Below are 72,089 nucleotides of genomic sequence, written 5' to 3'. Positions count from 1 at the left end.
CATGAGTTCAATAATTTCCTATGATTTTGGAAAAGCTTATTCATTTTTTACTTCTGCATAGGCTTAGTCATGTCTGTCTCTGCCCCAGCATTTCCCTTTCCCCAAATGCCTGTTTTTGCAGGGTTTTATGGGACAATCTGACTCAATACCAGAGTCAGACTTGAATGGGGAGAACAACAAACCTATTATGGTGCAGGTTTTCAAACTGTGGCACATGAAGTAGGTGGCCCATGACCCTTGAGATAACAACTGTTAGCTGATTTCCTTAAACTAACTCAGTTTTCCCCTGTAATTTCCATGTTTCCAGTGTAGAGAATCAATTTCTTGTGGAAAAAATGAAGAATTATGACAATAAAAAAAAAGGAGAAAATGTCAGATCAATGCCCCATTTAGCGTTCCTGCTACCACATGGTTAATGGCATGATTTAATTTTTCTTTCCCTTGAAAATGTTTATATTCAGTAATATGTCATTTCTTGTGCTTGAGATTAGAGAAAATACAATTATAAATCCAGATCTGATGCATAATTTTCTCATACAGTCAACTTTTCCCATTGTTCATATACTACAGCCATGTCTAATTTATTTCTCATTAGGCTCTGGCATCACTAGCTAGGAGTAAAGCATTCAGAAGTAAATCAACAGACCTGAGAAGAATTTTTAATAATTATTCTTTAAAAAATACACCAAAAGTTAAATTATTCAGTCACATAGGGCTTTTTTCTTTAATTTCTATTTTGGAATTTTTAAAAAATTTAACTGCCCCCTCCTTTTTCTTCACATCCATTAATCTGTACCCTGGGTAGTATGTCCCAAGTGCATTTATCATAAATAGGTTATCTGAAATCGTTATCACCAAAGAAAATCAAACCAAAGTTTATTCCAGCTACTCATGTTATATTTCATATTGTATATTCCCTGGAGACCAGATTATGAGCTTTGAAGTCTCTCTCTTGAGCAGAAATAGCTTTTCCTGGTTGGCCCTGTACCTTGCTTTGCTGGTTTGGAGTCAGGCACGTAATAGCAGTTCTTCACTCTCTCTGTGGTGTTTCCTATACCATAGGGGAAAAATATGCAAAACTATCAACATGCATCCTGCCTCCTCTGCTTGGTCTGCAGGTACAGCAGTCCCTGGTAGGAACACAGGGCAGAGGACGTGCCTTTGGTCCCATTTAGTGATGTTTTGTGACACCATCCTCCATTCAACCTAAAAATGCCCATAAAATGTAGAATAATGCTCTGAATTTAATTCCTTGGTTCCACCCCAGGGGAATTGTCCCTGTTGAGTTTCTGCAGATTGTTGTGTCAATATGTTAGTTACCTGAGTACACCTTGTCCTGTTAAAATGCCCGTGGTGCTTCTTCCCACTTGGAATTTTGTTCACTTTAAGTTTAGTGGAATGGGGCCCTTTGTTCTTTTAAGGGAATTCCCTGGTACTCTGAGGCCTGGGGCTCCTGCACAGAGGGGCTTCTACTGCTGGTAATCATTAAATGCGGGGATTTTTAAAACGTACTCCTCTCACAAATGCCATTTGATTTGTTCCATTTAATTGTGTCTATTAGAGCTCTCCCTTTGTGATTTGATAGTGTATTTTTACTTGAGAAACCTAAGGCTCATTATATTCATAAAAAAGTGAAAATATGTGATAAAAACTTGAATTCATGTGCCTTTCTCTTTTGTCATGTGCGTTTTGCACCTCTCCAAAGAAATACATTCAACATGCCTTGCTCATGTTTGCTTTTGCTTTAGTCCCTTGCACTGTAATTCCTTATTAAAATACTGAATTAGGGAGTTAATGAGGATACACAGGGGCTTACACCTTTAGGTCTCTTTTCCTCTTGTGCAGATTGACAGTGCTGAAGGAGATTGCCCCTGTAAAGAATATTTAGAGCCCCTTTTCCTATGAATTCTGTTGGATTATCTGCCCTGTCTGTGACAGGTGTGTGAAGTGCCTTCCCCACAGAACCCAGGAGGTCACATCACTTACTGCTTATTATCCAAACCAACAAATCAGTGAATAACATGAACTGGAATTTTGGTACCAGTCAAAGAAAATGTTGGAAACAACACCACCACTACCACCGATAATATCAATAATATAACAAAAATAAAGATGATACCAATGCAATGGTCGATGAAATCACTGATGGTGACATAAGAGTATTAAAAAATAGAATAAATAGGCAGTTAACTTTAAAATTACAAACTATTCTGTGGTTTTTGTGTATTACTTTTCCCAGTGTGTTGTGAAAGCAATAGCAAACTAATAGTGAAGCATCATATGAAAATAACCCACTGCCAAATTAACATCTGCTTTCAATTAAACAGGTGTATCAGAAATTCAGCATATTCATATGCTTAATTATGGATTGTTATTACCAGGAAGTAGAGAGATACTCTAGTAATTAAACATAGTTGAAGATTGTTGTACTTTTTCTTTATAAACTTATTTTGCTTGTTTGAAAGAAATTAACTGTTCTCAAACTGATCATGTTGAGGAGTACATCCATAATTTAAACAAAATTTGGGAGTGGAAATAGTTTATCTTTAAGATGCACCTTATTTTGAGGTTTTTGATGCATGATTTTAGGTCATTCATGCTATCAGTGCTTTGCTAGAGGTAACATCAAAAGCTTTCTTCTCAGAAGATGGTGAGTTATCTCCCTTCTCAAACACTGAATATTGAGTGTCAAAAGTTCAGCCCCCACAAATGGAGACACATGAAACTGGAATTCCCATTAGTAAATGTTGACCTTTTGCTCGTGTGTCTCCCTAAAGGCATTTGACTGAAGAATTCCTACATGAGACAGATATTGACCGGGGATTATGGACTAAAACGTCAGAAGTGCCTGAAAAATTTATTGCCAGTGAGTTTTGGTTTTGATGAGCCAACTTGAGACAACCAATGAGTCATCATTGCCCAAAAGAACAAACTGTCAGGGTCTGGGGTAGGATCTGGAAGCTGATATAGGATTTACAGAGAAGCAAAGCCAGGCCAACAAACAAGAAAATAGGTAATGTTACAAGGTAGTGTTTACATGCAGAGTTAAAAAGAGCAACAACCCCTCCATGTTAGTTTCTGGTAGAGGTTTGCTCTGGTAGAGCAGTTTTGGCCCAGCCCAGCATCTGTGAGGGTCTTCCTTGCTCACTTTTGGACAGCCCCCACATGGAGACAGGTCATTGCTCCCTTGGGCTTTCTGTTGAGTGCTCCCTGCTCTGGACAACACACCTACCTCAACACTGAAATAAGCAGTGAGTTAGTCAGCTTTTGCTCTCATGGAAAAAAAGAGGTGTGTGTGGGTCTCTCATCCAGTTTGGAGAGCCAGATTCAGTCAGAATGTGAAACAAGAAGTAAACATGTGTTGCTGTTTCATGAAATCATGGTGGCTTTCCTTGACTTGCCTGTACTTGGGGAGGAAAAAACCACATTGTTGACATAGTGTTATTTCATATTTTCCTTCTCTGCTGCCACTAGTTTAATTAACCCCCTACTTCACTGCTGTTCACAGTCAACCCACTTGTGTCCATTCCTCTGTGGTTTATGCCCCAGCCCTCATCTTCAGCTGCATAAATTGGCTGACTTGAAAACTGCTGATACAGACCTGTCATGGTGTTTTCCTCAGCTTTGTAAATTATGTTTTCCAGGTGAAGGACATTGTGTTAATGAACATTCTGTATGTGCCTGCTTCACTTCAGGCTGTGTTTTCTGAGAGATGTGAGAAGTCAAAGTGAACTTCATACAGCTGAACACAAGCAGGTAGAAAGATAAAAACAACAGCTGAGAACCTCTCCAGTAGGAATGGAAAAATGATTCAATTTCCCTCACAGACCAGCACCAAATCTTTTTGCTTATATCTTTCTCGCCAATGAATCAGAAGAGAAAATTCTGTCATTAATTTTCAAATTAAACAAGCCTTAATATCAGCTTCTCCAGCTACTTCTGCTGTGGGGTCATGGGCATGGCTCAGGAGGTTCACAGAGTACTGAGCCAGGAGCAGCTGAGTTGAGTAGTAAAAACTGTACTAAGCTCCTCCTTATCCCTGGACATTAATGTGGGGAGGACTGGATTAACCTAATTAATTTCTAAACCTCTGTACTTCCTCTAGTTGTTCTCCCTCCTTCCCCCAGTTTTCTGTGACATATCCATGTAGCATCTCTCTATGTTATTCCAGACTTTACACAGTGGAAGAGACATAGGTTTTTTCTTTCCTTCCCTCTTACCCAGCATACCAGACTTAAGCAGGAGTAAAAACAAAGAGCAAGTGCATGAAATGCTGCCCCTGTTCATGTAAATCTGAGGTAGTTACCAGAATAGATTGAAAATGGAATTTTCATCCCATCGGCATATCCTTTTAACTTAGAAACCATACCAAATGTAAAAGGGTTGAGGGAAGCGGAGTTTAAATTTAATGAGATATTTTAATTTCATAGTTTCAAATTTTGTTTCACTTCAATGACTTCAGTGTTTCTGTTGGACGGTACAGCACAGCTGAGACAATGGAAATGAAATGCTGTGATAATGCCACTGAAACTGTGGGAAAAACAAAAAACTCTCCAACAACACTTTTAGTGTTGGAGAATTGAGGCATTACTTTATTCTGGCCAGGATGTTGTTCTGGCCAGGATGTGCAACAGAAATCATTTCATCCACACATAGCCCTGGTTGTGCAGAGAAAATCATTCCATGACACATGGATTTTATTAGACTTTTCACATACTTTATACAGCCAAAACCCATAGAAAATCATTGGTTCAATGTTCATTGGTCCCAAATCACGCAGTTCTCAGTATTTGGTATCCTATTGGATACGGATTTCTTCACTTCCGATGCTAACTAGGGTCTCATTCTTATCTCTCTTTTCCCAGACCAGGTGTCTCTGATCATACAGGTGATGTCTGGAGTTGATGGTTGTTAATGGTTGTTATTTTTCATGTATCTTCTGTGCTACTCCCAGTCTGTTGAGGTGTTAAGCTCATCAGACCACACCTGGTGGAACAGTCCCCTGAAAAGATACTTCAATTCCCTTCCCCTGGGGAAAAGGCAAACAAAACTGACTAAAGATACATGAAAAATTTTAAACTTTATATCATTTCCAACAATAACTTTTCACACAGAAGATTGAGTAATCTGATCTGTTATCATGTGTTCTGATTTTTGTAAATCAGTTTTATTTGGTGGAGCAAAGCTTTTATTTGGTGGAGGAAAGCTTTCAAACAATTTCTGTGTTCACCCAGAAGAAATAACATAGATTGTATTTCAGACAAACCTGCAGCCAGAGTAACCCAGCTGAGTTACTGCACAAACCACAGAGCTGCTTCAGACTTCCACAAGCACAAGGAAATCTATCCAATAAATCCATTAACAATTTTCTTCTCCTGTATCCTTTCACCCCCATGACACAGTCACCTTCAGTGGACGTACAAATTACTGGGTTCATGCAGTTTATAATTACCTTTTAAGTACTCAGTTGGCACTTGGAACAGCCAAATTTAGCTGGTTTATTATAAAGCTAGAAATAACCATAGGTATTTTGTCTATTATTCTGGCTTCTCAGCACAAAGGCTCTGACTGAACTCTGCTTCAAACTATTGCCAGCTACTCAAAAGGTCTGTGTTCCCTGTTACTGCCCCACAGAGAGCACAGATTATTTAGGTTGGGGGTTGATGTTAGAAGTCTGGTGAATGAGATTCAAGTCAAGTTGGAAAGTATTAAATTTTAACGTCTTTTAAAAGAACTAATCAAATTGTAAATACATGAAGTAGTATTTGCTGAACTGACTTTTTTCCTCCTATTGATCCTTAGCCAATTTATAAGGTGCTTTGAAGTAGAATAGCTTGAAAAAATGAGTTGTTTTAGGACATTTGGAAACATCTATCAAAGAGATGCAGCTTTTGCATCTCTTAGCAGCAGCATTTGGGCTCATTGGGAAACCCACCTGTTTCTCCAGTATTGTGATGTAGAGAAGTTCATGAAAACTTTATATAGTGCAGGTGAGTGATCTCATCTTTGTGTCTTTAGTTCAGCAGAACTAAGTGAATTAAGAACCAAGCAGAACTAAATTCTTCTGATAGAGTTTTACAGGGCTTTTATTTCTTCCTACTGACACCAGTAACCTATATTTGAAAGAGAGAGGTATATTTTAATTTCTATTTTTATTTTCACAGCAGAATGAGTGTTCATCATACTTCATAGAATGACCAAAAGATTAAACCTTGTCTCACTTTCACAGCTTTTAATTTGGATCAACTTCAAGGGAGCTAATCCAGACTTGAATATTTTAAGTGGGAGCAGGAAAATTTGACTCAGTATGGGCTTGATTCTGATTTCAGATGTGGCTGTCATCACCACAGCTCTTACTTGATTCAAAACCTTGGGTTAAGTGTATTAGCTGTGTGGCCCCATCTTTTTCAGGTGGAAATTACTGCAGGACTATTTAAATAAAGTCTTAATCAGGAGCCATACAAACTCCTGATTAAGGTTTTTAAATAACAAACTTGAAGTTAAAACCAGCAGGGCATAAGAAATTCCCAGAGTGGTGAATACAGAATCATTAATCTGAACCACTCTGAGTTTCTTCTCTGAATGTGTTAGTAGAGTGCTTAATTAAATTGTGATCCTACTCTTAGAAAAGTATCTGCTGTGACGTTCACTTTTTGCTAATCAGAAATGCTATCCAATAGAACTCATAAAAACAAGTTGTCACTTAGTATTTGAATATGGAATAAAAGAATGTCATGGAAAAGATTTGCTTTCTCTTAAGTAGCAAACACTGCAGCATGAGACCAGCAAGAAGATCAGTATTGAGGTCTGAACGTGTACCAAATCTCCCAGAACTGTGTGGACCAGGTGTCTTGGGGTGACTTTATGATGTGTATCCCATATCGCTGCCCTATGCCCAGAAATTAATTCTTGTGCCTTTCTATGCCTTTAAACTGAGCCTGAGAGGGAGAAGGAAAAACTGAGCAAAACTTTCTCAAAGCAGTTTGCAGCTTGTTCAAGGTCACACAGAGATACCAACTTTTTTTCCAGCCATGGCAGGGAAGCGAGGAAGCACCTGGCTTGCTGCTTCCCAGTCAGCTTTTGGCCAGTTGTTCAGTTTCTTTTTCTCTGGAGAGAGACTGAGAGTTGAACTTTGTTTTTCCTTCCCTGGACTTTCAGATTTTCTCCCTTTTCTACTGGACTGCTTCAACATCAGAGCACATCAGGAGGACTTTCCACCTGGCACAGAGGGCCTGGCCTTGGGCCAAGCCCCAGCTCCGAGGAGACCAAAGGGAGGACTCTGACACTTTCCCAGGTTTTTTCCTCCACAGCAAAAGATTTTATTATTTAGCATTATTTTCCTTTCCCCATGTGTTTGTTAAATAAATAGTTTTATCTCCTTCACTTTCCATCAAGGAATATTTATTTTTCCCAAACCTGGTGGGGGAGGGGTGGTTGTGCCTTCTCCCAGAGGATATATTTCTACATTTGGCCAAACCGGAGCACCAGGATAAGGACAGGACTGAGCAGGGCTCCTCCACATCCCTGTGACTCCTGTTTGCAGTGATGCAAAGCACAATTAGCAGAGATTCAGTGGAGTGATGTCAATGGAAAAACAGAGTAAACCAAAGTCAGAATCAGAACCATGAGTTTACGCACGTTTCCTTTCTATTTACCACCTGGGTTTGCTGCTGTTCCCAACCCATCTTGTAGAAGAAGCTGTCACAGCAATGCACGAATTTGATGCTGGAGAGAACCCAAGCAGTTGTCTTGGTTTGAAAGACAGGTGTCTGCTAAGGAAGGTAGGAGCCTCCCTTGGAGTGGAAAATGCAACCCGCTTCCCTCCGAATTATTGTAATTTTGAAATTAAGGGGCTTTCAGACAAAGATATGAGGAATAGGTATAACAGTTCTTTACTAATATATATATATATATTAAACAAGGCAAACGAACAGCAATAACTGTGGCAGTAACAGCAATCAATCACAAACCCAGTCCCAGCCTTCTCGGCTGTCAGGCCCTTTCCCCTCGGGTGCAGTTCCGCTCGCAGCCAGCAGGGGCGCTGGCGGCTCCCGGTGAGCAGGGCAGGTGCGATGGCTCCCCCGCGGCTGCAGGGGGCGCTCCGGAGCGAGCTCGGGGAGCACGCGGCTCTGGTGCCCTGGGATCCCGGGGAGGGATGGGACAAAGGAGCTTCACAAAGCCCTGGGCAGCTGATCCTGGTGCCCCAAGCAGGACCCTCGGGAACAGCAGGGATGAACACAAAACTCTGGGTGGTAGATGAGATGTACCAAACTCTGGAGCTGCAGCGGAAACCCCAGGACTTCTCAGGAGGCAGGATGTGCGGAGCTACAGTGTAGCGAAACTCAGAGGGGGTGGCACAGCAATGGCAGGGACAGGGCAGGAAAAGCGGGCTTGGGATCCCGGGGTTTTCCCTGAGGCACAGAAGCAGATGGTGAAAAAGTCTCTCTTTTTAGTGAGGAAGGGTGTTAGGGTCCCGGTGCAACAGCCGCTCCAGCGAGCAAGCTCCACTCATGGTAGAAGGAAGGCAGCAGAAGCAGAAACCCACAGTGGTGACAAATTCTCTCCGCAACAGCAGCCACTCTCTCCTCTGAACCTCAGGAGAACAAGAGAGCTAGGGGCTCCACCCAACCCCTTTTCCCAGTTCAAATCTCCTGGCATCTCTGCCCTACACGAGAAAACCCCAGGTGAAAGAGGGTAGCCAGCTGGACCCGTCCCCCTGTGGCCAGGTCTTTTTGTCTCTCTGAAGTACCCAGTAATTTGTCTCCTAGTATGGAGTCTCCTAGTATGGAAAATTCTTTAAGAGAAAAACAAAAGGAGAACTCCTAAAACCCCAACAGCAGTGCTTTGTATTTTGGCCAGGATCTTCTACATTTTCAGTGCAGGGTACCCTTAGGTGCAACTCAACCTCAGTTTTATCACTGCTGAGGAAATGCTTCCTGGTCCCCCACTCAGGTCGATGGGGTCAGTTGTTTAGCTGAGGTTATCTCTCTAATCACATTGATGAGGAACAGGAGAGCTCCCAAGAACCCAAGTTCTACTGGCAGACAGAGCAGGTAGGACACAGCATTCAGGTGGCAAAGCTGCTTCTCTTCAGGTTGTAAACAGCTTTGCCTGAGACATCATCTGGAGGAGAGTTGGGATTCTGTGAAGCTCATTAGTCATCTAAAGAGATTAGGTGTTAATGATCTTTGGTGTTAAAAATTTGCATGGAAGGGGGATGAACAGCCTGTAAATTACTGTTTGAACCTGCCTCTGTGCTGGGCTCTCCAAAGATTTCTCCTACACATCTTCTGCTTCTCTTTTCCAGACTCTTCCATGCATTTCCTTAGTCTGGGGGTGACTGATGCCTGTCAATCACTGGGATGAAGGGGGCTATTGATTTTTGACAAAGGTGCCATTTCCCCCAGCCCAGAATTGGCCCCCAGCAAGCCAAATGTGAGATTTGTGCTGGTCAAAACTGTGTCTTCACCACTGATCTTTCCAGTGCCAAGTGACACAACTGTGACACAGCCTGAGTTGGTCCAGGTGGGCTCAGCATCACCTCCAGAGAATCCCAACCTCACAGACACGATGATTCTCTGTAGGTGTTAGATTTTTTTTCCTTGAATTGTGACTAAGCAGAGGAGTTCCAAATGGAAAATTCAACTGGCACTGGGAAGGAGGAAGAAAGGATTCTCCAGGGAGAACTAATAGGTCACTGCAGGAAGGCCCAGCCCTGGAAGTCCAGCAGGACTTAAATCAATGGGTATGTTATCAGCCCTGGGCTAATTGCCCTTTCCCTGTATTCAGTAAATGTGCACACCCTGAGATTAAGACTGGATTTGGATTCCGCTCTCTTTAACAAAACACTTCTCCACTTCTCCATTGAAGTTTCAGTAATTCAAGGCTCCTGCGAGGTGCCTACTGCTACAATTTCAATTTAGTTAAAAATGGGTGAGCAAGCTCAGCCCATCCCAGGAGATTCCCAACTACTCTTTGCAGGACTTAGAGAATTTCTTAGACTCCCCATGCAGCAAAGCTCAAATATGCAGCTAAAAATGAAGTTCCTTTTATAGGTATTTTTTATATATTCTCTAATTTAAGGAAACGAGTTCTTTACAGCAAGTAAACATAGGGTATGTGCAATGAATATTAGAGTGCTTAAAAAAGGAAAACAATATAATATATTCTCTGTGTGATTGGAGTATCCCCAGCGCTTGTTTTCCAATTAAGTGGAAAACCACAGAAAAGTAGGGATTATATAAAAAGAATATATCTGCCATCACATCCAGGATATTGGTAGAAGCAACTAACAGTAATTTTTTATCTCAGAAGAGTGTTGTGAGAATTAACTCATATCTGAAAAAAAGGCTTTTAGTTCTGGGATGGAAGACCCTGGACAAATATAAACCATTTCAATATTTTGAACCAGTCTGGCAAAATTTCTTCTGCTATAATCCAATTCCTCTTTGCTGGAACTACTTGCACTAGGAGATGGAAATAACAATAAGGACATTATGGATTTATCTTATATATGAAGGAAGTCACTGCTTGATGCAACCTGTATGATTAGATGGGGTTATTACTGATTAGTTAAACATTAAAATGGTTCTTGCAATCAGTTAAAACACCATCCTAAGCTTTTTATGAGACTTTCCACACACAAGTCAGATTTTGACAAAAATGTAGAGATTGCTAGCACTTGTGTTGGTCTCTTAAAGCTGCACACAGAAAAAACAACTGTTTTAAACAAATACAATTTTTGAGGTCTAAATGTAGAAACATTAACTTTCAAGGTGGTATATAAACTAACATCTTCTGGAGGCTTTGTTGATTTGATATGACAGTGCAGAATTTTTATCTCACCAGTGAGTGATATTTTGCATATGACGTTTGCAAACACAATATGTTTTTGTCATATAAAATACAGTTAATTTTGCTCACCACCACAAGGGAAATGTTGGAGGAATTTTATCAACATGTTCTGTAATGAAATTAATTTTGGGGCTCCCAGGCTCAGTAACTTTCTCAGAAGAAGAAATAACACTTCTTAGTCTCACTCTGATGGTTGCTGGCAACTATAAAAGTTTGTAAATACTTTAAACAGGAACATTTTAAAAGGTTAGAAATTAACCATGGTGAAATTTGCTGCTCCTTTCTCTCATTTCAGAAACCTGAAAGAGTAAAAGCAAAGGGAAACAGGTGGAGTGAGTACAGAAGCAAAACCTAGAGAAAATTAATCCAGCTCAGAGAGAGGTGCAGGAGTTTTAACAAAGGATGTGACTTAACCATAATAACTTCTGCAAGGATGGATGATCCAAGACATTGGCAGCATGCAGGTATCACATGCTGAGTGGCTGGTTCACTGGTGGGTATCCCAGTTTTTACTGCATTTATCCCAGTCCATGCCTGGCAGAATGTCCAAGTTTGAAATCCAGTAGCTAGTTTGGAAGAAACCACTGTCATGTAAATGTCAGAGCATGAGATATGGTGGTTTGGACCAGAAACATCCACTTGTCCAAGAGGAACCTGCCTTTCCTCCTGGGAAGGCTGTAGCTCATGGAGAGCCTTCCAACCTTCCCCATGGCCTGCAGTTCTCAGGCAGAACTGGATGTAGGGGGATTTTGGTATTTAAGGAAGGGAGGAGGTCCCTGCTCACACTGGAACACAGCCAAAAGGAGGGGAGTGGCTGTGTCTGACTGCAATAATCAGCGTGAGGCAGAACTGGAGGCACAGCCCTCCTAAGGCTGATGACCAAGTGCTCCAGCACATCCTGCAGCAGAGGAAAAGAGCTGTGCAAAATGCTTCAGTCCTGTGTGAGGGCAGGTAAAATAACCTCCAGCCTTTGTGGGGGACGAACTGCCCCTGGCTCCAAGCTCTGATCACCCTCCTTGGATGGAGGCCACGGAAAGAACCAATAGTGACATATATGTAACACTTTTATTTTCAAATGATCTGAAAATTATGCCTTCTAAAATAAAGGCTTTGGCAATGTAAGAGATGTTGCTGTGCTGGGCAGGGGATATTTCTGTGCTGCTGCTGGGCAGGGGACACTGTGGGGATGCAGGGAGGCTGAATCCCTGCAGTCCCATCCTCTGCCTCCACATTTCCTCTGCAACTTTGGACTTCACGTTGTGCAGCTTTTTACAGCACTGAGAAGTATTATAAAAGGAAGGTTCTGTAAAACAATGCTGCAGAGAGATTGAAAAATCCTAACACACAGATGGAATGAGGTGAGGCCCATGTATTTCCATGCCAAAGTTGCATAATCTCAGGCAAATTAATGTTTAATGATTTGACTTATTCGAGATTTGTAAGCCCCACTTTGGGCTTACTCTCTTTGCTCCATTGGCTTTAATTAAACTCATCTGCATCTTATGAGTTTCGGTGAGCTCATTACAAAGCCAACCAAACAAACAAAACGTTGCTCATGTGGGTGAATTATCCTCATTTCTGCATTTTTGCTATTTCATGTGATCCAGTGAACAAACAAATTAGCAGTAAATGTTTGCAGATTATTGCAATGAACATGTTACTCCCGTCAGGATTGATTGAAGGGAAAAGAGGCTACATTCTGATTTTTATCAACGATATGCCTCTGCACAGAAGTCCTGGTAAGCATGAAATGAGGAATTGAGCACCCTGCTTTCATTGTCAGACTCTGGATGTCAGACAAAAACTCTTTCCAGAGTCTGTATCTGATAAATTATTGGAACCAGAGTGTCATTTGAGGTGCCTGGATAAAGAGGCAATAAAAATATTTTCTATTTGTTTACACTGAAAAATATCATATACTGAACTGTCAAGTTTGAAAAATTGATGCTTCTGACTTCACAAATATTCAGCAGCCTAATAGAAATGTCAGATGTGTGTGGTTCTGAGAGAGGAAAAGGAGAAAGAAAAGAAACAATCAGCCACATAACAAATGTTCATTTATTTTCATCAGATTTGATACTTCATCATGCAAGTGATGGATCCAAGACCGAGAAAGTTTATAGAGCTTCTTTTCTTCTTGACTTCAGTGATTTTTGATTAAGCACTATAGAATAGCAGGGTTGAATTGCAGCTGTTTAACATCACCAGTTCTTGCTGGAAAATTGGTGCCTCGTGGGTGAAGATCTGTGCTGTTAAAAGCAAAGAGGGTGGGGCTGCCTTCCAGCAAATTCTAACAGGAGGGGCACGTGGCTTTGGGGATCAAGTAGAACCATTTTGGTTCTGCAAGATTTCCCCCTGTTCACGTGCAGATTGGAGAGTTATGTTAAGAGTGGGAGGGGAAGCAATCGTCTTTTGTCCTTTCATTATTTATAATTTTTTTTGTAACTGACTATATTCTGTTTTAGAAGTGAGAAAAGAAAGTAACATAATAGTGGGAGGGATTCGTGGATTTTTCATCCGTTTGGCTGAAATTGCAAAGAGTAGTAAAAATGGAACTTTTGAACTAGAGGGTCCAAATCTGGGAATGTGGAAACTGGGATATTCTGATCACCAAAGATACAAAGATGGTCCTTGGGGAGAGCATCAGCAAACTGCTGGAAATTGGCATTTTTGCTGCCAAGAGCTGCCATAGCTGGAAAAAGGCAGTTGTCTCTTGCCTTTATCATGTGCACACAGTAAAAACAAGAAGGTAAAAAGTCTGAAATTGAAGCCCACTAAGATACAGAAAAAAATTTAATTCTTGCTTCTTTCAATTTCTTTGTGAATAGCTTTCAGTCCCTACATTCTAAGCCAGAGCATATCAGTTTTATGATGGTCTTTGTTTTCTCTGTAATATCTTAGGACAGATTATCCTTTGGGTAATAACTGTGTTTTGGTGCAATTATATAATTAGAGCAAATGCCTGTAAATCAGATAAATGGGGCATAATCAGTTATAGGATTTTTGTGGCAAACATACACGGTGCATATGAAGTACATGGTCTTGAGGCCCCACTAATGGAGCTGTCAGCAGCCATTAAGGGTGATAAAGTTGCAGCTTTCAAGACCTGCCTGTGAGGAACAGGAAGAATTGGATATGCATTAAAAATGCAGCCCCAGGGGGCTGGTTCAGCTGCTGGAGGGGCTGGAGCAGTCCCTGCATGCTCTTCTGTCCTGAAGGCACAGAAGGAGATTCAGGTATGAGGAACAAAACAAATTTCAGCTGAGGACACCCCGGACTTTGGGGGCTGCTCATTTTCAAGGTGCCATTTCTGTATCAGACTGATGTTTAATGGTGGTGTTCAGTGGATGGTTGGACTTGATGAGCTTGGACATCTTTCCAAACATGGATGATTCCATTATTTTAAATTTCAAAAGGGGTGTGGTATCTGGATATTGAACTAGGTTAAAATAGTATTTTCTTTTCTGAGGCAAAACTCATGATTTTACCCAGCCCAAGGAAGTTACCCTATGTCTAAGCTGTCTCTGGATATAGGGATGGCTAGGACACCAAAACAGTGAGACTGCAACTGTGAAGAAGAGTTTTGTCCTTATTCAGTCCTGACTACCACTGTGCCCCATTATGTCAGCATGGAAAGAAGACTTAAAATGCCTTTGAATCCCTGGATACCAAAAAAAAACCCATTTCTTTAAATACAGGTTGAGAATTGCATTCTCACAGGAACTTGTACACATGGTCTATTTTTGTATTTGACCTAAACTTGTTCCTAAATCTTATGGATTTAACAGGAGTTAAGTCAAAGCATACAAGTGGAGAAATTATTGTCTGTATAACTGGTACTCATTTGCTGAGAAAAGAAATTGCTCTTGTAAGAAACAACAGGAAAAAGAAACTGGTCTCAGATGAATGGATATTGCTGTGGCATAATAGTCCCTGATAGTCTGTAACTTTTGTTTGTGCAAGCTAAATGGTGCAATTTTAATTACCATAATGCTCAAATCACTGCAATGGATTACAGGATGTTTGTGTTGCTGAAAATCTAATTTTTTTTTTCTTCAATTTTTTAAGTGGGAACTTGTGAACAGTCATATTGTCATTATCTTGTGGTTCTTTTGAAGAGCCTTGGGATTTGCAGGAGAGAATGAAGGCACAGGTTAGATACTGTCATGCCACAGTCCTGCTATAAATAGCTGATGAGGGTGGGTTTTGCTTTCAAGCTTGGGCTTCCAAAGGCAGCATTTATGGTATTTCTTTCTCTGAACATGGATGCCTGGAGAGACATGAGGGTACAAGAGAAAAACAAATGTCAACTGAGATGCTTCTGGCTCTCATGTGCACTGGTGTCCCTCCCTGCCTCTCCTGTGCAGGTAAAGCTCTGTAGTGTCCTTAAAAAATACTATGTACTACCCTTGGAAAGAATGTCCTAAGTTGAAAAATGGGTGCCTTGGACTTTAGGACTATTGAAAGGAAGAAAAGAAAATAGGAAAGTTGATTGAGGCAGGTTATATTGAACTGCCTGGCACTCTGTGGAAGTGGTGCTTTTGGAAAAACTGCAGGGGTACAACAGATAAATAAACCAGCAGCAGAATTGTCAAATCAATAGCAGCAGTAAAGCAGAAATATATAGTCAGTATCAGTCTGAATGAGCATTTGTTAAACACACCAAGGACAGACAGACAGTTGTGCAAAGCCATAATGACAGTGGTGTTTTCAAAAGATAATTGTTCCTGTTGGTACCAGCTGGTAGCTGACACTCTGTTCTGATGACTATGACTGTCTTAATCAAATGAGTGAGGAAAAAGAACCATGAAATCATTTTTAGGAAAAAAAACCCCGTTACCCCATTAGTTTTGAGTGGTGGAGTGATCCAGCCATCCTTTTTTCCCTGAGTTTCCCATAATGGAGTCTTCTAGGAACTGACACCATCAAGAGGTGACTGCAGAATTTAGGAAGGTATCCGTCAAGTGGGGGCCTGACCTGGCTCTGCACTCATCAAGGTACTGCTGGGAGCTGAAAACATTTTGCTTCCCCACCACAAACATTTTTCCCCAGTCAGAAGTGGTGGATTCCCCCAGCTCAGCCTGTGCAGCTTTGGGAGTGCTGATCCCAAAGGTGTTGGGTTTTATTAAGATTTTTGAAGATGAATGTTGCCTTGTAAACCCACACAAACCAAATGCGTGGTAGAGGCATGACAACACAACACAGAGGGGTTTAGTGCCTGCCCACAAACAACATTGTCTGATTCCATGTGTGGGTAAGGGATAGTGTCTATGACCAGTCCATGTCCGTAATTTTTTGAGTTTTCCAGGTTATTAACTCTGGAAACTTCTAAGGAACTGGGTGTTCCCAGGGCTGCAAACAAGGACTTGGGAGACAGGTCTGGGCAGCAGTGAAAGAATAACTGCTGGAAAACAGCTGGGGTTTCAACCACTTCCCCTGCCAGTGAATTCTGAGCTGTATTTTATTAAAATTAAAGTAATTTTAGTTGGAAGAACTAATGATATTAGACCATCTTTCTGTAGTTTTTCTATAGTGACTCTCAATTCTGCAGGGCATCTCTTAATGCACGTTCTAATTTCTGCAATTCCTGTAACTCTGCAGGAGCAGGTCACCTGAAATGCTCACAGAATAATCCTTCCCAGACCTCAGACAGGCTGCTTTGATAAGTGTGCTCATGAAGAGCTTTTGAAACAGAAGCCAGCAGCTGCACACTGCTACTGCCTCCACAGCATGGGGAACGTTTCATCAGCTTCTTTTTAATGTGTGACTTTGTTTTCTCATCTGGGATTATGTCTGATAAGGACAAGCTAAAACTTTCTCTAGCAGTTGCAGTGAAACTCTAGGCAGATGTGTGCCTCTCTGTATGGGAAAAAACCCCCTCTCTACAAATGTGCAGCTTCTAAAGCCAAGCCGGGTTGAGAAAAGCTATAGTACCAAATGTGCATCATCAAAGTCCACAGTTCTTGTGGCTTTCTTTCCCTTCCTCTCATCCTTTAACATTCTGAAGCAGCACACTTCAAGGGTTTGACAAGAAAGAGGCAGATATTACCTTTTGTGCAAATCTGCTTGATGCTTATGAACACTGTTAATTCAAAAACCCTATTAAGGTACTCTCCTAGTGTTGTGGCTCTGACAGAGAGAAACAGAATTAGTTCCACAGCAAGGAAGAAGAAAAAAACCAAGAAAAGCCATCTTGCAAGTTTGTCACTCCAAAGAATATATTAACATTAATTAGCATGTCCTGTTAAATAGGGCATATTGTTTCTTATCTGAAGGGGAGAAATGTGTACAAAAATTCAAATAGGACAGCACAGACACAGGTTTCCCTACCAAAAGTTGTGTGGCCCTTTGGAGTCTGGTCCAGAGCCATTTGCATTTCAGAGATCATTCTCCTGTGCAGTGCAAGAAGTGAAACAACTCTGAATCCTTCTGGCAGAAATCTGGTCAACAGGAACACAATAAGGGCTTTTCTGAAACCTAACCTCCCACCTTAGGTACTGGAATGTTCCTATAATTATGGAAAATTTGGGGCTCTCTTTTTGGACTAAGTTGTTATTTATATAATCCCAACGGATGACAGGTTCCTTAGAATACTTGCTGGCCAAGATTTACAGAGATTGGAAAGGAAAAGGGTGTTTATTTATTTATTTATTTATTTATTTGCCATGGGACAGTTCCTTGCAGCACAGCTTCAGCCATACATCAAAGGCACGTTTTATGTGGCTTTGCACAAGAAAGAATGAGTCATTCTTCTGGCTCCAAAAGCCTTCAAGTTTACAAAAAAAGAGACAACAGGCAGATGAGTAGTAAGACATTAAAGTAAAAACATTAAGTAAAATGTGGGAAAGAAGTAAAATTAAGTAAAATGTACAGAAGATTTGGTCAGCAGCACTCAAAATCACAGACCTCAGAAAATGCCTCTTTTGAAAAACAATGTGTCAGAGTGGAACATCTCCTTTAGCTTTGAAATTAAGATATGCAATAAATAGCATAAAAAGCAAACAGAGATGTCCCTTGAATACACAGAGAACTTATTTCATTCTGACAATCAAAATGTTTCTGTCTTACTGCTTTGTCTTGAACTGAAATTTGTCAAAATTGGTATATCCTGCAGAATTTTTCAGTTTTGCAGAAAGCTTCTTTTTTTCGATAAACTAGTAGTTGGATTTTTTGTTCTTATTACCTTTATAATTTTGGGGATTTTATCACCTCCTTAAAAAAATGGTGGGAGAATATTCTGATCATGTTATGGAAAAATGGGTATAAATGTACAAAAATCAGATTATTCTGGATTTCAAATTATAAAGCAGAGTTTGTGCTTTGATTGAGTTTACTGAGGTTGCTTGCACCATTCTTTTGGTGAATTTTAATAGCTTTTTGTGACTAATGAGCCTTTCCCATAAAGCATGTGTCATTAGGAAGAGATGGCTCTCTATGTGTTCATAGTTACACATTAAGCAACCTCTTTTCAGTTTAGAATAAAACATCTGTTATCATATTTTGAATATGTGGTAGCTAATGCAATGTAGTAGTTGTGCTAGGGATAACATGGGGCTGAAAAACTTTAAAAATACCGTGCTTGAAAACCCCAATAAACTACTGTCTTTGCAGATATTCCTTACATATTATAACTGCTGTGACTCTGGACTGCTCTTTCTGAATAATTTTCAAGGTTAAATTTTTTACTACTGCATCTGTGCATGTCCAAATGCTGAATTATTTAACAATATTTTAGATCAATTATCAAGTGATATATCAGAGAATATTTTCTGCCAACTCACTGTACCTCTCCAATTGCATGTGAGTAAAAAAACACCATCCAGTATACTTTGTACAATACTTTTAATCAAAAAGAGGTAAGAAAGAAGCAGACATACAGAAAAGAACTGTAAAACAGACAGGCAACAGAGAATTGTGTCTATAGATACAAATGTTGGCACAGATTTAGTCACGCTAGCCAGGGTACTAGATGTATATTCCCATCTTTTAGTGTACTTTGCTAAAAACAATGAAATTACTTGGCCACATTACCCAGTGTTTGTAGGTTGGGATCAGGTGCCTGAGTCTCTGCCTACAGTCAGTGAGGGCCTTTTTCCAGTGCATAGGGAGTTTCCAAATGGTCCTACCTGAAAATTTACTTCACAAATCTCACACCTCTTTTTTAAAAATGAAGCAAAAACCCCAACCCACCAGTCATTTTTTGTCCAAAGTCCAACTAATGTTCTATTTAGGCACAAGTGTGAGGTCATATGTGTGATTCCTGAGGGATGGGAGAAGGATGAGTGCTTGGATCCCTGCAGCACTGGGATTGCTGTGCACAGTGGCCTTTGGTGTGAACTCAGGACACCCTCATTCTTCAGTGAATGAATATTCTTTACCTTAGCAATTAATATGTAAATCTGTAGTGCTGTTCTCTGGTTTGCCATAGAGAGAATCAGACCCTGAACTTTTATCAGTACTAATCCATCTACTTTGTTGATAACATGGGCTATGCAAACTAATAAAGCCTTTTCCCTTTCCCTGTCTTAAAGCTCAGATTCAGAGCTCATCCCCAGTATTTAGGTTTTACTTATTTCTTAAAAAAAATAAGACTCAAAGGTGGATGAATTTTTGTCATGACAACCTTGAGCCTTGACTGTTCCACAACTCATACTGTAAATCATGGCTTAGGCACCATGACAATGCAGGGGGAGAAAATAATGGCATCTGGGATTTTCAGCTGCCTGTGGCACATCTCAGGAATGTATCTTCCCTTTAAACAGCCACAGAGGTGCAGTTTATTCAAGGATCACACCATGCAATTACATGGTTTACTTCTTCACATCAGTGACAGACATACTTGGTTTGGTTTTATTGCATTCCCGTGGTAGAACATGGGACATTGATTTGTCTCTGTCCTTGAAGCTCTGATTTCTGCTCTGTTCCTGGCTCCCCATGGCAATTCTCACTGGGAACAAGCATCAGGCTTTCCCTGGATTTCTGATACCCTGGTGTTGCAGGTGATGTGGAGCAATCATCAATTGCCCAGATGACAGGAGACTGGTGGATGATGCCAGTAAAGGCATTGCCATCCTTTCAGCATCTGTGGTGATAAAGCCACTATTTCAGCACGTGATTGAATTATTAACTAATTACCTTATTACCTGTGTCTGTACATCTCCTTTCATTCATTCATTCCCACCTACATGCTTTCCCCTGCATGTATGTAGTTATTATTTTAGTAGCACCTCAGAGGCCTAAAATGCAGCAGGCACCCTACTGTTTTAGGGAGAGTTAATTAAGTTTCTCTGCTCTCTCTTTTCCATGTGTTTAATACCTATTAAATGTGCTTTATCTGACACATAAGAGTATCTGGCAACAATAAAGGACCCCACTGAGGCAGGTGAGGCTGTTTTCTCCCTGCTTTATAAATTCTGAGTAGATGAGCTGGTTTAGGATGGGGAAGAACAGTCTCATTGTGGGTACAAGCACTTGGAGAGGCATGGAAGTTAGAGTAAATCTATGAGACCCTAGCTGAGAATGCACTTCTCTAGCAGTTAAATTAGAAAAAAATAATATTCTGAGTCATCCTTGGTGCCCTTTCCACCACTGACATAAAGAATACAGTCTAGTGCATATATTGAATTGGGAATTTTTTTTTTCAGAAGTGACAGCTTAAAATCTGTTTCCATTGGAATGGAGATGATGGCATTTTTCTAGGGTTTAGCTAATATTATGTGATTCCAAACATAACTACTGCTACCAGGAAAGCTGGGTTAGAAATTTCTGAGGGCCACTGCCCATAAGAGCCTAGTAATTAAAGAAACTGGGGTGAATGAAAAGAATCGAGTATACTGAAAGAAAACTAGCATCTGATGCAGTCAGAGCTCATGAGTGACTGCTGATCATTGTACTGAGAATTTTAGCTCAGACTTCTTCAATCCAGTTATATGATCCTTTTGTAATCTTGCTAAAGTAAGTATATTTTTTGAGGACCATGAACTGGTTTTATCAGTGCCCACATTCTGCACATGCTCAGCACAACAAATCATATTCCCAAATCAGGGGAACATGGAGGCCCAAGGGACTAAATTTTATTTATTTATTTGCATGTGTTTTCGCCTGCAAATGCATTTGTTAAGACAGGCATTAAGTGACGTGAGTGAAATAGTAAATGTTTCACTTTTGGAGGCAGTCAGGGAAAAGAAATCTATATTTATGAATTTAGTTTTGTTTATCTTTCTAGCTAAGAGAAATATATTAATTTGTGCAAATCCAAGAAGTTGCAAATAAGAATACAGGCAACCTTAAAAGGTCAGGCAGAGTATGATCCAAATAATATTTTCTGCCTCATGCCTACTTTCTCCCTAATTGGAAGGGTAAGCAGATATTCTATGGCTGCTTTTTACACTGTTTGGGTGAAAACACCATTGGTTTTGGTACAAACATTACCATCCTAATGATTGCAGTGTAAGCTGGAATCTTTAGGATGTTTCTGTCCCCTCCACACATAATAACTTCAACTCTTCTCAATCCTTCTGGTTTCACTGGTGGATGGCAGGATGGCAATCCAAATGCCAACCAACGTGCCTGCTAATAGATTTTTGCAATTTTCAGTGAATATTATTGTTTGGAAACTAGCTCCTGCTACGAACAGGAATGTCAGTTAAAATTGTGATGGTTCTTCTTGAATCTTTCATAGTATTTTTGTCCCTTCCTGGCTCGGTGGTGTGTGCTGACTGCCACCTTATAGGTCTTTAATGGCATCCTTTGAAGGCAGACATGGGAATTTCTGGTCTGTGACTATGCAAAAGGAATGAAAATTCCAGGTGCTCAATGACAGCCTATTTTCATCCATAATGTATTAACTTTTTCTTATGTGGCCATGTATGTGTCCATGTGGATTTTCTGACTCATGCTGTGTCTCTCCTCTCCTGACTGCAGTGTTTCCTTGCACTCTTGGATTATTTGTTTGTTTGGCTGAAGGATAAAGGAGTGGAATGTGGCCATCCATACAAGGCTGCTTTTGGCTCTGCCTGGTGCACGTGCTGGAAAAATATCGAGGAGGAAATAAGTGCCTTCCATAAGGCTCACCCGAGAAAGGCCTTGTAAAAATGAGTGAACAGAATGGAATACTGGGAATGCTAAAGGAGAAGGATGCACAAAGGAGCTGGTGAGAGCTGACTGTCACTGCTGAGGAGACAGAGCTGCAGATTTTCTTCTTTTAGTTTTTTCCTTTTCTTTGTTTAACTTTAAGAAAAAAGATGCAAAGAAAGAAAATTAAAATATTGTTTTGCTGGCAGTAGTGAGCTGAACCCAAGTTCCTTTATTCATAAACCCATACAGATCTTTAGGTGTAGTGACACCATTTATTTTAACTGGTTTACAATGCAGCCTGTGGATTGAGTTCGACATGCACCAGGTCCTCGTGGATCTCCCAGAGTTTGTAGAAACCAGGGACTGACTCAGTCCTTGATGTAACTGTGTATCATTTGGGAACCTTCTCATCAGGAAGGCAAGTGCCAGCTCAGATTTGCAGATTTCTATCACATAATCATCAAAGAGAATATCCTAAATAAGTCTCTGCACTGGCTCTTAAATTAAACACAAACAAAACACCTTTGCAATAGTTACCCTTCATGAACAACGTAGAAATCCCAGTCCTGTAAGAATCCCTTTCCTCTTGAATGCCTGGCTAGCCATAGAGATGCATTTCAATCTTCCAGCAGTCATATTTTCCATCCTTTTTTCTTATTCTTTCTGAAGATGCTTGTTAATGAACCTTCTTGAACAGTCACAAAGGAGGATGAAAGGCCAGGGCACTGGGTGGAAAAGCAATGCAGATTGGAAAAGACAGAAAGCTTATTTAATTATTTCTTTTCCTGATCTCAACTCCCTCAAGTTATCTTTAAAAGGATGTTTAAAGCTTACTGTTAAAACTTTTCTACATTTAACTGTAATAATTAGAAGCAGATAAGGTAGCACTCAGAAAAGGGGAAAAATTTCACAACTGATTTCAGCCACTGCTGGTCATGTGTGTGGGGGTAGATGGGATTTTGAGCAGAGTTCACAGCTGTCTTTTTACCTTGGTTTTTATTTTTCAATCTGTTTTGCTTCAATTTCATTTGTTAAGAATTAAAGTCTTCATTTTGTGCCTGTTACTTGCCAACCCTCTGAATTCTAAATGGGCACTAATGACTCTCAGCAGCAGCGAGTTGAGCTTTATTTGAGGATAGAGTTCATGATTCTGCCAGTAAAGTGAAAGGTGTGGGTTGAAAGAAGGAACTGGGGGCGTGGGAAGAGTAGAGGGATTGAAACTGTCTTGATCAGGTCCCCAGGAAGTGGCACTGCACTTTGCATGCTGCTCACCACATGGATCACCCTCCCAGTGGAATGATCAGGATTGATTGTTCCTAATGAGAACATAAACCCAGGAAGTCTGGTATCATGCCTACATCAATGACTAATTCCAGTCATTTAAAGAGGACATAAAAACCCTCTAATGAATCTACTGATTCCATAAGGGAAGGGAAGTGCTGATGTGATATTCTAAATACCAAGATCTCAGTCGACATAATTAATATTCATTCTCAGCCATGCTTTTCTCAGGATTGTTAAAGTATCTTAAATGCAGATGAAAGCTGTTACAGGTGAATGTCTTCAGCTTTTTTTCAGGGTAGATGGAAATCACTGGTCTAATGGCTTCTGGTCAAGCTGAATTTTTGATGTAGTAGTAACTCAAGGGATCAGTTTATTCCTGTATCATCTTAGACCTGAAGAAACAGGAAACGAGTAAAATATTTCTGGAAAATGGTCATTAGAATATGATATCCAGCTGGAGTGGGGGTTAGAAATAGGGCTGTGTGTGTGGTTTAGGAGCAGGGAATAGGGACAGCATACACACAGCTGTCACATTATGTCCCTGTCATTTACAGTAAAGTTGATGTCAACGAGAGTGAGTGACTTTATTTCTTCTTTTGGTCATTGCTGCAGCTCTGGGTTGGGACAGGAGAGGACTCTGCAGGTGAGGGTTGGAGGCAGTGAGGCTCTGGTGAGGGCACAGATGGACAGGGGTCACCACTGCTGTCAGCAGGCACTGCTGGTCTGATTTTGACCCTGTATCCTATACATTTTCTGTTGCATCTCCAAAGAAGGAATGTCCACAGAGTCCCAGAGTGGCTGAGGCTGGATCTGGAGACTGACCTGCCCAGTCTCCTGTTCAGAGCAGGCTCACCTGGAGCAGGTTGCTCAGGACCTTCTCAAATTGGGTTTTCAATTTCTTCAGAATGGAGACTGCCAAAACTTGTTGGGCGGAGTGTTTTCTGGATGTGCTAAGGTGTTAAACATAAACAAATAAATGAATCCTTGCTGGAATTCCTTGGGAAACAATGAAGTTAGAATTGGCAAGTATTTTCTGCTTTTTTCTCTTATTTGCATTTTTTATACAATGCCTTGCTTAACCACACTATTAAAAACATCTTTTCAAAAACCTGGATGGACACAGTTCCTCAAATTTACAAAAATATAGGGGAATTTGTGTCCAAGAAAATAAACCCTAGGAATCAACAGGTTGGTTGCAGGAGTCTCTGCTAGTGAGAAGGGTTCAGGAGCTGGCACCTCTCTGAGTTCATGGCAGCACGTTGGTTTTATTTGTTCTGCTCAGTCCCATGTTATTACACAGCAGTGAAACTGCAATTTAAAAATTGTGCACTGCTCTTTTCCCCCAGTGCACACAGGACAAATCTGCTGGGCTGGCAGCACTCGAGATGAGGCAGTTCTGGAGTTCCAGCAGCCACAGAATCTTGATGTTCAAAGATTTCCAGGTGCCATGTCTTCTCTGGCATCAGAGCACTGCCAAGCCCGTGCCTTTGTTGGAACTTGAGCTCACAAAGGTTGTTCCCCATGCACAATTTATCCCACAAATCAGCTTTTATGGATGAACACAGCCCTCTCACCCAAACTGAGTGGGTCCTGCAAAGGCTTCATGATTGCAACACTAAAATCCAAGGGAGTTGTTTCAGAAGGGGAATTCTGAATTTCTGGTTTCCTTTTACTGCCCTCCAACTGTTCCCTTACCTGGTCCTCAAAAGGTTATGCATGTGGGGCTTTTTCCTCAGGATTTTACAGAGTTGAATGGCAGAGGACTGAGCTTGCTGATGCTCAGAGAAATAGGCCCACAATCACCAACTTTCATGAGTCATCTTGGCCACAGCTTTGCCTCCAGGCTTGTCTGCAGCTCAGTCCTGAGCTGCTTGTCCAGGGAAGGCTTCAGGCCAGGTACAGGAGCAGCAGCAGATCTGATAAGGGACATAAGAGCAACATCCTTTTTCTCAGCTGCTGATGGATGCAGAGCAATGAGGCTTTGCCCAGGCTCTTCCTTCTGCTGCTGAGCAGTGGATGTTTCCAATGGCAAGAACTGGGGAGGAATTAGAGGGAAGGTGTCATTCATTTCATATGTATGCAGAGATCATAAATAATGACTCACTAATTCCAAAGGGGACACCAGTGTCAAATGACATCACTTAACAAAGTCAGCCTCCCAAGATGCAGATAAATGTAATCCCTAAATCAGAAGCTCTGTGTTGGGTCCTTATGCCAGTTCTAATGCTGATGGATTTATAGTGTGGAACTTCAGCCTGGCATTCCCTCTCCCCACTGGGCTTTAATCCCAACCACACATACCACTGTCTCTTTATGCAATAATTAGTAATAAATCTTCAAGTAATCTAGTTACAACATAATCTTCAGGCTGTTACTTCCACTATGTGCAAGACAAAACAAACCAATGGATGATTTAGAGACTCCTGAAGCAGTGTTAGCTGTATGGGGGTTTTCAGTCACTTCAATATGGAAAGCCTTAGCAAGAAATTCAGATTATATGACAGAATGTGTGCCTGGCTGCTTTGGCTGTTACACTGAAGTAACTTAGAAATAACTTTAATGAAGTTATGAGACTTTATATATAATCTCCTTAAGGCAGGAGTCTTCTCACAGAGCTATGTAGGTCTTGGAAACTTTTAACAGCAGCTCATTAGTCAGCCTTATGTTAGATATTAGTGATAGATAAGCCTTTTCTGGGCCTCTGCAGAGTGGTTCATGTTAATGCCATGGAGCAGTTGGACACCACATTTACATTGCCCACACATTTACCACAAACCATCAAGTTGGTATTAAATCAAGTGGCTCCATATGTGGAACTCTCATGGCACCCCTTCCCCAGTGTCTCACCTGGAGGTTTGGTTTCCATCTGATCCATCAGCCAGGCTGTTCTCCCCCTTGTTCCGCTTCTTTCAAACCTTAAACTGCCCCATTTGCAAAACTGGGCAAATGTGGTAGGTCCTGTTTGGAAATGCTGCATGTGTGCTTTCACATCTTATTCACAGGGATTGGCAAATGCCTGCTTGGCTTGGATGGATTTTTTGTGTGAGAAAGCAAATTTGTGTATTTGGCTGTCTAGAAAAGGAAAACACTAGTTTCTGAATGTGCATAAACTGACACAATTAGTGTTACCCAGTCTTCCAGTCCCTTCCTGGTGCATATGTGTGTCCCAGCACTTATCAATACAGAAGGGAGAAAAAAGGAGATTAAATGAAGCTGACTCTATCCAGAACACTGGTGTAAAACTGCTACCCTAATATGTAAGCACTTTTAATTTAGGAAACTGTTATAACTAGAGTGAGGTTAAAGAAGGGATATTTCCAAAGCTTGGAGTGCTGTTTGTATTTGCTGATTAATTCCTAATGAGGGCAGAAGCACTTAAAGGAATACTATAAAGGTACATTTTCTCTTTTCATTTGGAAACATAACATCTGAGAAGCATTTATTAGCAAAACACCAACACATTTCTAAATAGAATGCTAGGGCAGCTGAATTTTAATTTTCATGTCTGTAATTTGTTAATACAATTACGGTACAATACAGTTAGGTGCTTTCAAATCTTTCAGTGTTAATTAAAAAGCTAATAACTTGAAAAGCTATAAATACTGAGGTAGAGGGGCTAGTTCTCCAGGGAGGTAACTCTTTATTTGTCATTTAGTAGAGATCCCTTTACTAGAAGGCCAGGCTTGGTACTGCATGTGGCACTTGGTGACTCCACTCCTCTGTGCTACCTGGTATATATTCCCACAAACAGTGCAGGGATTGATCCCATAGAACATATCAGCATATTCAGAGTTAAATGCAAGCAGTAAACAGAATCAACCTCATCCCTTCAGCCCATGAACTTTTCTTCCTTCTCTGCTTTCATCTCTTCTGACCCATCTAGACCCACCTGCCTGTCTGTGGACTGACTGATGCTTGGCACAGGGTGAGAAGTTCTTTTCTGGCTCCTGAAGCATCTCCAGCTCTTTTTGTAGCCTGATATGTGGGAACTATAAGAAACTCTGAAATGCCAACAAGCCCACCATGAACAGCGGAGTGTGTTAGTCAGAGGATGTGTCTTTGCAGCTCTGAGACTCAGGGCAGCAATTTGGGGAAATACCTCTTGATCAGAACTGATAGTGGTATTTTCAGTTTTGGGGGGAAATTTTTCATGTCCCAAATTAAAAAAGGAAAAGGAAAATTAAAAAAGGAAATTCAGGGTTTCTCACTGGAATCTTTGCTTCTGTGAGTCTCCTGAAACAACTCCTTGGGGTTCCCAGCAGCACGTCCTTCCCTGGGACTGCCCAGGGGATAAAGTCCCACTTGCACTGCTACATCAGTGTGGATGTGCAGAGCAGCACCCACAGGGCTAATCACAGCTAAAAGGAAAAGTACTCTGTTATCATCGTGCAGTGCTCAAAGCAGTGTAATTTGTGTCGTACTGCTGCAAACAAATTGTGGTAGGCTAGAACATGAATCACTCTTTCCTATGCAGTGTCTATTCCTTAGTCTGCAGGAATGGAAGGAAGATGTAGTGATCCTGTTCCTAAATTAACTTTATCTGGATGTAGACTAGTTTTAATACAGTGGCTCGTGACCTTATGCTGGTGGGGAAGAAAAATGCTTTGCATTAGATATACCATGGTCTGGCACTGATTGTTTTAAATCCTCTAAAATAAAGTATCTATTTTAAGCAAAAATGGACTTGCTCTGCAGTTACATAAATGAAGCACAAAAAAATGAGGCTGGGTTACCTCACAGAAGGAAAAGCTGTGTTTTAAACTGTAATGAAATGGTAACTTTATGCCAGATAAATCCAGCCAGCTCCCCACACACAGAGCACAAAGCAGTTGCAGCAGAGTTTTAAAATAATCCAACCAGACACACGCTGGAGCTGGGGAACAACATCCCCTCATACCAAAAACAATGCTTAGTGGTGCACCTCAGCATTGTCTCAGCACACAGCCATTTACCTCACGTAAATCATTAATTCTGGCCAGCCCTTTTGAGGAATGGTGTGACGATGAGATTCCTAAAAGGCTCTCAAAGGAAGCCCTGTGTGCTGCAGTTGGTTCAGATTGTTTAATGTTTGTCAGACCTGAATTGTGTTGGAAGGAGACGTGAGTAATGGATTCTCTTGCTATTTCCACACAGGCAAGGCTGCACAGCCGCTCCATGTGCCGTTTATTGCACTGCATTATGGATGAGGTGGTTTTGCCAGCAGATACATAAACACAAAAGGGGGGAGGGAGGAAGAGCACAAGAGGACAAATTCGTGTATTGCCCAATACACAACTCTTAGGAATAATTTAGAAAATTTTAAAACACTCATGTGCAAATAGTTTGGAACTGTAGCTCTGAAATTAGTTACTTGCTGCATTCTTAGCAGAGAACACAGTGGCCTTACCATGAAACCACTCTTCCTTCTGTTGGAATTATCTTATAGCTACTGCACTGCTCTTACAGGACACCTGCAATCCCAACAGCCTGCCCTGAAAACGTGAGGTCACATCCTCAAAAAAGAGCTGTGCTCTTTCATTTCTCATTGCTTTAAGGGGATTTTAGGTGCTAAGTCCGTTCGTAAACCTGCTGTTCAAACTGCTAAGATTGCGTAGGTGTGTAGCAAGTGAGAAATGCTAAATGTCTAAAAAGCACCCACCAGGCAGTGATTTCCGAGCACCCACCAAGCATTGATTTCCAACAGGCATTAGGGAACGCTCTGCTGAGGGATTTATTGGTAAATCCTACTGGGCTACCTTGCAGGTAGTCAAATCACTGTGGTATTCTGTCTGGGAGCAGTCACAGGAGATGCTAGGCCCTTGCGTTGCTGGGTTCTCCCAGGCTGGTTGGAAATTCCTTTGTGATCAGCACTCAGCTGGTCCAGAGGGGTTCCAGCTGGTCCATTGGGGCCAGTTTCAGTCAGCACAGCCTCTCGGAGATGTCAGGGGAAGGGTGAGGCTGGTGACAGTAATTGCTCACCCATGAGAGAACACAGCCCTTCAGTCTGGCACTGCAGTAGGACTAATCAGAATAAATCACCACTTCAAGCCAAGAAGAGTGTCAGAATTTGGTCTTTATCAGTTGTTAGGTAATTGGCTTGGCACTTGGCATCCATGTAGCTGGGAATCACCACTTGTGTTGACCACAAGACATTGGCATTTTGTCAGGGCAGTTTCTTGGCTTTCAGAGTAACACCTAACTTGGAAGGGTTCACTCCTATTTCTTTAAGTCTCCCAAATGCTGTGCAGAACTGAAGGTCATTACAGTTTTCCTGGATGAGCTGCCATGGAGAGCAAAAGGAGAGACAGCACATTGCAAACCAGAGGTAACACTTGGACATTTTGTCTCTGACTCTGAAATCCAATGGCAGAACCTTTTTTCTCAGGGAGGCTATATGAACACAGATGCATTGTCAGGGTATAAATTGTTGTTTGTTAGCTCTGGAACAAGCTAACTGATGAGCACTGCCAGGGCACAGGAGCCAGGGACACATTTCATGGAATGAAAGGGACCTGACAGCCAGCATAATGTGAGATACCAAAGCTGCTTCTCCAGACATACTTCCCTTGTAGGACACAACATATTTTAAATATCTATAATAGTTTTAGAGTCAGGGTTTTTTCAGCATCACCTAATACTTGCAGTGTACTACTTCAGATGAGACTGTTTTGAGAACAAATATAGCCCTTTTTAAAAATCAAGTCTTTTGAAGGCCATGACAGATGCCAGGATGTTTTTTCTATGATTTGCACGACATGGGTAGAGACATTAACTACCTGTCCTGAGCTCATGGGTTTGCTTTGTCTGGATTAAACCTCAAACTCAAAATATTACTCCTTTCCCATGCATCTTCCCAAAATCTCTAGACCATGCTGTCTCTACTAAGAAAGAAGAAAAAAAAAGAGAACTCAACAGTCTCTTGGATGAGCTTTAGTTCAGATCCTCGCAGGCTTTTGAGACTATTTATCCTCAAATGTTACGTCCCCAACCTGGCAGAAGAAATAAACTTAACCAGCCAAAACCTTTTCTAAACTATACCTGGCAGGCTGGATCCCTCCCTTGTGCATGTTGGAATTACTACTAATATACTTACAAAATACTAGTCCATGAAAGAAGCATCTTAATTCTAGACAGTGTTAATATTGAATACAAGTGTATGAGGATTGATAGTCATTGTAATCTCTTATCTAAACACAGAAGAGCTGCATATGCTGTTCATAAAGCACTGAAATCAATCATCATAGTGGCAGGTAGGTAAATTGCTTGTGCAGGCCAGGAGAGGATAACAGCCTTCAACAGGTTGTTTTTGTTTGTTTTTTTTAAATTATTCCCTGTCTCAGGTTTCAAATTTCACTATCTCACTTAAAATCCCTGAGTGTGAGCACTCAGAAAGCCATCGTGGCTTTCAGAACTGCACAGACCTTGTGTTTCTTCCACAGCTTCAGAGAGCATGGGGTTATCCAGCACTGCAGGTAGAAAAGGGGGGAGCCGGAGCTCAATGCTGGCTGCTGATACCTGACTGCAAAGAGAGGGTTCAGAGCTGTGGATCCTGGTTATAGATAAAAACCAGTTATGTCTGCATGGCCCTACAAGTAGGATCAGATTTTAATTAAGTCCTTTGAAATGTTAAGATTTAAAACAATTATGTGACTGCACAAATCTGCAATTTTAACAATCAAGGTCGTGTAAGAGGGATCTTGGAGCATTTAAGAACAGCTCTGTTTACATGTTCAATCAGATGAGGATAGTCAGAAAGACTCCATAATTAGAATTTTTTACTAAAAGCTTCTCCATGTATTAAACATTAACAGAATATTTCTAACTATGAAATGAACTAGACCTAACTAAACTTGTAGGAATTAGCACTAGTCAGTCTCTGATTTTTTCAGATTAGTTACATTAATTTTAAACACTTCTTTCTGCCAGGAAGAGACTGGTAAAAATACAATACTAAAAATTGACTGTGCCTCATTAAAGCATTGAGAAAAGAATATACTGCTTGCATTTTAAAAAAATTTTTGGTTTTGGCAACTCATAATCCCCGACTTTCATTGAGATTGCTGGCATTTATCCTTTTTTATAACAACACCAATAATTATTTTGCTTTGGTTTTTATTGCTTCATAATATGAATGGAAGTTGCTTAGAGAAGCACAGCTTAGCTCTAAGAGGTGTCTGTGGAATTGGCAATGGTCCCACTTCTCTACACAATGTTACAGAAGTCCTTTCAGCCCCTCAGATGGGAGACCTTATCTGTGCTTTCCTAATTCCAGAACAGTAGGTGTTTCCCTTATCAAGGCATGTGGTTTGTTTGGGGGGTTTAGGGTCTGTTTTCCTTTGGGATTTTTTTTGTTGCTTGTTTTTTTGGTGGGTTTTTTTGTTGCTTTGGGGTTTTGGCGTTTTTATATTGTTGGGTTTGGTTTTGGTTGGTTGTTTGGTTGTTTGTTTATTTTTTAATTTTCACAAATTTTGTTCAGGATCCTGGTCTTGCAAGGAGTGTGTGTGTGGGCAGAGCTGTGCATCCCTTCAGCTCCCCTGAAGTGTGAAATGCAAACTGCTGTTTGCCTTGTCACGTCCCATCCCAGTGCTGGCTTTTGGCAGGAAGGACTGGTTGTATTAATGTTGTGGGTTGCAACCACAGCTTTCTGCAAGTAGAACAAGCTGACAGTTGGCTGGGTGGCAGTGGAAAAGCAACAGAAGAAATGTGGGAATTTATTTTTTTTTTTTTACATCCTGTGATAGTAAAGCATCTTCTTTTAACAGTCCATGCATTACATCTTTGCTGCTGCACATTGCATTTATTCTCTGATGACTCTTAGCATGATGGTAAATCCTATATTTTCTTCCTTAATATGGTGGTATTTTTAAAAGTGAAAAAAAAATCTCATGTAAGTTTTCAAATTACTTGAATAAGTTACCAGGTTTTAAGCTGTTGCACAGTATGTGCTAGCATTTATTTCAGAGTTTCTTTGTAGATAAACAAAAGCTTAAAAGGCTCTGGAAAAAGGTTGACTGTCTTCCTTCTTTGGAGATCCTGTCCTTTCCTCTCCACTCTCTAATTACTGTCTATCATCCAAACAGAAAACTCACCCAAGAAAAAATTGTCTTGTTCGAGAAGTATTTACATGCTGTTCAGCACAACAGAGTCCTGATTTTAACCTAATGTCTTTAGGTGCCACCTTTATGCTGATCAATAAATAACCATCCGTAAAAGTACCCATGGACGTGAATCTTGATTAAACACAGTATCTGGGTCTGCATCAAAATTTCCTTTTGACAATTCTTCAGGTGTAATCCAGCATAAACTCTGTGATATATTACAGAATAACTCCCTGCTACCACCATAATGACTCAGCCTGCTCTGTCCAGCTGTGGCTTGCTCCTCCAGGACACTGCAGGGAAGGTGCAGCACTGGGGCAGTAATTTCACCTTCATTTCCTACTTGGGGTCTGAAACCCAGATGAAATTGGCATCAAAACATCCTCTTGGTCTAGGTTTAAAATGATGCTTGGTGAGAACTGGAAGGGGCTTTGGTCTCTGCATGAATCTGGCCTGGCATGGGAAGCTGCTCTGGTCTCGCCAGGTGATGCTGGCTCAGATTAGGGCTAGGCCAGAGCCACTCCACATTTGCCAAGGATTTAAGCACATCCTTAGGGGTGCATTCAGGAACCCTTGTCCTTTACGAACCGAATTTTACACTTCTGTTTTAAATTACAGGTTAATTGATCACAGTGCTGATTTAGAGTCTCATTTTTCCCATCCGTGATAAAAGCTGCTTGTAAATGCACAGGCATCAAAACTGTTAACACTGTCAGAGTTTAAAACACGTAATCTCAAACTGAGCACAGTCTTTTCCCTTTTTAAAAGCATGTTCTTTATAAAGGAGACCCTGCAATAAATATTAGTTCTGTGTACAGAATCATACATGATCACTGCAGATGCCCACATGAAGAGTGAGCAGCGAGGCACTGCTGGGAGTGGCTTAGAGTGAAATCGTTCATGAGCTGATGCTGTTGCAGCAAGGCTGAAGGCTGAGAGCTGTGAAATGCAGCAAGTGGGAACTGCTGCACCACAACTCACAGGCTCAGGGGTCTTATTAGAATTACATAATAGCCCTATGCAAATGTTGTTTAAGGATGCAAGAGCAAGTAATCAGCCATAGCTGAGGCCACACCTCAACTAAAGGTCCAGAAGTCTTGAATGGCAACAAAATGTTACATAACAAAAATAAAGGGGGGGAAATGGGTTATTTTAAATTGGTTAAAATATTTAAATACAAGTGCATTTGAAATGTTTATTCCTAGTTGCTTTGTCAGTTAGCCACTGCATGTGGCTGTCACCATCTCTGTGGAAGGCCCCTGTTCAGTTTTCTCCTAGAGATATCTCTGTCCAGTGCAGAGGCAGCCAAAATCTCTATAAAAATCAGGCTTTTGATCATCCATGATTTAGGAGCTTTCTTACAAGGATTAATCCGTTATATAAATGACTGAAGCAGATGCACAGTATTTCCATTTTGTAAGGTGTGCTCTAGTTTTGAGTACCTGGTGTTAATGCTCATTGTGATGAGTTTATATCTGTACCAGAAGCAGAACCCACTGAGGTCTGAAATTCTCTGTAGCCTCTGAAAATCAAACATCTCCATTTCCAATTAAAATGTTAAATCTGTGGGCTCATGGCAGCTCGGCCATTGTCAGTACATGAAGGACCTGGAAATCGCAGCCATCTAAAAACCATCTAAAATCGCAGCCTCTAAAAACAAACATGCTGATTGATCCAAGTACATTCTTATTGTTATAAAAACACCCAAATTCAACAGATGAGGTCTCAGAAAAGAGTGGTTTGTTTAAGAGAGGAGAATTGATGAGGGCTTCCTGGGAAAGAGGGTGTGGGGTGCAGGCTGAGCTCACCAAGAAATAAATCAACTTTCAGGTTGTACCAGGGAAGTGGAGCAGGCTGGTGTGATCTAATGAGCTCAACAGCTGCTGGGTGTCAGTTTGCAACAATGCTATAAAAAAGCTAATTTGATGTTTTGTCTCATGGGAAATTCATATTTAAAACACATATTTGAATGTTTATGTTCTCCAGACCATTTCTGTCAAGAAGGTAAAAAAATTGCATGCCTTTTCTGAGTTTATTTTTTGGCAAGTTACACCATTGGCAACTTGCAGGTTTTGTAAATAAAACAATATGTAACAATTTTATCTTCCTCAGCATATTGTCCAGCCACAAGAAATACTGGCATCTTTGGCTCCTTTTTTGGATCAGAGGGTTTCAAGTGTGGTTGTCTTAATTTACTAAGTATATCATCATAGATCCAAAATTATCCTGGCCCCACACTGAGGTTTATTACCAGGCACAGGTTGCCCAAAGAAGTTGTGGATGCCCCAACCCTGGAAGTGTTTAAGGTCAGATGGAGCTCTGAGCAATGTGCTCTAGTGGAAGGTGTCCCTGCCCTTGACAGGGGAGTGGAACTGGATGATATTTAAGGTCCCCTCCAACCCAAACCATTTTATGATTCTATACAGAAAATGTACAACTAAGAAATGAACAACTACGACTTGGAAGTCCTCTGTTTTCCTTCAGTATTTATTTGGGCTGAAAATGTTTATTCTCAGAGCACTGAAAGATGAATCTTGATCCAACTGAAATTCAGTGGCAGTCCCCAGTCCATTTGGCTCCTTTAAGGAGACACCCTTCCCTGAACACTTCCCAAATTAGATTTCTGTTACACTTATTTGGGGCTACTTCAACACTTTTATGGAACTGACTCCTCTTTACAAGGAGAATTCAACCTAAGATGAGCAACGGCTTCCACAGCTTGGTGGGTACCAGAGTGGCGTTACTTGAGCACATGTTGCAGCATATGTATCCTACAGGAACATCAAATGGATAAATGTTGCTAAGCTGCCTAAGAGCGAGTGTCAGACTCCTCAAGCAAGGGCTTGACTGCACTCTGATGCCCATCTGAGATTGTAAAAAGGTCTCCAGACATTAAACAGAAAAGGCAGCTTGCCACAGGGATTGATTTCATCCCACCCCTCCGGCCCGCTCATGGGATACGGCTCCCGCCGGCTCCGCCAAGGTGTTCCGACCTCTGATCTCACAAAAGAATTCAAGCAAGGATCTCTGCTGAGAGAGACAACGTTGCCATGGAAAACTGAACAAGCTTTGCTCTGCCCTATATCCCTGGCACTCTCTATTTCTCCAGGCTTATCTGGCTGTGTACACTGCAGGGTCTAGCTCCAAAATCTATCAAACAAGATGCTCCCTAGATTTACAACAAGATTTACTGCTCCACATCCAGGCTGGTGTTTTCTGATGGGGACCCAGGAACTGGATTTCTCTATCTCTCTACTCACATACTTTCTCCATGTAGAACTGTTCGGAATTACATTTAATGTTCATTCAAAGGCATGAGGCCTTAGTCAAGCACAAGGAGTTGAAAGCAATTGTAGTCATGGTGCCTCCATCTCCAGGCAGAAAATGTGAATATTAATTGCTCACCCTCAAGAAATTATTACACATTTACTTAGTGGTTTGGGTCCACAGGAGGGTTGGTAAATAAGGACATTCTAGATTCACTGTACTTTCAAATTTGGATAATCTCAGACTGCCTGCTTCAAGTTAGCAGTCAAAAGGCAAATGGAGATAAATAATTACCTTCTAAAATAAACCTTCTGAATTGGCTTGCTTTGCTTCAATTTTATGTAAGTTTGCCACTATTTCTGCAAGCATTCTTCTTAGAGCTTTTGTAGCACTTGAATAGTTTTGTAAATAGCAGTCCTCGTCACTGGAGGTCTGAATCTGCCCACCAAAATGAACCAAAAATCTTAGGTAAGACAAGATGTTAAAAAAATTTCCTGCAGCTAGTACTTTGAAATTCTCTATTCAGAGAACCGATGACTGAAGAGCACTACAGAAATGGATTAAAGACATCGTTAGCTGCTCCAGTTATCAAAATGATATTAAGTTCTTCCTTGTGGATGCAGAAACACCCACTGCAACTCCATTTTTCTTTTAAGCCAAGTGGGATTTCAGGGCATGCAAAGCCTTTTATAAGAATTCAAAGTTTACATTTGAGGCTTGTGAAAACAACGTGGTGTTTTCAGCATTTTTGTGTGGTCACCGCAGGACAAAAAGGCTCTCTTGAGTCTCTGTGCTTGTGTCACTGCTATAAATTCTTGTGTCAGTGGCATTACCTTAACACAACGTGACTGATCTAATTAGACACGATGTGTCCTAGCAGCTGCACACCAGTCTGGAGCCTGGGAGAGGCCTTTTCAGGTGATGGCAGCTTTATGTGCTCCTTCCACCCATGATTAAAAACGCACCAGTTTTCAGCCTGGAAGCCAAACTCCTTCCACAGTCCCCTAAGGGATGACAGTGACACAGAGCTGGGTGCAGGCAGTGCTGAGCCCCATGGGATGTTCACAGCTCCAGCCCTCACCTGGTGCCCCCATAGCTGTGGGCACAGCTGGGCAGTTTGAGTGCATCCAGCTGTGCAACTACACAGAGACCCAGCACAGCAATGGGCACATCTGCCTGGCACTGGTGATGGAGCTCCAGGAAAGCTCTTCCAGCACCACTGTGGAGGGGATTGAGAAAGGGGCCAGCAAGTGCAAGCAGGTGGATCTCTACCTTGTCTTTGCCCTCAGTCCTCATCTGGTCCCAAAAAGCACATCCATGACCAGCATTGAGGCCACTTGGGTATAGTGGCAGTGCCCTGCCAGGACATGATGATGTGTGTGAAGCTTGGCAGAAGCTGGACCTCACCTGGTACCTGGACAACCAGGTCTTCCACTTTGACCAGAACTTTGATTATCAAGATTTATGGGAGTGAATTGTACAACCCTGTGAAATGGAAGGAAAGGAGGAGAGTGTGGGAAGATCATCCAAATGATGGGGCTGTCAGAGGAAGGAGTCACCTTGTGGAAGATGTCATGAAGCAGATTGAAATGGGTGGCAGGTGTCACATGTCAGGGAAGACCTCTGCCAAATCCAGGCCATCTTCCAGACCATTCTCAAGAAGAGAGAAAATTTTGTAAGCCAAGTTTTCCCTAATTGATTTAGCCAGGAATGAGTGAGGCATGGACATCACTGCAGACAGGCAAACCAGGCTGGAGGGGACTGATATTAATAAAAGCTTCCAGGCATTTGAAAGTAGGGAGTTAGACATGTAGGAAAATATTACAGTGTTGTTTCCAATTATTTTTCACTGTAGAAAGTAAAATTGGGCAGTTGTGGGGATCAAACTGCAGGAAAAGGGAAGAATTTACAGAAGATGTATCTCACTTTATCTAGGCAGGTTTCCCCCTCGTGCCTGTAAAATACACACACACACACACACACACCCACACACACCTCTATAACTCCCTAGATGGGGCCTGCTCCAGGGTTGTGGCACACTGCACCAAAATCAAAGTAGTTTTTCCAGGGCAGGAGGCATTTGGAGTGATTTAAAAAGGCATTGGAGTGCAAAGCACTGTCATCTCTGAGCAAGATACATTTGGGAAATGAGGGTTCTTTTGTCATGGCATAAGCAATGGCTTTATTACAGCATCAGCTCACGTTACTCCCTCTCTCCTCTCTTTATTTCTTAACTATGTTCTCATGAGACATTAAAGGATGCTGGAACCTGTCTTCAGAAAAATGAGACTAAAGATGATGGCAATTGCCTGGCCGATGGGGAGAGGATGTGCCTGCTTTGCAGAGGGAATCAGGGGAGTCAGTGCCCTGTGTCAGAGGCCTGATGAGAGGAGATTTGCCAGATCAAAGGGTCAGAAAAGCTGCATCCAAAAAAGCAGCATCTGATAGTGCTTATCAGTGCGTGGCCCAGACTGGGGCATCATTCCTGAGGGGAAACCCTGCAAAAACTGCTCTTTGCAGGGAGGTCAAAGCATCAGGCTCATATCTATGATTACTATTCCATTTGGAAATTAATTAGCATAAAATACAGAAAGGATAACAAAGAAGTGGATGAAGTTAAACTGTTTAAATCATATCTAATTAACTGATTATAATCGTCCTCCATTTCCTCACGCTCCAACTGTTAGTCCCATCCACCAGTTTGTGCCAGCAAATATTTAAATTTCTGGTCTGAAGTCTGATGAAAACAACAAAAGGACTTCAGCAGTCTTTGAACCAAACCAAAGATTTGTTTTCAGTGTTGAAATTATGAAACAGCAGATATTGTTTAAATGCTGGTCATCTCCTAGTAATCATACACCATGCTTTTCAGCTCCAGTGCACTCTGCAAGCATTTATTCATTGGCATCTTATCGGCTTTGGTAGTCCCAGCTTCAGCAGCTCGTGGTGTTCAGAGAAACAATGAGACTCAGGTGCTACTTGCCAGATTGAGATAAAAATATGTTGTTTCCAGAGGGGATTTACCATGAGAAGGTTTTCTCCTTTCTGAAAAGAAACTTCCTCGAGGTTCCTTAGAGTTTGTCTTGGATTCTGGTGTATTAAGTGCTGGCTGTAACAGGGCACCACAGGGGCATACGCAAGCAGAGGGTCTCAGTCCCTTGCCTGGGACTATCAAGCTGGCTCCCTTTTCTCTGGGTGTACGAAGTATTTTCCTCACAAGGCATGAGATAGATTCACTTGTTTGGCTTCCTGTGCTCTGGTCCTTCCTCCAGGTCTGAGTTCCTGCTGTTCTCCTGCTGTGGCCTTCTCTGTAACTCGTGGGCACGAAGTGCTTTGGCAAAAAGGGCTGTGGATTAACTGAGTTGGGCACAGTTCTAGAAACACAGTGTTAATGAGCTGGAACAAAGTCATACCAGGGTGGGATGGTTTGCAGGGAGTAGGAAAATGACTCTCTCCCTGTTGATAATCACACGTTCAGGCGGCTCTTTGCAGCTGAGCTCGGAGAGTGACTCTTGAGCACACCCTACTGCTTCCCACAGCACATGCAAAAGGAATTAACTAAATCAGCTTTCCCCCCCAGTTTTTGTGTGTAAGTGAAGTGTTGATTAACCTCTTTTCTTTCTCTTATGAACTTAATTTACATATTTTCCTTTATTTCGGAACATAAATATGTAGAGAGTGCAGAACCCCTTCTTCCCATTACCTGGACTTATATGACTTCTGCCTGGTTTCCTTGAGTTCATAGCCACAAAATAAATATTTTGGGTTTGGAATTGCAGTATTTTGGGTTTGGAAATGCAGTTTAACCATGTTTACGTGTGACCTCAGAGCCCAGCTCATAAAGTTGCAGAGATTCAATCAAAATTCCTTCTAATTTTTACTGGCCTTTGGAATGAAGCCAGCATCAAAGAATGCCAGGGTATAGGTTTGCATCGCTCCTGTAACCATAAATGTTCAATTAAGTAAAGATCCCTAATTAATTATAGTGAGGTCAGCCATTCATTTAGCCTGTTAAACAACTGAAACCCTTTTATGGGATGTGTTTTTGTTTATAACTGACTGTAGCTGAATGAACAAGAGAAGCAGCGGCTGTATAAATAGGACCTGGTTAATCTAATCATTTAATGCCTGATAATTAACCATAAATACTGCTATTTGTTATGCTTCAAGGACTTAAATCTGTTCTCTTCCAGCCTATTTCATTTCTAGGGGAGATTTCATTGCTAGTGAGATATTTTACTTAGGAGATTTACACACCCACAGTTCAGATGCCTCTGCTTGACTTCAGTGTTTTATAAGGACTGAACACAGACACTCAACAAGTCAGAGCAGTTCCCATTGCAAAGACAGACACATAAATGTTGGTCTAGTCTTCCAGCTGCTGCCTTCCTAGTTCTGACCTGAGAACAGCTTTGACTGTAAAATATACTCATATTTTCCACACTTCTCTAGTGTTTGCCACTTAATTTTGTCAGAGCAGCACTGCCTTGCCTCCAGAGCTTGATTGAGTCTCTGCTGAACTCCTGGTTGGGTTTCCTCATTGCTGATTCCAACTCTTGCATGTTCCCCCCATGCAGTCCTCAAAGGCTTGAATTTCCTCAGCTGAGGAATGCCCGTATGCTCCCTTGAACAGACAGGACAGTTCAACCCATCACATGTGTGACAGCTGAAAAAATAAAATTGATTCATCCACAACAGTTTTGAAGAATTTAATTGCTTTTCCCTCTGCTCTCACACCCATTTGTCTTCCCATCTCCCACTCCTATTCAAACTACCTTTCTGGCAGTGATACTCCACACCAGACAATCAGCAGCAATATTGTTGCATCTATCTTAGAATCTTTCATTTCAAAATTTCTGCTAGCAGTGCCAGCTCTCATCTCTCACAAAATGCAGGTTTTTTCATTCCCCTTGTACCTTCCAGAACTATTCAATTGTCAGAATTATACCTTAAGTGATTAATGTTTTAGACTTCCTGGTAGCAGAAAAAACTTGGAAAGCTACAATATAAATGCTTATAAAAAGCATTTAAATGCTGAACAAATATTTACAGAAAGTTAATCTTGTGAGTTTTGGCACCAGAAACAGAGCATTTAAAAACCTGACTTTGGCAATACACCAAAACCTGCTTAAACCTTCTTGGTTCAGGCACCTGTGATCAAGCCTGTGCAGGGCTCTCCTCAGTACCTTTGATAACCAGAGACTGTTGACCATTTGAAGGCATCATTATTTGTCTTTGTTTCTGTGCCAGTCCAGGGGAACAATATCTTTTCTTGGGGCCCAGAAAAGCTACATCTTGATGTGGTGCAAGAGCTCACCTGGGGGACACAGCAGCTCTGATAGGAGGTGGCCCCAAGCTGCTCTAGGAGGGTTCAAGGGTAGAACTGGCAGTGAAATAAGCGAGGTTCAACCTCACCAGCAGCTCCCAGCTTCCCAAAATGCAGCATCTGGTGTTTCTAGCTCAGTTCTGAGGTTTCAGTCAAAATGGGAGCTTCAGAGAATGGATCAAAATAATCTGTACCCTGTGAAGACAGTCTGGGAGAACAAGACACCTTCTGGTCCTGCCTCTGTGATAGCACTGTGCAATTTGCTCCATTCAGCATCAAGTACAGCTGAATTTAGGCCTGTATTTTTGGCTTTGTTATTGAGTGTTACAGCTCAGCCTGTTAACATGAGGCTAACTCACAAGGTTTTATTCAGATTTTTCTCTGCTTTCTGCTCAGACAAAGCCCAAGGCAACTGGGATTTTCCAGAGGAGAGAATGACTTGTCACTAATAATAGCTTTAGTCAGCAACATATGTTTAATGATGCACATCAATATTTGTGCCTTCACAGAGGCTAGGATTTTGCATTTTCAATGTCATCATGTCCATGAGCATCCTTTATCTCTGTGCTTTAAAAGTACATGTAAAACACTGGATTTTTATATCTACATTTCCCAGTGGCTGAAATTCCTCTGAGCTATCAGGCAGCATCACAATGCAAACCATCCCACTTCCTACCTGGTACCAGACTCCCATGAATCTTTGAAATATGCACCTCAGCTATGATTTATGAGATATTTGTATGATTTTCCTTTTATTTTTCTACAGAAGCAGGTAAGACCTCATAGGGCATGTTGAAAGACTTTATGTTCTTAAGCAATTCATCTGGTATTCTGCCTCACTTGTTCCTTTAATGCTAGAAGGAATCTGTGATAAAGCAATGTTGTTATTCCTCAGATTGTTCCTTCAAGTTTTCTCTTGTTTCTACTTTTCAATCGAATTATTCTTCTTGTGACCTCCTCATCATTTCTTCAGCCAGAGGCTGGAAGGTGACATTAGGAGAGATGACCTCAAGTGAAGAGGAAATCTTAGATTTAAGGATCCTGGTTACATGCAAAACTTGCAGTTCTTGGCTAAATAAGCAAAATGTTTAAATCTGCATCACAAAGATGTTCTCCAAAGCAAGCACAATTCTTCCTGCAAAATAGAAAATTCCTGGTGATTCCCTCAGGCATTGGCCTGGAAGGGGGAGTTGCCCTCCTCATTGTAATAGTGGGGTTTTACTGAGCAGTTCTGATCAAATCTGCCTGGTATAAGTTTAGCATCTTTTCCAGAGCATTGGTGGGTTTGTTTGCAATAACCCCTATTTGTGTGTGCAGTTCAGGTGCTCTCTATCACGAAATGATAATTGGTCTCCACATTTTGGAGGAAAGAGGTTTGATGAAAATCTACCATATGGCTTTCATTTTTTTTTATAGACTTAGGTTTTGCTTGAAGCAATTTATGTTTCCCAAACTCATGGTATGATGCAAAACATCAGGAACCTCCTGCTCCTCCTGGGCACTGACTGGTGACAGTACTATGCATCAAAATGCTTGTCCACCTTTTCTGACTGAATCAGCTAGTTACAAAGAAGCATTTTGTGCCTTGTGTTATGACTACAAATGGGCTCCTACGACCACTGAGCACAGAGGTTTTCTCTGCATGAACTGTGTTCTTGATATTAAGGAGTAGAGTGGTAGCTGGTGAACAGCTGCTGTGTAATAACCTGTCTGGTTTCCTCTGTGTCTCACCCTGAAATTGATGTTTAAATTCTTTCTCATTTGTTAGACTTCACTGGTTTTGTTCATCACCCAAAAGCTGGCTCTCCACAGATCTTGCTTGCAGCTGAGCAAAAGGGTACCACACTGCTCTGGAGCTCCATATATTGTTCACAGTCTAGTTTTCATATTTTTGCATCATTTCAAGCAGTGTTAAGGATTTTGAAATAGAACTTTAGAGCCCAAATTTTGCTTGGATACTTAATCCCATCCTCCTGCAGACTGCCCCCATCTTTCACTGCTGTGGGATGTTGCCTGTAATGCCTCTCCCTCATTTCTCTCAGTGCTTATAACCATGTCCTTTCCTTTTGGTCAGTTCCTATGGCCCATCCCTCATGTAATCCAAGGAGAGAAGAATAAATACACTGCCCATCTCTTTGAAGGAAAGAAGTCTAAGCAGAACTGTTTCCATCTCGGTATTTCTTCTGTTAAACTTTCCACATCCCTTTTGCTTTTTCTCCCAGTTATGGGCAGCGGTGCTATTCTTGTGTGACCAATGTGCATAAAGCCATAGCAAAACAGGGGTTTAATTTTATTTAAATTGGCTTTTATTTTATTTTAGTATTTCTCTGTGTAGTTTTATAGATGAAAAAAGACAAGGAGGTACAGGATTCATGTTTAGAAAAGCATTGTGTGTCAGTGAGTGCTCTGGCTTTACTCTTTTGACTTAGCAGCTTTATGCAATGGAGGTTGAAACTACCAACACCTGTAAATATAACCCATTTTTATTGACATACAGTGACATCTATTGTTTGATATTATATACATCTGTGCCACTCTTAGCAACTGCATACAGGTATTGAACTATCACAATTTCATAAGGTACAAGCAGGCAAAGTCAAATTATTGATTCAAAGAATTAGGTAATGGCACGTGTAGTAATGCCATTGGACAGCTATGCAAAATTAAACCTAATTTGTTTTGTCACAGCCTAATTTACAGATCAGTGTGGGCTGATGCACACAGAGAGGTGTCTCCCGTTTCAGAGTGTCAGCAGATGTTGTTTTGATGTCACATCAGCCACTCTGCATCACCCTCCTGGAGACAGCCAGAGGCTGGCAGCACCCAGCAGGGGATTCTCCCAGGAAATCTGCCTTTGCATTGCCCCACAATGCAGCTGCAGAACATCTGCCCTCTGCTGTGGGAGCCCAGAGTGCAGAGAATATTTCTCTGCCTGTTTTGAAGGATTTTACCCCCCTGAACAACACTGGTTTTGACCTCTGTCCTTGGAAAAAACTGCCAAGGATCAGACAAGAACTAGAAACTACACTGGTGTCAATTAGGTGATAGACTATTATGTAAGATTGTCACAGGGTGAAAAATTTAGAGGTTTTGGGTTTGTTAATGTAGTAAATAGATAAAAGCAAAAAAACATCAAAATGGAAGATTGTTGTTGTTCTCCAAACCTTCTTCTTCTTCCTCTTCTACTACTCCATATTCTGCAGCAAAAGTAATTTGGGATGACTGGACAAAAAATTCCGCCGCTCCTGGCTGTGTTACTGAATAATTGGTAGAAAAGTAAAAATAATGTACGTTTTTAGTAACCATTGGTTAATTTACCTTTTAAAAGGCTGTGTAATCTTGATAATTCGGCTTTCTCCTGCATTCTCTGCTCTGTGCTATGTCTGGGTCATGCTAGTGACTCCATTTCTCTTATAAGACTTAATAAACAACTATCAAGAAGCAGCGAAGGCTGAGAGTCCCATTTGTCTCTTGAACTCCTGGCAAGGACTTTAAAAGATCTCTCCCATCAGGAGAGGCATAATTATGGCACGGTCAGTGTCACTCTGCCATCCCCATTCTGAACCAAGGGAACCTCAATATAGCAGGCACAGGAGATGAGTGGGGAGGGCAAGCAGTGAACAAAGCCCTGCCCATGGATTGCACTGAGCATCTGCTGCAAGACAGAAACACAAACCAGGGCTGGTTCTTGCCCAGGCCAGCAAAGCTGAACCCTTCCAAGCCAGCCCCAGGAGAGTGTGAGGGCTGCATTATGCCAGGTACCAGATCCAGGTATTTTCAGAGCAGCTCTTGCACTGGAAAGAGAATTCCAAAGCATCAGGCTGGGGGAGTTAGGAGAGTTACTTTAACTCCTCTCTTATTGCCCTCATTTGATTATCTGTTATTTCTTGCTTCTTTTAATAGAGAATACAGAATTCAAATAGGAAAGGTTATAATATAGCAGTAATGAAATACAGGGACTATCGAGTGTGTCAGACTCTGTGGCTGATTAGACTTTCTGATTCGTGGGCTGGCACTCAAGGGAACAGCAACTGTCTCTTTTACTGCCTTGTCTATGAAAACAGCAGAAGGCTATGTATGCTCATTACTATTTTATGTGATTCTGAACATTAGAAGAGAAGCGTAGAGACCAAAGCTATAGAAAGATATTTTTAATAATTTTAATGGAATTCTGTGTTTAATTCTTATATAAGCAGACTCTGGATAAGCAATTAGTCTCAGTAACAATATTTGGTACTGGTAAGTGAAGCAACATAGTTCCCTTCTTTTTAAGCCATAAGCTGTAATATAAGGATGTAGAATTGTAAGAAGCATGGGTAAAGGGAACACATTTCCGATAGACCGTGCTGTGAAAATAGCACTGAAATATGTGCTAAACATTCAGCTCACACTTAGAGTTCACTGGGGTACATAAATGCTGTCTTCAACAGCCATAGCACATTCCTAAACTGAGGATATAAAGTTGGGCTGCTGTGTAACCCACCAGGCTTTCCATCCTAAGAGTAAATACTGTCTACTTCTCCATGGATCTGTACATAAACAGACTTCCAAATCCCCATTCAGCTGCAAAGGCTGCAGGATGAAATATTCATGTTAAAAATCTTGAATTAAAATCTACAGCCTTTCATGTGTTGTTCTCCACAGTGATGCAAACTTGCTTCTAATTTCCTACACTCCAGCCTCCCTTTTAAGACCTCTCCACAGAGTAGCACCCAGCTGAAAAGTAACAGCAGCTGCATTTCTAAGGGTCTGTGTTGAACTTATGTGCCTTCCAAAGAAAGAGAAAAATAAATGTAATAGGAACAAGTAACACAGACTTCATAAATAAACAGGTTCTGGAAATCTCACTGTTCCCTCAGTGGAGAGGGAAAAGGAGAGTGTGTAATGAAAGGTCTGAGTCTGTGCAGTGTTGGAGGGGCTGGAGATGCAGACAGGCACCAAACCCCAGAGGGACAGATTTTTTTTTTTTTTTTTTTTTTACAAGAGCACTGAAAGATGACTGCTCAAAAAAATTGACGGTTCCGTGGGTGAAGAACTAGGAGACCTTGTGGTGGCTACAAGGATCTGTGGAGGGGCCAAGGAAAATAGCTCTGCTCTCCCACCCCCAGATGCCTGAGAGAGAGGGCTCTGGATTTGCAACAGGCACAAAAGAAAAGCTGCAAGGTTTTCAAAAAGACCTAAGGGATGTGGCAGCCTGTGTCATACTGAAATTCAGAGGGCACTGTGCTGTTAATTCCCCACACATCCCCTTGAGATTCAAGTCCTCTGTATTTATGTATTGTCTCTGAAGTTGCATCCCTCTAAATGGCAAAAGCTGGGAGTGAGTGATAGTAGGTTCTGAAAACTCAGCGTTAGCAACAAGCAGGCAGCCCCCAATCTGAGTGGAGGTCAGTAATTTATTATCCATTAGGTGCTCTGTCAGTCAAAAAGGACTAACAGAGCAATAAAGTCTGAAGTGATCAGTTGAGCTCAACCCATACCACTAGCTGGCTATCAGAAAGGTCAGGGTGGCAAGATGGATGGTTTCCTCTTCTCCAGACACTCCATCTTTCTGTCTGGTGACACATGCAACTCACTCTCTCAGCAAGTCAGATATCTCCTGTGTGTGAGGCCAGTTCCAACCCAACTGCATATTTTACTGTTTCAGAGGAAAGAATACAAAGGTTTTACATTTTGCTGAAACATTTTCAAATTAGGACAATGGGCTCTGTTCTGGTGGGGGTGTAAATAGGCTGCAGCCTCCAGTGCCAAACCCACCCTCCTTGCAAGGCTGATCCTCCACAGCTATGCAGGGCTCCAGGCCAGCAGCCAGGTACTGATGCAGGGAAGTTTCAGGGAGGCTGTCAGAAGTTTTTCTCTGTTGTTCCACTATAATCAGTGTGCCAGGGCCTAGATATGAGTCTTCCTACTTAGGACTGAAGGGGTGCAAGCTCATTTCTTGTCTTTCACCTGATCCATCAACCTGTGGGCTCCTCCAGGGTGAGGCCCTGATCATCCTTCAGTAAGGATCCTGAAATTCTGGATTCATTAAGCCAGACAGAGATTCAGAGACTCCATCCCTGGGAAAGGGGAAAACTTAGATTTTGGTCCAAACCTGTGTCAAGTGTTTCATCCCCCATTTGTGCCAAGTAAAACAGGAGCATTCCTGGAGGCAGCTAGTAATATGTGTTTTGAGAGGCCCCTCTGAAGCAGGTGCAGCTTTCCCAGCCTGCTGCCCTAACACATTAATATTTCCAACAGACTTCCCTAAACTTCAACCAGACAGTCTCACTCCTGGGTGGCCAAGGAAACACATTTCTCAGTCAGACTTGTAGCTCATTGGAGGGCTCTCTCCAAGCACTGCACACAGCAGCCTGGAGCACACTCGTGATGGGGAATTAATCCACATTCTGACACTCTCCCTGGCTCCATCCTTCCCTCCTCACTCCACATTGCACTGACAGTTGGTACCAGTCTCTGCCTTGCAGCTACAGGCAAAAGTGTAACCAAACTTCCAAGCCCCAGGGAGAGAACTGGAAATGGTCCCAGCAACAGATTCCAGCCCAAAATGCAGTTCTGGTATTCCCCATCCTTACTGTCACTGCAGTATCGTGCCTATGTTTATTTGTCATGCTCTAACAAGCTGAATGTGAACAGCCAGCTCGTTTGTTCTCAGAGGACAGATTAGAGCAGCCAGTCTCCTCCTGGAATAAGTGGAAGTTGAATTATTTATTTCCTTTTCTTCATAAGAAGCTTAGAGCATGCTGGATGAAAAGTCAGAAATAATTAAGAAAAATGTTCTGCATCCAAACAGAAGAAGCACTCAGAGAGCAGGTCACAGATGGTCTGAGTGTGGGCTTGGGATGGGAAGGGAATCTCTCCTTGGTGTTGCAGGAATCAGCCTGGGTGTAGCAATTCTGTGGACGACTGACATTTTGTCTGGAACAATTTCTCCTGTTCACTTTCAGCAGTAAATTTCTGGGTGAGGCTTTTCCCCAGATGCTGTGGAAGTGTTTCACCTGATAGGCGACTGCTGTCATGGTGGGAGTTTTAGAGAAGGGATGACATTTGGGGGCTTGGAATATGTTAACCCTTTAATTATGCTGTCAGGTGTGGCTGTTTATTTTTAATATTTATTTAATAATATTTCTGTTATTTTCCACACAGAGGTAAAGTTTGGAAATACTCCTCCTCTTTATAGATGCAACTTTTTCCTTTTTTAAACACCAATGCCTCCCTCAGATGAGAAATTCTGCCTTTATGAATTTCTATTCATTGGTCCCCCACCTAAAGTTGGAATTCTGAGTAAAAGACAACATTTCCTGACCATGGAAGTTAGAGTTGGTTTATAAGGGGTAAACTAACATCCCTGAAAAAAAAAAACCAAACAACTCTTGCTTTACTGATACTGAGTTCATTTTACATTGCCCAAATACAGGCTAGATGTGTCAGCTGGGAAGTATTACAAATACTGACAAGTCCTTTAGTTATGATTATACTGACAAGTCCTTTAGTTATGATTCTGATAATACATGGAATAGGATTTTCTGGAAGAGATTTAAGGAAAAAATAAATTTCAGGGACTAAATCATCAGTAATGCCAATTGCTGGAATTCCATGTGGGAATAAAGAGTCCAGTATGCCCACTTCAGTTTCAGAAAGAAATACATTAGTGTAAAGGTGTTTTGAATGAAAAAAGTAATCTCCTTTCCCGTTTCAACACAAACTGAGTCTGGCCCACCTAATCATACTTTTTACTACATGGTTACACCGTGATTACTCAAAAACAGTTTCTTCAAGTTTAAAGCCAATTGCTGCTTATGTTTAAGTGAAACAGCTCTTTCACCTGAGGTATGGCAGAAAATACTCCTCTCAACCTATTACCAAGCCTTACAGTTTAATTAGAGGCTGTGAGTGCTTGGAGATCATCAGGAAAAGGTAAATATGTGATGATGACTGCCTTGGCTCACCTGCCCCAGGGGTGGCTAAAGTTAAAAGCCTGAGCTGCTGCAGTGGAGAGGGAAAAGCAAGGCTGGATTTTAACACCTTTCAGACACCTCTGTGGCTGTCACACAACAGGGACCTATGACCAGTGAATCACCCAAAGGTGTTACTCAATGCCACAGGCAGAGTCCTACAGAATCCTCAGCAGGTAAGAAGAGTAAGCACCTACCCTTGGATTTGGCTATTTTTGAGGTTAAAATCCTATTAAAAATACTTGAAATACATGTATTTTTCTAGAGCTGAGCAGAATTGAGCTGTTCAAAGAAACAGGGATTTACCAAGCTCCCCAAGATAGCTGGGTACATAGCTTCTACTGAAGCTCCCCAGATGCTAGCCCTAACTTCCTTGGAGTCCTTTAAAAATCCTGGATCTGCTAAAAACTGATTTACAAAGGTTTTTTAGATTCTTAGGAAATAATAAATCATAGTCTGGATACTTCAAATGGGATCCACTTACAGCTGGGACAGATTCTTCTGTTTTTTCTCTTTCAGGTAAATCCTTCTGTATATATCTCAGGCTCCATAATTTATCATTTGTGAACTCCATAAATTACCATTCTAAAATTCACTGAGTGCTTCCCAGGCAGTGCAATATTCTTTGACCACCTTCCTGGGTACCCTTTTGCTGGTGGGTTTCACAAGTTCTCTTAAAGTAGGTCAGTGAAATGTCCTCTCTGCTGAGTTTTTTTTCCTTTGAATCAACCTCTCTAGAACAGCCTCGAGCTGCATTGTGAAATCCATCCAGGACATAATGTATAGCAGTATATGGGATACAAGATTCATTGACTTAGCTGGGTTTAAAAAACTAATCCTTGTTCCCTAAATCTTTGATGAAACATTATTTTAGCTTGAAATGTTGTGTTGTGTGGCATGTAGTAATTCTTCCTGGGGTATAAAATTTTATTTCTGCTTCAAGCCTGTTTTGGAAACCTTGGCACTTTCAGCTTACTGCAGTCAACTGCCACAGTATGAAAAGTCCTTTGTGATATTGAAAAAGCAAGGTGCCCCAGTGCTGTGTGATGTGAAAACTCAATTAATTACAGGAAGGAGCAATATATGATAATTTCAGAATTAAAACATTATCATTGCTGGAAGCACAGAGGTAAATCCTCTGCTGAATCCAGTATTCAGAGCAGAGGAGTGACCGACAGATTCAGAGGATTGCTCTAATCCCAGGTTGCTGGGAAATCTGGCCACTGCATAGGTTAGAGGACCCACTGAGAACTGGTATGACCCCCAGGAGATGGATGCATCAAGTTGCAGAGACTCAGTGTGCTCTGAAAACACTGTCAAACACTGTCCCACCCAGTGGAGACTCTCCCATCCAGGAATGTGGGCAGTTCAACATCAGGAGAGAGCCTGGATATTGTCAAGAACCCATCCTTATTTTATCTGAGCTGGCTCCTAACAGTTGGATCCCCTAATCTGCTTACAGCAGATCATATTTCCCTTACTTGGAAAGTTAAGTTTAAAAGAAATTGTCAGAAGTCTACAAGCTGAATATTTTGGGAACCTTTTAAGGCTAATGCTGTTCTAAATGCAAGGTTGGAGATTTGGAAACCTCTCCTTTCTTGTTTTTGTTTCCCACTTAATTGCTCAGCATCACCTATTTTTGATTTGCAGGCAGATGTCCTAAGCTCCAGTACGTGTATTATCCTTATTACCTTTGCACATTCTTGTTTAATTATTTTTAAACATCCTGACCCATTATAGATTAAAAGTCATGAATGAGGTTAATGTATAATTAATGAGAAAGGATGTTCATGGCGACAGCTCAGAATAATGATGAATGAGCTGAACAAGAGATCTGACGAGCTGTCCAAGGTCAAATTGCACATGGGAGTGTTAATGTTGCCTGACACAGCTTTATTTCTTTCTGATTTCCTATTTTCAATGGATTTGTTATTCTTGCAGAGCTGTTAAGCCATTTAAAGGGATGGGAAGGTGTCCTCTGTAAGGACACCTCTAAGTAAGGAGTGCTCCTTGCTGGTAGTCCTTTACACCATCTGCCATGAAGTATAAGATCCAAAATCCACTCTTTTCTCTTGAAAATACCCATTAGATTCAGAGGACAGTTGATCAGAGGGGAGAGGAGGGAAGAAGGTAAGAAAAAACACCTGCAAAAGGCCTTAATTATTGACTCAAAGGAAAAAAACTCATACCCATTTCCATACAGCAAATACTCCATCTACTGGAACAGTTATTTGGTGACAGACTGCAAACAGCATTTTTCTGACTGATTTTTCTCACAATTTTTGTCAAGATTTTGGGGTTTCTGATACCATGAGAGTCTTGCTGTTTTCCCCAGAGAAATCATGACCAAAATCCAATGTGGAATAGTAGCTGACTGGTGAGAATAGTATAGAAATTGTACGTTGAAAATCAGAATTCATGGAGCTGAAGTGTCCTGTGATCCAAGGTCCTGTCCTGTGACCCAAATCCCAAGGCTGCAGAACAAACACTGTAAAAAAAGGTTTTGCAGCAGCAATTAATTCTGCCCTTTCTCCTAACTTAAAGGCATGTTTCTTCACCAGTAGCTTTCCCTGGAAAACAAGGAGGATGGATAGATTGCACATCAGAATTGTGGGCTGCCTGCTGACTTCAGGGTTTGTTGCTCTGGACTGTGGACCCAACCTGGTGAGTGCCTTGGAAATGGGCAATTTGTCTCCTTGCCATGTTTTCCACCCAGTCTTAATTTACAGTTACCTGGGGGAGGAAGGAAAGGTTTTCTGTCTCTCCAATCATTTGCTATGTACGTTGTTGCTGCTTAATTTGTTTTCTTTGGTCACTGTTGTCCAAGTTTGTGCTCCTCTCTCAATCATGCATGGAGTTAACTGAGTGCACTCCCCATCTTTCTGCCCTTAGCATTCTGCTCTATCAAAAGGAAATAGCACAAAAATACTGAAGATTTTATTTTTTTTCCTCGCCAGTCGAGATTCTGAAAACACTGAGACATTTCAAGTTAATCAGGAACATAAACCCAGGGTCTTCCTGAGCTTCCCTCAGTGCTAAAAATGAAAGAGAAATCCCACAAGCTGTAGCCATGTATCAAATGTGATAATGATTGTGCTAAATTGCTAAGGAAAAAAAAAAAAAATCCCACAATGTATTAAATGTGCGAATTTAGGAATTGCTTTTGTTTTGTCACATTCATAAGTTTAGTGTTTGCTTAGATGAAGATGTATTTAGCAGAATATTTATCTGCTGGTTATTGCCCATAAATAGGATTAAGGCAAGCTAGAAACAAGCAATCCTTTTATTTCCCACTGTGCCACCTGCAAAGTGTGGTAAATTACTCTGCACACACTGTATCACTGTGTGATTTTTTTCAGTTAAAGGTAAAAAAGTATCTGAAAATGGGCAAAAGTAACAAAATACAGCACCAGTGTGGTATTATGCATGCTATATACAAAGAGCAACCTGTTCAATTCGATCAGAGCATGTGAGACCTGCCTCAGGCTGGAACCTTTGCAAAGATTGGATCCCTCCAAGGCAGGAGAGTGGATCCAGGGTCCTTGTGAGAGGAGGCATCAGTAGGATCACAGCACACCAGACAACTGCCCCAGCCCCTGATTTTTAGTTCAGGAACTTCCTTTGGTAGACAAAGTGTGCCTTCACTTCCATGGATCCTATCCCAGAAAACACCTGCAGTGTTTCATGCTCACACATCCAAGGACAGATCCTGAGTTCAGCTGTTTCTGTTGGAAGTCAGAGGGTCCCTTTACTACCTGGCAGAATCAAGAGGTTCCATAGGCAGATGCAAACTTGGCTGTCTCCTGCAGCTTCACTGGCTCCTGGCTCTGCTGGGAAGGAAAGGAAATTTTCCTTTTCTGCCTCAGTGGAGAGCAGAGCATTGATCCCACCCAGCTCTGCAGCCAAGAGGAAGCAAGGGCAGGAAGGAAATGAGTTTACCCTGCTTTCCACAGCACTTTCTGTCACTCTAGAACATCATAGATACAAAATTTTGCCTGGAATAAAACACAACTATGTCACACATCTGACATCAGGGACTAAGTGTCCAAAATATATTTCTTATTTTTTCCTGCTGGATTTTCCCTTCTGCTTCCTATATTTTCTTTTAGCTACTAGGCTTGAGATTGTCCCAGTATTCAGGTTAGACAAACCTCACATGTTCTTTGAAGGTGTAATTCTTTATTCATGTTCATTGTTTTCCTGCAGTACTGTTCCCATTACCTTTTTTCCCCCCTCTTTTTGCCATGAAGCCTGCTGAAGAAAAATCTTAAAAACAAGGAAGACAAGATAAGCAATACCCTTTCTAAGAAAAAATATCCATGAATTTTGGCAACTTTTGAAATGTGAGTTAAAGAGCAAATATTCTTCTTAGTTCTGAACAGAAGCCTTCCCACCCGTTTGGAAAAGGGCACTACCTCTGACATTATTTATTGTCATTTCTAGATGTCCTTCAGTAATGACTGATCCAACAGCACCCTTCAGGCATAAGTCTTTATCTTGATTGGGATGAATTGCCACCAAGCACTTTTTTAAGGAGGAAATAAGAGAGCACCTGTCCCACAGGTACAACCCCACCTGGCACTGTGGAAGTTGTGATTGCAAGAACTAATCCTTGTGAGCAGTAACACAAGCATCTGAAAGGATGAAAAAGCTGAGTTTTGGGTCTGGGTGGGGTTGGTTTTGTTTTCTTTGTTTTCTTTTTTGAAGGGAGTAGAATCAGGGCACCTACATTGGAAACCACAATAAGCAATGTCCCGCTTGGAGAGGGGGGCAGCATTTTGGTGTGGGCCATGTGGTGTGTATTGGTTGCTAACTCATTAATTCTGAGCAGAGTTTCAAAAGCTGGTTTAGAGCCTAAATGGCTGGCCTGTGCCCATCCTTCTCTTCTGTGCTGCCTCGTGGCAGAAAATGTTGAGTTTCACTATTCTTTTTAGCAAGTGAATCTCTCCTTTATTTTTGTGTTAGAATTAAAAAATCCCCATGTCACCAGACCCTGAGTCACTTATCAGTTAAGCCACAGGACACTGCAGGAGCTCTTTGCTGAGAAGGGCTCTGTTCATCCCCTCCCATCATTTCCTCTGCACTTGGTATCCCACAGCCTTTCCCCCTCCATGCAATGTCAGCCCTGAATAATTTTTTCCTGTCCATCTGAGCAAGTTTGAGGTGGGTAAACACTTGTGTTTCTAATTCAGGGGCTGGAAACTCTCACTGTCTCTCCCAGTTCAGTACCTGGACTGTTAATCTGAGAAGTAATTAACAGGATGGAGTGTGATGCTAATGGAGTGAGCCCTGTGCCAGGGCTTGGAACCACACAGGAGGGAGGGGAACATGATTCTGGCATGTTTTCCTCTTCAGCATATGTGCCAGATCCTGGGCTCTGCCTTGTCAGTAAAAGCCTGGCTTCTAAGTAACACTTCAGGGTATTTTTGTCATTGATGCTGTGAATATTTGCAACAGCCAAAATAATTTGGATAAGCCTGTACTGGTTAGTTACCATGGTCACCTAATAGGCAGTGGCTTTGGGAAGCCTTTGGCCAGGTGTAAGGAAGATTTTACTGTGCCTTCTGCTGGTAAATATGGATGGAAAACATGTAATGCTGTTTCAAGCAGTATTTGTAGTTTTGCAAATAAAATTCCCTTAATCCAGACCAAATGTTAGGATTTCAAGGAGTTGTAACAGAGATACAGACAAAGCTGGAGTTGCTTGTCAGTGAAATGGCTTCATGTTAGAAAACAAGACTGAATGTTTTCTCTTTCTTCTGATACTCAGTGTTGAGATAAAAGGCTTAATGCCCAAATTAGACAAGTCAAGTATTCTGTTTATGTTTGTCATCCTCAGCATTGACTCACAGAAGCTGTAGAACATGAGCACACATATTTTTGCATTACAATTTATTGAAAACATTTTTTTTTTTTTTTTTGGCAAGAGAAAAGCTAGAGCCCACTCTCCCAGCAACAGAATCAGCCAACCTTAAGGAGTGGAGGGCAGCTGGAAATGACATTGAAATATCCTGTAGGATGCTGGGAAAGGTAGAAAAGGGGAAATAAACCCATATTGCTTACTGGGGTGGTGGGAATGTTCTCAGTGTCATGTCATGCCAGAAAGGTAGAAAAATGGAAATAAATCTAAATTCCTGGTTGGGGTGGTGGGAAGTTTCTCAGTGTCTTGTCCTGCCTTTAACAATGTTCGGTGCCTTTAGAGGAGGGACAGATCTTGCTGCCTCTCAGTCAGCTTCAGCCAGTTGGTCCCTCTGGTCCTCAGCCTTCTCTGGCTCTGAGCCACCAGCATTTGGGCTCACAGGTGCCACAGGGACACCAATGCTTCGGTGGCAGGGCATGAACACCCAGTTATGTGACTTATGTGAGACTGCTACATGTGGCCCCTACATAGCCCAAGGGAGCTCACCCTTTCCAGCTCCCAATCTAATGATGAGCTTTTGAGGTTCATCCTGGAATTTTGACTGCTAAAAGAAACATTTCCCAAATCATCCCCCTCATGGTTATTCCTTTTTCCATATCTAGTGAACATTCCTGCGCAGTTTGCTTCACAAAAAAAAGATATATTTGAAAAGTTCCACTGTTCAGTATGGAAGAAAAACTGTAGCTTGTAAAACAGAGCAGTCATTTTTGGGCCAGCTGTACTTGGTAGTCTGTTCAAGTTGGGGGATGCTGAGCTTGTGGGTAGAGCTTGGCAGAGTGAGGCAGCAAAGCTCGTTTGTAACACCCTCATTATTGTCCCTCTTCTGTTCTCTCGCTAATTTCAGCTATCAAACAAATAAATGAGTGATTATGCCAGATGAGTTTTTTTGTGTGAGAGTATCTTCTCCTAGCACTGCCATCTTTTAGTGGTAATTATGCAGTCATACAGCTGTTGCTTGCAGGCAGGTTTGAAATAATATTTTTATAATTTGTATAAATCACACCATAAAAATAAATTAAGAGACAAGAGCCTAGTCTGAAGATAACAGAGAAAAAAAAAGCTGGGGATCTGGATTATGGAATACCTGGAGAGAATACAGTCAGTGCTGACTATAACTGGGCTATGTAGTCACATGATTCCAAACTAGAATCATAAAATGGTTTGGGTTGGAAGGCACCTTAAACTTCATCTGGTTCCACCCCCCTGCCATGGACAGGGACACCCTCCACTATCCCACATTGCTCCAAGCCCTGTCCAGCCTGGCCTTGGACACTCCCAGGGATGGGGCAGCCACAGCTTCTCTGGCCAACATGTGCCAGGGCCTCCCCACCCTCACAATGAAGATTTTCTTCTGTAAATCTAATCTGAATTTCCCCTCTTTCAATTTGAAAGCATTCCCTCTTGTTCTGTCGTTACAGCTCCTGATGAAGAGTCCCAGTCCAGTTCCCTGCAGCCCCTTCAGGTACTGGAAGGTGCTCTGAGGTCTCCACACAACTTCCTCTTTTCCAAGCTGAGCAGCCTCAACTTTTTCAACTTGTCAAGCCTAAACCAATCAATTAAGGCTTTGGAGCTTAAAAAAGAATTACACAGATGCTGAAGTGTCCACACCATGGGCAAGTCAAGTATTTTTAATTTCTCTGCTCAGATTCACAGTGAAGAGTGGGGGGAAAATTCCTGCTGCAGAAAGTCAAGTAGATGTCATCTTTTGGAAGATAAAAGCAGACCAGCATGAAAGTGCTGAGAAACCCAAGCCCCCAACAGTCCCAAGCTCACGAACTCCACATGCAACACTTTGCTAACACATTGACTCATACATTTGGATGCAGCTCCTTCCCAGCATATGGTCTGAAATGGGTCTCTCCTGTAAATTTCATGGAGTTATTTTCTTTATGGCTTTATTCTTCCAAAGCCCAGTAAAAATGCCTGTTCTGTTTATTCTGGCTATTTAGCCTAGCAATTATGTAATGCTCATGAAACAGAAGCAGCACATAATTTTTATGCTTCATAATATCTCTCCTCAGGAAAAAGCTGGCCACTTAGAGGAATTTTCTTCTCCCAGGATGCTTTTTTGGTGATGACTTTCTGGCAAAACCAAGCTGCTGCAGCCTGGAGGGAGTCATTTTGTAACTGATTGACTATTCTGTTTTTGCTTAGGAGCATTCATAGCTTGCATTACTTCTCTCTTCTGTTTCCCCTTTCTTCTTCCTGAGGTAAATAAGAGATAAATGTCTAATTTTGGCTTTTAAAGCTGCCATACTTCAGGACTGGTTGGTTGGTTGGTTTGGTTGGTTTTTTCTTCATGGGCATTCTCCTTTTCAAGAGATAATTGAAGAGACTACAAGTGAAAAAAGAAAAGAAAATAATTTTGTGAGAGTTTAGCATTTAGAGGTGTGGAAAGTTCATGGAAATTTTCTATTTCCTGGGTTACAGTTCAGATATGTTTCCACCATACAGCTGGACTTACAATATCATGATGATTTTGTTTAAAAACCATGGATGTCTCAGTTTGGAGACAACTTTCAGGAGTAAACACCCTGGAATGAGCATTTCCTCTAAAGAGAGGGGGCTTCAATAACTCCTTTTTCTTCTACCAATGAGAAAAATTGATACCAGCGGGTGAAAGTGGGAAAAAAAAAAAGAGAACTGTTTATTAACAAAAAAATAAAGCGGGAGGGTGCCCACAAGGCACAGAAAAGGATTGAATGAATGCTAGATATGAATTCCTAGAAACTTAACCTACACACACACACAACCACCCACAGCACAACAAAAAAAATCTCAAAAATGCCCGCGGAAGAAAAGTACACGGGCTGACGACGGGCCCGGAAAACAGAATGGTCACTGGTTCCCTTTGTCTCCAGCAAGGGGAAGAGGATGTTATAAATGAAGTCTGTAATTCGTGCTGTTATGTATAAAAAAAATGAACTGGAATGAAACTATACAGAGCCAGAGTTTCACCCCCCCCACCAGCCTGGCTGAGTGGAAAATTTTACACCACTGGAGCAGTTGAAAAGGAAGTTCTTTCAGCACAGAAGTAATCAAGAGGTGAGGATTCCACCCCAGGTGGGGCTGGATCTTATCACCGGGACATTAACACTATGATGGCTTGATCACTATCTTCTGCTATCTACATCTCAGCCGATAAGGAATTGGACATTCCGGGAACTCCACTGAGGGCTCCAGGAATCGAAGACAGACAAATTCATCACCGAAGATGGACGATTCATCAGACCCAGGAAATGCTTTGTGCAGTCCAACTTCGGGACAAGAAAACATCGTGAATATGCTAAATTGCAAGAAGAATAGAATTAATTCGGTCTCTGCCCAAGAACTGTATAAGAAGGAACCAGCCAAAGCAGCAGTTGTGACCTTGGGAGCTCTGATGCGATAGAGGTCAGATCTCTGCGTGTTCACCCAGCTCCGATCCCGGGCTCGGGGCTGCTTTTATCGATCGTGCCTTTTGAGACCGATATTTCGGCCGCCTAATAAATTGTATTTCTTTATTAATTCTGATTGGGCTATCTCGTTTATCTCAAGGAGTTCACAGAGCAGCGTGGAGCAGAGCATGTGGGAAACCTGGTTTTCCTCCTCACAGCAGGCGAAACTGGTGGATTTTGCTGGATTTCGCTGGCTCAGTCTTTCCCGGGGGTTCGGACTGGCCGGGGCTGCCCCGCAGGCTCCCCGGGCCACAGAGAAGGAAAAAACAACAAAACACTGCCGAGAGGATTTGCCGGTGAAAAGCCTCCAGGCCAGCAGAAGGAAAAAAAAAAAAAAAAAAAAAACCACCAAAAAAACCCACCAAAAAAAACCACCAAGCCCAGAAGCTTCTTGCCTAAATTGGCGAAAATTAACCGAGCAAAGGCAACGAAGTAACAATCGGTGTAGGCGCGGATGGAACCGAACCGCGCAGGAGCCGTGGGCTCCCTGCCCCACCCACCCCGGGGCCATCCTAAAGCTCCAGCAGCCACTTCTGGGCACAAAGCAGACAGGGAATTAAGTACTGACATAAAATCACCCCAAGGCCGTGGGACGCTAATAGAAGGATGCAATCCCAGACTTCTCTCTCATTTTCATGTAAACCCACAGCAGTTCCATTGAAGCCAAAGAATTAGTTGAAAGGAAAAAGACAAAGGAAAATTATGAGACTTTTTGGTGAGAGAAGTTTTACATCTGAATTTTAAGAAAATATAAATTAAGTGGAGGAAACAGGTGGAAAATTCTGATTATTAGGCTTGTATATGGACAAACGGACATGGATGAAGACAAAGCCTTTATTTGAATGAGTATTGTGGTTACAGGGATAAATATTTATAGGAAAGGTGTGAATTATTTATATGTGTTCCAAGACAGCAGAGTATAATAGCATCCTTCCCCTGGATTTGTTACCTTGTAAGCTGGGGATTGCATGCACGGTGATACGGTATCTGATATTAGAGGATTTGTGTTTGACATGAGGAGATTGCAGTGGAGGGAGGGAGGGAGAAGCCCCATGTTTGAGTTTGTATTTGAAATTTGTGCAAAGGCCAACAAAAGCTCACAGCTCTGAGTAAAGAACATTCAGGGCCACATAAATCATCCATCTTATGTTATTATGCCACAGTGGCAAATTATGCTGGGTTTGTCTCTGCAGTTAGTGCAACAGATGGCAAAGATTTGCACAACCAGTTAAAATCCTTGGCAAAGCACATTTTTTAAATTTGTAGCTGAAGAGTTGTTTGGGATACACTGGAATATTTGTACCAAATGGGGGGGGGGGAAAAGCCTAACTTTTTTTATAGTCTCTCTTCCACTTAAAAAAATATAATTTTACACATTTGCCTAACAAGCAGCGCTGTTACACCAGCAGGTCCCATTCATGTTTGCACTGTGGTGGAGAAAACTGCCAGCCTCAAATTATCCAGGAAGCTGTTTCGGAAGGGGAAATGCAGAGCAGGGAGAAATTACCCCTCTTAGGGCTATTCAGGAAATTGGTAATAAGACAGGCACATTGTGTTTGGCTGCACAGAACAGGCTCACTCTGCTCCTCATTTGCAGATTGATGGTTCCCAAATCTGCCACTCTGGGCCCAGCAGGTGTAAAGGAAAGTTGGACCATATTCCTGAAAGTGGATTCACAAGGGGAATAGTGTGGAGAGGTCTATTCTAACCAAAAACTGGTCTATATGGTTATTTCTCATCTTTAATTCATTATTGTGTTACAGTCATACTCTATACTACAAAGGCTGTAATTATGTTGTAGTTTAGGTAAAAATTACAATGCATTTTCAGTGCATTTTAATACAAAATTATCTGTTAGTTAATAAACCTGAACAGTTACCTGTTTAGAGGCCTTTTTACTCCAAAGGAATAATTCTGAATACAGGTACCAGCAAAAGCCAGGTATTACAACAAAACTGTACTCTTCCACGTTCATTCCCTGTTATTCAGTGGGGGAACTGGGGCTAATTTAGAAGTCAGTGCAGATCCCTGTTTAACAGCAGTGCAGCTTCCCAGTGATGTTCCAGGGCTTTTTGCTTTGCTGGTTGATTCCTGCACTGACTCACATGTGCAGAGTTGTGTGGGACGTGGGTTTGGTCCTGCTCTAATTTGCTGTTTCTTGAGTGGGTTTTGCAGTGAGAACTGTGCTGAGCAGCACATCCAAAAATGGTGTGGAAAGTAATTTTCAGTGCCACAGGTGCCCTGACCTGCCCATATTCAATGCCATGGCTGAGGGCACTGTGGACCCAAACAGGAGAAGCTGGCATGAGGCTCACACAGGAGGTCTCACCAGACATTGAACAGACTCATAGAATCATTGTGGCCAGAAAAGAATAGAATTGCAGAATCATTAAGGCTGGGAAAGAATAGAATCATGGAATCTTTAAGGCTGGAAAAGAATAGAATCATGGAATCATTACAGTTGGAAAAGACCTTCAAGACCATCAAGCCCAACCTTTGACCCAATCCAACCAGCACCCACTAAATCACATTGCAAAGGGTTGCACATCACACAGGCTGTTCTCATTTCCTTCCACTGTCAAAAGAATCAGCCAAAGGGCTGGGGAGGCTCATGCAGCCTTCTCCATGGCCAAGGCCTCACTTGTAGGTGAGGTGCTTCTTCCCACTGGTGCCTCAGGCAGGCAACCCTGAAAGAACTGAGTGGACCTGAAAAGTCCCCTGAAACACTTGAGCCATGCAACAACACCCCAAGCCTGCCAAGGGCTTGGACTGGGGCAGCAGTGGGGCCAGCAGAACTATCAGCCCTTAGAAGGTTTCTCCAAGGAAGATTCTCCTTCATGCTCAGGGTCCTGCCAGTGCCCCATGGTCATCCCCTGCTCGGCCGTGGATGAGCAGTGGGGGATGTGCCACAGAGACACTGTCACAAAAATATCAGAATACTTGTTTTTTGGTGGAGAAAAAAATGGGCTGTTACTCCTCTGAGAGCCATCAAACCCAGCTTCAAGCTAGGGCTACGTGGATAACTCGTTTCTCTTTGATTTGGTTTTTATTTTGTCAGTAAAACACTGCACTGCTGGGGAGGGGGAAAGCCAAGCCAGAGATAAAACATGATGCTTGTTCATTTCTCTAAGAACTCGCCCTCAGTAAGGACAGAGGCGAGCAGCCCAGCCTCACTCGAGAGAGGGATTTTTCAACACTTTTGATAAATTTTTTACAGAATTTCTCTCCCAGTTCTTCCACATGACTCCTGCATGCAAAGCAGCATTTCGAGCTTCACTGGATGGTGTGCTCTGTGCTGCTCTGTCTCAAGCCAGCACATGCCTCTGCCCAAAGGGTAGGAAGTCCTTCCTGGCTCAGGCCTGGATTAGCTGAATTTAAGAACCCAATTCCCAATGAAGTCAGTGTAACCTCTGTATCAAAAAGATCTTTGGGAGGCTGGATCTGCAGCACGCTGCTGAGATAAAAGAAGCTGCTGCCTCGTAACATGCTGAAATAAGAGGCAAAATTATTTTTTTAATATTGTAAATAATTAATTCCAGATTGTGTGACTCCATAATCACACAGAGAATTTTCCTGCTTAATATCCCTCCTTCTCACAGAGTCTCCATGAGGGCAGACTGGATGTTTTAACCTTTAGTGGCAGCTGACCATTCTTCCTGGATTTATGTGGTGCTATGTATTTGCAACTTTTATATTTTTGGCTGTAATAAATGTTGAGCCTTAACTTCCCTTTGCAGATAAGCTGTAGGTGGAAAAAAAACTTGCTAATATTTTACCCATTTTGTTTATTGGAACAGCCCTGGATATTTGTTCAGCCTTGTGGATTTCTACCTAATACTTTCCACAACTTTAAACCACTTCTCAGCATTGCTTCTCAGACAAAAGAATTAAGTTTTGGGTTTCCTCAATCATCTATTTGGTTACAAACTAGTGATTTCCATGCTCCTGGTACCACTTTTTAGGTTTATAACATATTCCTTGGATTTTCATCTGACATATTTATTTCAGTGAGTAGCTGTGGCCTTACATAGCCTTGTACTAAATATGAAAATACTTTCCAGCCATATTCTGGCAATATAATTTAGTAGAAAAAAATGTATTTTTTAATCTCAACTAGAATTTTATATTCACTTTTAGCAATGAATTAACATGATACTTTTCCTACTATCTAGCTGCAAAATGAAACATTTCACCTTTGCAGTAGAAAATATTCAAAATAATAATTCAGAGTAATGGGAAATAAAATAATTTTAGGCTGGTTACAAGAATCCCTAAAGCTTTCTGGGGCAAATGTGCAACTGGAATTTTCGTCTTTTTGCTGAGAGTTTAAAAACTCTCTGTTGTTTGTATCACAGGATCTCCCAGTGAACTGCTCTCAACAAAAATCCAGCTGCAAAAGGCAGAACAGACACTGCTCATTATCCTCTTCTTCACTTTAACTGTAAGGCTTCTTTTTTTGGTTGTTATTGCCAGAAGCTGGAATAATTTGATTTGATGGCATCACAGGAGTTTCTCAGGTTCATATGGAATCATCTGGGTGTAATATGATCCAGCTCAATTTCCAAGAAAAAAATCTGATCCTCAGACTTTTCTTGTTCCATTTTTATCACCAACTTGCTGTGTAAGGCATTTTTCAGCAACCTGGCCCATTTTTCCCCTTACCTGATAAAGGAACATCTTGACATGTTCACAAGAACAAGTAGGGGGAGATAAAAAATACCACAAAATGCAAAAACTTATTCAGCTGGATGATGTTTTTCCAGTATTGTCGTGAACTTCTTTATTCACAGCTGATTTCTCTAAGGATATGTATTCCAGTTAATCTGAGATCTTGCCCAAATGTTCAGTGCTGTAATTGAGGTTTCTGTTAGGGACAGGAGAAAAACAAACAAACAAAAAGAAATATATGCAAAGCAGTTACCTAAATGAGCAGATATTCCATGACAACACCACTTCTTTTTGATAAAGTAATTTTAGAAAGAAACTATTAAAACTGCATTCTTGTGCAATTCAAGAGATGGAACTGAAAACAGTTCTCTTATAGGGTCAGCTTCTCAAAATTTGTACTAGTGCTTAAATCAGTCTAATTTTTGGTCAGAAAAGTGGGACATTCTTCCTGTTTTCTGGTTTTTTAACTTTAAAAAGCTGAAAACCATCCTTCTTTCGAGCAACTCATAAAAAAGGTGACAGAAACAAATCATTGTTTTTCTTTGGAATGAGTCAGTTGAGAGAGAAGGACTAAAAAGAAATCCTCAACCCTCTTATCTGCCATAAGCAGGTAACAAGGTCAAATTAACAACATGGCACAGGAGGTCCTGGGGAATTAATGCAGGTCAGCACATGTATGACTGCTGGAGATAAAGAGGGCTGAGAAAGATGCAGGGCCAAAACTTTCCCAAAGAAATGAAGGCTTTGGGGGCTGGGAGGTGGGTGCTCTGTTGCCTATCAAAGGTTTCTTAGATGGGCTTCCTTTTAGGAAAAAAGATGCTGCCAGACCACTGGTTTCTTGTGCTGCCTTAATGACTCTGTTTAATTCTCCTGGTAAGCACTTGAAATGTGAAACTGGGATGGAGGGAGGGAAAAGAAAGAGAGATAGGTGAACAAGATCAATGACTTTTAATTTTCTCTGATGTGTCTTTGGATAAAAAAATAAATTTCCTGGAACGGAATTTGTTAAAATAGAAATTGATAGTGCTATTCTTCATCCTGTGAGACTTTATTTACTACAAGAGTAGAAAATCTATTTCTTCCTATAATGGCAAGAGTTCCATTTTTAGCCTTTTTTCCTAAAGGACCAATACTTGTCTCTTCCTTCATCCCCCACTGCTCTCCTCCATGATTTGAGTACATTGAGTAAGTCCAGCCCAGCTGGCAGAAGGGTCTCAGAGGCAATCAACTGCTGGGGATGTCACAGGAGGAAGTGGCTGGGTGAAGTCACTGAGAGCACTCTTTTGAGAAAGGGGCTTTTAGGAGAGCTCTGACCCTTTTCTACTGTCAAATAACCAGCATAGACAGAGGCGTTAGGAAGAATTCAGCTGCAGGGAAAGCCTGCAACTGGATCTGGCTTCTTCTCAGCCCTCAGGACAGGCACCCACAAGGTGCAGGGCCAGAGCTCTCCAGCCATCTGTCACTGCTTGAGGGCAGCCCCTGTGCTCTGCAGCCAGGGCTGTGCAGGTCGTTTGGGTTTTCACAGTTGTTCAACCCTCTTGCTGTCCCTTTCTGTCAGCCTCGTTTTGGGCAGGTTGCTAACAAAAATTCCAAGCAGGATTTTAAGAGAGAGCAGGATTTTAAAAGCTGATGTTGACAACAGATGAAGCATCCAATTGTTGCAGTGGAATGGAGGGAGGCTGGCTGAAAGAGGAGAAACTCCATTGGGTCTGAGCGAGTGATTTCCTGGCTCACAGTTGGCCTCCTGTGCTAGTTTGAAAACAAACCAGTGGGAGGCACCAAGTCAGAATAACAATTTAATGGAAATTAAAGAAAAGGAAAATAAAGTAAAAGAAAACACTGACAGAGTCAAGATACAACCTGGCACCCTGTTCGTCAGGGTGGTGGTAGCAGTCTGGTAGAACAATGGCTGCAGTCCTCTGAAGTGGTGATCCTGTAGTAGAAGGGGTCTGCTCTTCCTCAGAAAGTCCAGTGGTGGCTGTGTAGCTCCTGTCCTCTGGAAATCCAGTGGAAAGGTTGTCTCTGGTGTTCAGAGTCTCAGATTATATCCAGGACGGAATGCTTGGTTCCTCCCTCTGGGTGGAGCATCTCACAATGGGGTAATGAGTCATGAGGCCAAGTGTTGATGAGGCTCATTAACAGAAGATGGTCCAGAGGGAGTTATCTCTGAATCATGGGGCAGGACAATGATGGGCCATTAACAGCAAGATAGTCTAGAGGGAGGAGGCAAGGAAACACTGCCCCACCTGATTTCCACAGCTCATGAGGATGGTAATAGAATACACTGTGACCCAGGACACCTCCTCAACTCCTCAAAATAGTCTTGTGATCCTTTGACAGTGTTTTCTACAACAGAAAATTTGCCAAGAGCACCAAGAGCCTCATTAGGCAGGGTTTTTGGTCAGCCAGGGTTGAATTTGGGAGTGTTCAGGACTTCTTGGCAGGAATTGCTCTGTTCTCCTGTCCTGGCAGTAGGGAAAGGGGAATGAGAATAGCTTTGCTCCCCACTGCAGTAGCATGAAATTAACGCCACTCACTGCCCTGCTCTCCACTGCATGGAAGCTGAAGCGGCTGAATCCCTCCAGCCAGAGATGGATAAAAAGCTGGAAAACCTTGTCCAGTTATTCCCCAAGTCAAAAAGGAAATAAGTCTGTTGTAAATGGGTAAAATTCTCCAAGATGAGTGCCCAGGAAGGAATAAACTAAGAAAAGTGTCTACCCTGAAGAAGAATACTTATAATTTCTGAGGCTGAAATGCTTTTCATGCTTTAAAGGATGGGGCATTTTGAACAACACTTAAGCTAAATTGTCTGGTTTATAATATGAGATGCTAAATCCCATCCTCCTCACAAATTAAGTCCATGCCCTGAAATATGTGAAGTAGTTAGCTTTTGAGTTGGGTCTTGTTAGGTCAATAATCAAATAATATCTTCATATCCTTTTTTCATGTTTCAGAATAATTATGCTTATAGGCATAAATATTAATTTCTGCTCAATATGTATGCGCTTTGGAATCCCTAGGTGTGAATAACATTATCTAATTGCAGAAGTTATAATATTAATTAAATTCTGTCAGATAATTTTTAACTGGGTGTATTACGAGTCAGATATGTGCCAGCAGGAGGGTTTTCTGCAGAGCTGTGTAATGCTCTTCGAAGTTTCCCTCTGGCCAGGAGGATATCACAATGTACAGCTTCTGGCATAAAGGAAGAGAAATAGAAAAGGGCTTTGTGAGGCCAGAAAGGCTTTATATTACTGTACCAGATATGTTCTGTGTAGTTAATTCTACTTCCCTAGCAACCTGATTAGTATCTTAGAAGCAGTAATTTTCAAAATCATTACAAGTTGAGCAACACTGAGATAATAATGTTTATGTTATGATAAATGGGTGCTGTTCTAAAAATCATGTAATGTGTATTTTGCTTCTTTCTGTCATCACCCAAAATCTCCAGAAAATTTGTACACCATGGAGAACAGCAGGGAGAACAGTGGACATGACTGTGTGCACCCATTTGCTTCTTAGCAACAGATTAACATGCTAAAGTCAGTTTGGGGAGGGTTTCCTGAAATCATAGGAAATAAAACCTACAGGCTTTACCTACAGGAAAGAGCCACCCCAGCCAGAGTCAGTTCTGTGTGTTACCGCTCTCTGATATTTGACTTATATTGCTGTGCCACTTCCTTTGTATTTATAGAAATATACAACTCAATCATTTGCTAATGAGCAATGCATCTACATAATTAATAGCCCCAGTCTGTCTTTTATCTCTCTCTTTCCGGAGTCCAGCTTCCCGCACAGAAAAATTTCATGGAGGGATCATACAAATGCAGGCACTTCATAACCTCTGGTTTTGAACTTCTGAGGTTCTTGTCTGAAGCTCCATGGGATCTTCCCCAAACAGAACTCCCAATATGTTCATCCTGGCTGAGTGTTTTAACTCTCAGAACAGCCAGAAGGTGTTTGTGACTTGGTAAACACAGCACAGGCCAGGCAGCACATCCCACACCACTCCCTGTCTGCTCTGTGCTTGGCAGTCGTGCCCACATTTGTTACAGCTGATTCATCTTTAAGTGAGATTCATTGATACATCATTTATCTGCTTTTTCTGCTGGAAGAAACATTAAAGAAAAAAGAGATTCCTGTGCCATATGTAACCCAGAAATAGATTAGTTTAAGACAAGAGTTTTAAGGAGAACATCTGCTAGCCTAGTTTGGTTTTTTTTTTTTCCTTTCTTAAATATGCAAACAACAATGGTTACCTGATTTCAAATCGAGATGCATCATGAGTACCAGGCTGTTCATCCATTCGGACCAGTAGTCACTGTTTAACTCTCTTATTCTGGTCACAAAAGGCTTTGATTTTTTCTTTCCATGAATTTTTTTGCTCAACTCTATACTTGCCATACCTGAGTTTTGTCCCCTTTTTACTGTTTGCTGTTTGTGTGTGGTGGCATCCAGCTGGTTAATTGAGTCAGGTCACTGTGTTTCTGATTTCTGACTAAATGCCCCGAACTTTCTAAACAAGGAGTTAGCGGTGAATTAGCAAACATTCTGGCTCCCCCAGGAATATCTTTGTTTGCATGAGAATATATTCATACAGGAACAGCCACTCCCCAACCATTTGTGCAAACAAAACATGTTTTCTTGAATATTCATGAACAACACGGGGCACAAACACGGCTGAACCAAACAGCTGCTCAGAATTCATTAACCCGTTCTGTAAACAGAGTTTGGCAGCATTTGACCAGCTCTAGGTACTGCTGTCTGACAGGAGCACAAACGAGCTGTAATGTTGACAGTAGTAACAGCAGATTAAAAAGTAAAAGTAATCAACGATGCATTTACATGCCCACTATATCTTACTGTGTGTAAAGGCCAATGATGATTATGAGCCTAATTCCACTTTTTTTGCCTCTTCGATGATGAAAAGCACTAACAAAATAACACATCTCATTGGGAGCCTTTTCTCAGGCTACTTTGGCTGTTTCATCTCTTCAAGTATTTCCTTCATTATCTTATTTCCATCCTGCAGTCTTGATTGCTGGAATAAATTTGTTGCTTGAAAATGGCTCCTTTATTAAATATTCTGCTTGATTTCTTGGTCTTTTTCCACCACTGGTGTCCGTTGTTTCCAGCACTGAGCAGAATGATGTCCCAGGACTGGAAGTGGAACAAAAATCACCTTTTTAGTTTGTGCTGTCTCATCTGTCTCTTGTTCAGCTGCCCAGGATGGTGCTGCTCTGCTCAGAAATGCCAGTATTTCAGCTGGAGAGAAGCAGAATGTGGCTCTTTAACAATGAGCAAAACTTTCCAGGTTGGTGAAGAAAGTGGCAAGGAAAAACAAGTCTATGAGGGCTGCGGTGATTAAAAAGGCAGACAAGTTTTGAAGAGTAAACTGGAAACTATCCTCAATTAATTCTTGAACTGCTGACTTCCTAAACCAATTTAGTCATTCATCCATGAAGCTAAAAGGACTTAGTTGCTGTTTATGTCTAGGAGAGTTGTGGAAGCTCCTTTTTGTTGGGTTTGTTTTGTTTTGTTTGAATCTGCATGTAGTCACTTTACCTGGTATGGTTTTTTGTGTGCAAAAGTGCAAATTAAAAGTGTTTTCAGTGATTTCTGGAACTGTAAGTGAAAATCTCTGAGAGAGAAATTAAATTCATTGCCCTAAATTGAGCAGATCCTAGTTTCTCTGGTATTGTACAAACAGAAATAAAATGCAGTGTTGTTACCTGTGGGGTGTGACATGATTCAATTGGTGTGATGCTGACCTAATAATGGCAAGGTCTGTATTTTAATAATTGCACCACAACCAATTTGCTGTGTTGGCTTGTGCAAACTGTGGTTGCCCCATACACAAGAATAGGGAAAGAGAACTGTAATTAATTTTTTTGGATTTACATGAAGCTAAATTAATCATATCATTCTATGTATTTTCCAAAATAAGTGAAAGACAAGGCACTGCGTGAATCTCACTTGTGACCCTCTGGGGCTTTTTCCTCCCTTTCAGTCATGTCATCTGTGTTAAACAGGAAAATTCTTGCTCCATCCTCACTGTCCACTTCCTATGGAGCACCCCCCCTTTTTTGTTATTGCTCAGTTACCCTGTGCCAATATTACAAAAGCAAGGCAGATGCAGGTACTAACAAGTTGGAGATTTGTACAAAATAATACAATTAAGTTGCCTCTGCTCGTTCAGTTTGCCACATTAAGTAAACATTCATGAGAATTATTCAGAAGAAGGTGGAATACATTTGGGAAAAAAAAAAAGTGCATATTTGCATAATGCAGTGAATTTTTCAGCTTTTGTGCCCTGCTGAATGTAGATGAGATACTCATTTAAGGAGTTTACAATTCTGCATCCATTCTAACATCTGTTTATAATAAATAGCTGTGACTAGTTTGAAACAAGGAAGGTGATCTCCACAGCCCTTGGGCATTAACTGCTGCCAGCAGATACATTTTTAGCCTACCCTGTTTATACTGAAATAAGATGTTTGCCATGGAAACCTACATGTTACAATAAACCATCACATTCCAAAGGGCAGGGAAGCTTTGCAGTGAGCACCAGGAATGTATCATCCAGTGCTTTTTTTCTAAAATTATCTGTTCTAAATAGGGTTTCTTAATATTTCTGATTGATTTGATGAGGATTGTTCTGACCACTCAGTTTGTGTGGAGAATGGGAACTCCCATCTACAAAGCATTAACTTCCTTTGAATCCTCTTTTCCCTCCAAATTCCAGATTTTTCTATAAAGGAAAAGCCTGAAAAATATTTTGAAGTAGGTGGATCTGTTTCTCATGGACAGCAAGAAATAGTTTTGCTTTTTATTTTGATTTCCCATGAGATGATGTATAATTGAATATTAAAAAATACAAAATCATTGACATTTTCAATTTGAGAAATATGGACGTGAGTTGTTTTGGATTTGCCCTTATGTTCTTTTTGCTCTCTTATTGAAAAAAAATCTAGTGAATTTCACATAATTCTCTTTCTTTCCCTTCCACTTCATGTAATGGAAAATCCAACTTCTAGAGGGCAAGGGGCGCTTATCAAAAGAATATAATAAAGATTGAAACAATGGGAGCACATTTTTCTTCTTTTTCTTTCCCTCACTTCCCTCCCCACTGCTCATTTTTTGTCTGTAAGTGTCTGAGCAAGTCAGTGTTTGGCAGATACCCTGGTGGGTCTCATGTTCTGGTGTCCTGTGGACATTGCGCAGCCCCACAGCCTATTTTGGGAGCTGTGTAATGGACTCCCACACTGGAATTCCATCCCCTCCTGCACCCAGATGACTTTTCCTGAGCTGCTTTGCCACAGGACACTCTGACAGGATGTGATGGTGCTGAGCTGAACAGTGTGCAGGAAACCTCCTTTGTCAGAGATGGAACAGGCTGAACCCAGCCGCTCTGAGATCACAGGAACCATGTGTGAGGCACAAAGATATTCACTGATTATTTCTTCTACCCAATCCTCTTTCTGCTGGCTTACACCTCACTTTTGAAGTAGTTTCTTTCAAAAAGTATTTCAGTGCATGAAGGGGGTAAACAGGGCTTTGCTGCAGCCAAAACAGATGAATAAATTAAAGCCATAACTCTTACAGAAAGCAGGTTAATAACCAATGTGGCAGACACTGCTGATGTTAAACCTGCTTTGAAGTCTGTTAAGTAGTTAAACTGGGATTTCACATTAAAAAAAAATGTTATTTACATTTGCACATGCTAGCCCAGCTTCTGTTAACAGCACTGGAAGATTAGATGTAAATGATCTGAGGCCAGTAATATAAATGCAACGGTCTGAAGACATTTCTCAAGGAGGCTATTATAAGACTGGGGAAAAAAAACCCCATTCAAATTCCCAACCATGTTCCAATCATCCAAAGCATATTTCCAGATGCCAAAACAATCTCAGCCAGCAAAAGTGAAACTCATTTGCTCAAGCTTCCCATTTGCTGAGCTTGCCTAATAAGACACTTGAGACCTAAGTTTACATTTTTACAATGAAAATTAGATGGAATGATGCAAAGCCCTTCTTGATGTCTTTTCCCTTGATGTTTCTGCTTCTCTGATTTGGGGTGGTTTAACTACAACATCTGCATCTTCCTCAAACTCTGGACTGCAGTGCTGTTCTGATTACTGCTTTGGGGTGGGGAGGGGGGTGGTGGAAATAATTCTGGGAAGTATTGGGATTTTAAGAGAATAATGGGTAATGTATGGAATCTATCATGTTGTTTTCCCGTTTCAAATCTTTGACCTGAGTTGGGTATGACAGATGTGGTTGGATTTGTTGTCTGTCCTTTAGGTTAAAACTTCTTCTTAGGCCTGGAGTCAGGTCTTGGATGAAGTATTTGATTTTAGGCATCTAAGAACTTGGGTTAGGAATTCAGTCCTCACCAGCAGCGTGGGATCCACACTGTGCCTGTGTGGACTCATGGACCTCTCCCAGATTGTGGAGGGGGTGTTTTTATTGCAGACAGGCTGATCAGCAGCTGAAAGGGAAGTAGGGTACAGCCTGTTCTCTGGGGATAATTGTGCCAGCAGTTACACTATTTTTCTCCAAAGCCTTATAGAAACATCAATTTATTCTCACAAAGGACAGTCAAGATGAGTGGGGCCTTGGGTCATATTTTGGCATGAAATCACTCTTATTTTAACTCTGGGCAACTTTTAGTGACTTTTCTTTTTCCTACCATGAAAAGCTCAAATAATCATACTTCTACTTAGAATTAGACTTGCTCTATTCTCTTTTGCCTGATCAGTGGCCACTTTGTAGATACCCAAAGAAGAGTCTCCATTCTGAAAACAGGTTAGATTTTCTGCAGTATTTCCTGCATTTTAAGGCAAACCAGAATCTTGACCACTTTTGAACCACACACCAGATTCTTCAATCAAGACCAAGCTCAAGCAAAAAAAACCAGTACAAACCTAATTTTGCTTTCAATGGGAACAGTAAGGAAAAAAGGATTATTTTACTAAATATAATTCAAATATAATAGACATCTTCTGCAAGTGATAATTAAATGTGCTATTAGGAATGCAAATTAAAATGGAGAAATAAGAAAAGATTAAAAAAATTAAAATAACCAAATAATAAAATTAAAAGAGCCAATTGAGGTCCTTATAAACTGGTTTTGAAAGGTTTTCATCAATCAAACTCTCTTGGGCTTCACTGAGAGCCCTGGTCCCCCAGTACTACTGATAATCAAACCACTACTGCTTTTAAC

General features: G+C 41.4%; 1 long non-coding RNA gene across 4 annotated transcripts; it reads left to right on the top strand.

Annotated features, from left to right (window-relative positions):
• Window positions 1-48,853: 48,853 nt before the first annotated feature.
• Window positions 48,854-55,628, top strand: LOC138120280 (uncharacterized). Of its 4 annotated transcripts, XR_011155805.1 has the most exons (5): window positions 48,854-49,015; window positions 51,384-51,503; window positions 53,090-53,182; window positions 53,283-53,402; window positions 54,032-55,628. It is a non-coding gene; the product is annotated as an uncharacterized lncRNA (long non-coding RNA). The 4 variants fall into 4 exon arrangements; XR_011155804.1 differs by having other exon boundaries at window positions 51,401-51,503; window positions 53,283-55,628; XR_011155802.1 differs by having other exon boundaries at window positions 53,283-55,628.
• Window positions 55,629-72,089: the final 16,461 nt, after the last annotated feature.

The sequence above is a fragment of the Aphelocoma coerulescens genome, chromosome 18 (assembly GCF_041296385.1).
Source record: "Aphelocoma coerulescens isolate FSJ_1873_10779 chromosome 18, UR_Acoe_1.0, whole genome shotgun sequence".
NCBI lineage: Eukaryota > Metazoa > Chordata > Aves > Passeriformes > Corvidae > Aphelocoma > Aphelocoma coerulescens.
Note: the sequence above shows the minus strand (reverse complement) of the source record. Positions and strands in the feature narration are given on the sequence as shown.